A 62,094-nucleotide genomic window follows, 5' to 3' on the forward strand; every position below is an offset into this window, starting at 1 on the left:
CATAGATCATGTGTCCCTTCTTTTTGGGTGGACTTGCATCCTCCTCAAGTGACTTTTCTTCTTGAGATGACACCTTAACCTTCTTGCTTCTTTTCTCATATGCTTTGCGACGTACATTTTGTTGCATAAGAGTGCGATCCTCATATACATTACAACCCGTTCCTTTGAGGTAGATCCAACTATTGTCAAGGATGATCTTTCTCTTTACCTCATCAGCCATGGTATATACAGTAGGTCTTTCTCCCGAGCGAGGGACTCCTTTTTTTCCAACTCGATGTGCACCATAAGCCATGATTCCAGGCATGCTAAAGTGTGTAGCAAAAAACTCTTCAAGGGTGTTTCCATGCTTTCCTCCTTGATTCCACGAATGACGAGGTTCTTTGAGCGTTTTTGTCGTTCTTGTAATTCTTGAGTGTTTACATTCTCTACATTCTTTGCTCAGACAACGGCTTACATGATAGAAGATGTAGAAACCACATTATCCTTACATATATCAGCCCATGATCTGGATGCATTTCTCATCTCACATACATCATGTTGTATTGTATCTATCATTTCCTCTTTTAATACATGATCACTCTCAACTTTGCTCAAGTGCTCTTTCAATACATTCATGTCAACAAGAGAGCGCTTATATTCTTGAACTTCATTCTCAAGATGCATCAAGCGTGTTGTTTGCATTTCAAGAACCTTCTTTAGGTGCTCATTCTCCACAACAAGAACTCTTAAAGTGCCATTCTCCATTGCAAGTGCACGCAACTCTTCACCTTGCTTGTTGATGGTTTCTTGTAATGAGACAAAGTAAGCCATGATCATTGCTTCCGTTGTTGTAGACGATGTGGTTGGATTAGCATCCAAATTCCTTGGAGATTTTGCATCATTCTCCATGGCGAGTGTGGATTTTCCACCCTTGCGAGTTTTGTCTGACATTGCCTTCAAGTCGGCAACAAAAACAAAACGTTTTGATAGTTTTTTTCAGTTCTGAGATGTTGTTACAGCACAGCCTTCCATTGCACATAATTTTTTTTTATTTACATCAATGCGTAGAGGGCTTCATGCTCTTCAATTGAGGCTATAGATCACCTAAATTGGAGTTATGAGCAAGTTATGGTCAAAAGAGTGTCTACTAGGTCAAAAAACGGATGAGAGAGAGAGAGAGAGAGCAGGAGAGAGAGAGAGAGAGAGAGAGAGAGAGAGAGAGAGATTTTGCGATAGGGTATGAGGCTATTGAGGTGTCACATCAGTAAGAAAGTAATAAATAATAAATTGATAGTCTCCCAAATGCTATAAAATTGATAGTGCCTTCAATTATTTTGTGTAAGTATTCAACAACTATCGTTGAGAGCTTCTCTATCTTGCTTTAATGTCTTACGATCTTGAGAATAGCACCAATAAAGTGTTGATGTATGTACTCCAAGAAACATTTATGTAATGTTATCTATCACTAATACATGTTCGTCTTCTCTCTCTTCCTCTATATTTCTATCCGAGAGAGAGAGAGAGAGAGAGAGAGAGAGAGAGGAGCGAAAGCAATGATGATGACTATGCGCGTATGTCGCACGTGTCAATGCAAGGAACTTGCCGATACACCGCGTGCGAGCCACAAATGGCTCCAAGCACACAACAAGCCTAAACTAGTAAGCTCAAGGATGACGATAGTGTGCCACTCACCGCTCTACGCTTGCTTCGTGGAGGATTCCTCGCTGCGAAGAAGAGGGAGACGCCGCTACGCCGCGCTCAACCGTCTCGCCGCCGTCGTGCCTTCGTAATGCTCGATCGCACACACACTCCCTCTCTCTCCCTCTCTCACACATACACACACACACACACACACAAGGAGATGAAGAAGAAGAAGATGGAGATGGAGCAAGAGCACTCTTTAATTGCACAAATGAGAGAATGAGTGAATTTTAGGTTTAGTTGACTTTTATATGAGCTCACCTCATTCACACTTGGGCGCCCATGCTTAGCCAACTAATCCCTTGAATGTTCCAGTTAGAGTGCGCCTCTCATCGGCGATCACTCTACTCTTTTCCTATTGGACCGACAAGCCCGGTACCTGACTCTACCAAGTAAATAATACAACATCCATCGTAGGTGATAGGGTGTCCGTGAGCCGTGAGTGTTAACATGCCCCCCTTCCTGATGTAGATTCCATCCTCGGAAGCTATTGAGTTGCGGCGTGTTCGTCGAGGTGGAAGAGCATTTGAGATGAATGTCCTTAGCCTTCTTCAGTCACTGCAAAATAAAACAACATTGGCACAGTAATTGCATTCTCATATACAATTAAAAATCATATGCAGTTTTAGCCAGACAAATTGATTGGTAACAGAATTTTAAACCATTTGTCAGCAATAAACATTAAATTGCAATATAATCAAATGCATAATCAGAAGTAAAGGTAAAAATTAAACAAGTCTGGGGTCGCTAATTTAACGGCCGAAAGGTACTAGAGATCGACTATTAATACCATGGGTAAGCTTCATAATTTTCTCTAGTCAATTAAGTTGTTTAATCGCGAGAGCCAAGTATTTCATGTTCAAGGGCTGACTAGAGGCTATACCAAGAAGACCTTGTAGTTAAGCTACGATAAAAGGAATTTCTCATGAAATCATCACTTGACTGATTACTTTTTCTTTGACTCCCCAAAGTATTTTCACAGTGATTCAATTTTGATGTGTGTGCTTATTTTGTATGCCTTGGGTTTTTTGCTTTTCAAGGAAAAGCGCCCACACTGGGAACCTCTAGGGCTCTAGTACCATAGGGGATACATGGGAGTGAAGTACCAAATCAAGCATAGATTTCTCTTCCAGCTTAAGATTTTACATTGTGGCACTTTGATTATTACTATTTTTTGTTCTTTTTAGCATTTTAATTTTGTAACTTTTGGGGATCATATAACACCGTTACATCTCCAAGCTCATCAAACTCCCTTTATAATACTTAAGCTAAAGGTCAATAGGGTCAAGCCCACTAGAAAGCCTTAGTACCTTTCACACAATGCTGCCTAAATCGGATTAAGAACCTAAGTAACCATTGATGATTAGGAAGGCATTCCCCATGGTATTAAGAGAAGATCTCTAACACCTAGCTTGGTCAAACTAGCTTAGTCGGACTGCTTAATTTTTAAACCTAGACAAGTGATTATGACAAAAATTTAAATGTTTGATACTAAGCAAATGCGATGAATATTATGCTACCAATCACAATCAAAGCAAACAAACATGGATGCAAAAAAGATAAGGGGCAATGCTAATGGACAAGAAACACCTGTTTGTGTTGATGGTTGCGCTTGATTTGAAGTGTGAACGAGAGAAAGATCCCATTAGGGTCCAAATCCTAACCACAGCAACACATTCCTGTACACACTAGAAAACACAAAGAATACCTCTAGGAGACACATCAGTGGGAAAAAAAAACTTTGCTAATCACTCAACTCTAAAACAGAAACACTCCTATTGTACTCATCCTTCCTACCCTCCATTACTCGAGTGATGAGGATCAAAGGTGCTTGATGACATAGGTTTCTGTTTCTATGTACCGGATGTGAATGTGTAGGTCTGGGTCAATGTTTTGACATTTATTGTGCACACTCGTTTGCTAATTACTCTTGCTCTTTATTATTTTTGTTTTTTGTGAGTATAAGTCTTTATATGTACATTCCCTAAGATTGGGAGATTGAGAGGTCAGGGAGGAAGGTTGAGAGGAGAATGAGTGAATGATGACTGTCAGCAAACACTCCCCCCTTCCTTGGGTAGATCATGCCGTTTGAAATGTTCTCGTCACCCTTTGAAACCAATTGTTCCAGTTGGTAATAGGTGAGGATTTTTGCCAATAGTTTTCTATTACCTTAGGTGCCTCATCGAGTTGCAAGGGTGATAAGGTACTCTCCCAGGATCAAACTTGAAGTGGTTCATCCGGTGATTCTTCAACACTGGGAGGTGTGGATTTCTTTGTATCTTTATGGAGGTCCACTATTGTAGGTGGAGGCTGTGGAGAAGCTTTTACCTCTATGGATGCATTACATGAGGAGCTAGAAGCTTCATGGGACTCCCCCCTTCTTAAGCTAAGTGGAACAAATTGTTCTTTCTTTGGTACCCAAACTAGCTCTGGAGCAGGTGTGTAGTATTCTATTATTTTTTTCTTTCCGCGATCGTTGATTCGTTTTGGAGCTACGGGATTGGGCTCACATGGGTCAGGTGACAAGTAAGAACACAATCTACGTTTTGGCACCCAGATTTGATCATTTCCCTTATAGTAGCCTTGGGCTTCCAATAATCGTTCAGGAATCCAACGCAACATTTTCTTACTTTTCTTGGAGCGAGTGGTACGTTTCTTATAAGGCTTTTTTTTTTAGCACTAGCTATGGTCGCTAAAGAAGCTTTAGGGACCCACTTGTATGTTTTCTTTGTTACATTAGGATGAGTCTTGTCAAAACCTATATGCATTGCTTGTAGCATATTTAAGGGTACGGGCATTTCATCCCCCTCGGGCGTTACCCAGGTCGCCCCGCTGTTTCCCCAAGTTTCTATGGTTGCTGCTAGGTGGACCCAATCCACATTGTCCGACTCAGTCATCCCAGGTAGTACATCCATATAAGGAGAATCTTCCCCAACATCAGTGTCCACTTTACACGTGTAACAATACTACAATGGGGTATAGTGAACTGTGGTGTCAGATCTATGATCAATTATAAACCTGTTTCCTAGAGGATGTGCTCGACCTGTTACAAGATCCACTCGAATGACAGAATCTCGGAACTGCAGGTAGACATGGTTTTTGGACCAGTCATGCACCATTTTTGCTTCCCTCATGAAAGGACATCCTAAGATCATCTATGATGCCATAGTGTGTTTGGAGAAATCCATAACACTGAAGGTAATCCTTATTTTATGTCCAAAGACCTTGATCTTGAGATCTTCTAGCATCCCAATAGGTTTAACAATAGACCCATTGGCCATCTTCACTACTATGGTTGTGGTCGCAAGGTGAGGTCTTCCCATAGTTTCCCAGCATTTTTTAGCCACAATGCTAACCCCAACGCCACCATCAAGGATTCCCTTCACAGTTAATCCCTTAGTAGTGATTGGTATAGTAGCATTGGATTCATCACCATCAAAGTATTGTCCCAACTTGTTAACAGGTATTTCTATAACAAGGTTCTCATCTAGGTTGGGTTGTGGATCTATGTATTCCTCCTCTATTGGCATCTCTCCAGCTCCATCCATCTGTGCAAATTGTGGTAGCCCAAACTTTAGTTCTCCATTGAGGAAGGCTCGAAGAGCTGAGACTAGCTCAAGGTCTTTATATAGTTTGGACATGATGGTGGTTCTAACTTCTAAAGACATGAAATCCATCAATTTGGCAATGTTTAACGGCGCCTTTTGGACTTTAGTCCCTTGATGTGGGGAAGATGGGATCTCCATTTCTTCGATAGGATCAGGTAGTCCCTCTGTAAACATTCTTTCCATCAAGAAGTGAGTACGCCCACTTTCCCATGACTTTAAGTCACTTTATTCTTGGATGACACTACGTATGGCTAAGGGTCTATGGTCTTGGTGAGGTTGTTGTTCCGTAGGGAACTCGGTGTCTGTAATCTGGATCTTCCTAGGTGCTGGTTCTAGATCCCTTTGGGTATCTTCTACCAAACTCCTTAATTGCTTGACTCGCTCAATCTCCTCTGTAGGGTTTGGGTAAGTTCCTATCTTCTTTCTGGATCCTGGCCATTGTGGCTCATGAAAATCTTCCTTGTTGGTTTCTATCTTAGTGGTTGTTTTAGTCTCCATGGTTTCACCAGAATCTGAATCCTCTTCAACGTCGTTCATATATACAGGGTCGTCACCAGTCCCTATGTTGGTCTTTGAACTGGGGATTACAACGAGAATTCAAATGCTTCAAGCGACTTATAAAGTCTCTCACCGACTCTCCTTCCTCTTGTTGGGCTTTCTGGAGCTGAGAGGCTACACCCCAAAGCACTCCCTCTCGTATGTATTCTTTTAAGAACAGTCTCCTAAGAGTAGGGTAAATCGTTTTTTCTTCCACCCTTAGGGTTCTATACCAAATCCCCAGCCTTTCCACTTAAGATTAGGCTTAAAGCATTGCTCTTATGTAGATCATTGTGTTCTCCTAGAGAATCGCATATTTTTTCAAACACTTCGATATGCTTTCTCACATCCCCGTCTCCACTAAATTTTTGTGTGAGCTTGGCTGTTTGTACTGCCTTACTTCTAGGCTCTCTATCAGGCGCGTAACGCATATTCTCAGCAATAGATCGACCAATAGCTTGAGAAAATGTTGCCAAGTCACCTAAGTGAGCAGGCACCATGGGTGGAGGTGCTCCACAGACTAAATGTGGAGTAGGTATTGGCATCGGTCTTGGCGCATAGGAAGCCCTTGGGTTCCACGTTGGGTACGATGTTGTTCCATGTGGTGGTCCAAAGTTCATATGTGTGGCCTTAGGCATAGCAGACGTCGAATGTGACATGCTAATGCTAGCCGGTATAGTCCCATGGAAATAAGAGCTTGGGTGTTGTGGTTGTGGAGCATAGGTAGTTGAAACAATGGGAGGGGTAAGGACTACATGAGTACGAGGACCCATGGGTGTATACGATTGGTACACACTTGTAGGTACTGTTGCAGAAATTGAGCTACCATGTAGCGGTGCTTTACTAACAAATGAGGTCCATGGTGTGTTTCTCGGCATGCCCATCATTGGAGTAGGCATGGTAGCCGTGGTGTCATCAAGGGAAAGATGAGCTAGACTTGGAAAGGTGATGCTATCCCTTGTGGGCTCAGATTGCACTGAGACCCCTGGAGAAACAACATATGGAGGATCCATCGGACTTACCGAGGGAGTCTCCATTTGCGATAAGGTCGGTTGTTTAGCCTTCCCTGTATCCAAGAATATCATGAGACCCGTTGAAGGCATGTTGATCCCCTTGTTCTATCTCTCTAACTCAATGACCCTATGGATGACCTCACAAACTCTTTGTTGTTGATCCTCTATACTAGTAGCACCCATTGTGGATTGTAGGACATCTAACCAACCCACATTATAGGTGTGACCTGTGTATAGGTCGGTCAGAGTCTCTTTTTGTAATTTGTACTCCCAGTTCTCATTTAAGAACACTCCATCTAGGATTGAGGTGCTAGGGGTGTCCTTTGAGCTAGATGCAATGTTGCTTTCTAGGGGTTGGTCCTTAGCGATTGCTAAATCAGGAGCACTTGATTGCTCTCTTAGCAAGGATATTGACATAGGAGATTTCTCTTTTAACTCTCTTTGTTGCTCCGCCTTGCGTAAGCTCTCGATTTCCTTTTCCCTCGCTGCAAGGATATATCGCTCAACCTCTTGCACTTTGGCAAGGCTTCTACCATCGGGTAATATGACCTCGGAGGGAAATAAGTCTGAAGAGTCAGGAGGTGCAGTGAATGAAGTATTCACGTGCACATTCTCTAACGGTATAGGGTCTACGTTGGTCATGAATGGAGAATTTACTTCCCCACCCCCCTCATTTACATCATTAGCTCCCTATTCAGAGCGAGTGGCTCTACTAAAGGTTTCCTTCAGGCGGCTAAGCACGCTCGGCCCGGACCGAGGACCCATGGCATGCATGTCTTGGCTCGAGCTATCGGGATTAGGCATTGGGAAACCCTCCATGACGTCGTAGTCAGAGGAAGAGTCACTAGCCGCTATGTTCGGGTCTTGGTTTGTACTACCTTGGGTCCCCGCCGAGGGTCCAGAACCTAAGTAGGTGGATATTGAGAACTCGCATAAGTCGAAATTCTCTCTAGTTGCTCCATCTCTAGCACACGACCAGAGCGCAGATGCATGTGCCTTTGGCACCCTACAAACGTCAACAAATAACCTCGAAGGTTAACCACTTACCTTTTTTAAGCGTCCGTTTTCACTCGTGTTTTTTACGTTTTTAATGTTTGATTTTTTGGTTAAAGTGTGTGATAGCTGGAAATGAGCGTATCACTTAGAGGGTCGCTGTGTGTGTTACAACACAATTTTCGGGCATTTGACATTCCGTTGGTCCTCAAAAAATCGATTTTTAGCTAAGTGTGAAGCTAAAATTCATTTTTTTAAAAGGCGACTGAGGCCTAGGCCTAAGCGTGAGCTTGGGCTTGGTTCTGGGAGATATTCCCGATCCCGGTCCTACTTTTTTTTTTTTTTTTTTTTTAAAGGATAAGGTCGTCGCGGCCTGCGCGAGAGCACACACACACACTCTATCTACCTACTTCTAACTAATACACCTACTGTTACACACTAACACACTCTATTAACTCTCACAGATCTACTTCCTACTTACTGTACATAGAAAACTAACAACCTTAGTACACAGAGAATAAACACAGTACCTTTGAAAACTCCATTAACAAAGAAAACTAACAACCTTAATACACAGAGAATAAACACAGTACCTTTGAAAAATCCATTAACAAAAAACAAACACACAGTATAACACCAAATCCCTCTTCTCAACACACACACCCTCCTTCCTTACCTTTTCTACAATTGAAATTACACCACAAAAGAAGCACAGAGTTCCATTCAAGCTTAGTGTATGGCAATCCCCGTCAACGGCGCCAAAAATGTGCGCGTATGTCGCACGTGTCAATGCAAGGAACTTGCCGATACACCGCGTGCGAGCCACAAATGGCTCCAAGCACACAACAAGCCTAAACTAGTCAGCTCAAAGATGACGATGGTGTGTCACTCACCGCTCTACGCGCCGCGAAGAAGAGGATTCCTCGCCGCGAACAAGAGGGAGACGCCGCTACGCCTCGCTCAACAGCCTCGCCGCCGTCGTGCCTTCGTAATGCTCGATCGCACACACACTCCCTCTCTCTCCCTCTCTCACTCTCTCACATACACACACACACACAAGGAGATGAAGAAGAAGAAGATGGAGATGGAGCAAGAGCACTCTTCAATTGCACAAATGAGAGAATAAGTGAATTTTAGGTTTAGTTGACTTTTATATGAGCTCACCCCATTCACACTTGGGCGCCCATGCTTAGCCAACTAATCCCTTGAATGTTCCAGTTAGAGTGCGCCTCTCATCGGCGATCACTCTACTCTTTTTCTATTGGACCGACAAGCCCCGTACCTGACTCTACCAAGTAAATAATACAACGTCCGTTGTAGGTGATAGGGTGTCCGTGATCCGTGAGGGTTAACAATGACAATGTTTGATCGAGGTGTATTTGTCAAGGGAAAAAATATGTGTGTGTGTGTGTGTGTGTGTGTGTGTGTGTGTGTGTGTGTGTGTGTGTGTGTGTGTGTGTGTGTGTGTGTGTGTGTGTGTGTGTGAGAGAGAGAGAGAGAGAGAGAGAGAGAGAGAGACCAACAAAGGATCAGGAGAAAGAAAAAAGGAGCAAAAGAGATGTGACATCAATGTTTGATCGAGGTGTGTTTTCCATGGAAAAAAAGGAGAGAGAGAGAGAGAGAGAGAGAGAGAGAGAGAGAGAGAGAAAGAAAATTTGAGGAGAGAGAAAAAAGAATGTTTTTGTCAAATTCCAAAAAAAACACTCGTCGAAAACATCAAAAAATATTCCCCTAATGGAAAGAGCCACTTACATTTTAAAAAAAAAGATATAGTCCTTATATAATTTTTCTTTCCAACTAAACAGGACACTTGTCCACCACCGACAACTTTTGCATCAATGGCTGAAAAATTGCACCAATTCTCCACCACATCCCTATGGCGTTATACATGCCAAAAACCTAGTTGTATATTTAGAAGAATTTCTCAAGATTATCCTATTTCCTTTTTGAAATGTGCAGTACCCAAATGGCAGGCTTCTAGTTGAAATCACTCAAATCTTCATGGATGGATTCTCTTCACAATCTTCACAAATGCCATATGCAATCCAGAGTAAAACGTATGCACATGGTAGGGCTCAAATTGTAGACATAAAATTTCTAACCTGCAGTGTTGGAATTAGGGTTGCAGGAAAACACAAGCATCTTGGAGAAGACGAAGGAAGCTCGAGGCACACAACAGAGAGTGTACTACTTAGTGTGCAATAGGAAGATAGATAGCCCTAGAGTGAATGGATGTATATACAATGCACGGGGAAAAGAACGTCCTAGAGAGGGAAAAAAAATGCCCCGGCGGTCCTAAGTGTGTTCACACGCATCACTACCACTTGTATATGGTAACAAATCCCTCCTGGAGTGATGTGGTGAACGAGAGCTGGCTCATGAGTAAAGGGAAGTGCCATGCCCTAAGGACATGATCAGTCCACAAAGGGGAGTAAGTCCAAAGCTTTGCGGAAAGCTTCGAACTTCTCACGAGACAATGACTTTGTGAACTCACGAAACAATATCTTTGTGAAAAGATCTGCAAGGTTGTCCTCTGTTGGCACATAAGCCAAGCTAAGTAATGCACCTCAATGTTCTTTGTGCGAGCATGAAAAACTGGGTTCCTCGTAACTGCTAATCCGCTCTGGCTGTCAGTGTAGATAGTGTTGGCAATGTCCTGTCCAACACCCAAATCATCCATAAGACGTCTGAGCCATACACACTCAATCGTAGTTGTGAAGACTGCCCTATATTGAGTCTCACAACTAGAAGTGGCCACAGTAGGTTGCTTCTTGCTCAACCGTGATATACATGAATTGCCAAGCATGAAACAAAAACCACTTGTGGGCACTCACGTGTCAAAACAACCAGCCCAATCTGAGTCCGAAAAAGCATGTAAGTCTGAGGCAATGATCACCCCTTGGGATAAAACAAGCCAAGATATAAAGTGCCAGTCAAGTAGCAAAAAATCCTCTTGACAGCCTACCAATGCTTAGACCCTGGGCTATGCATAAATCTAATGACCTGTGAGACTGCAAACTGAATATCCCGGCCTCGTGTTGCATACATAAATGAGGTAGCCAACAAAAATTTGGTAAAGAGTGACATCAACATGATCACCAGTATCATGTAGACTCAACTTCAAACCTGTTTCCATGAGAGTGGCAATAGGTTTGCAATCTCAAGTCCAAACTTACATAGCAATGTCTTTATGTAACTTTTCTGAAAAAGCAAAACCACCATCACACTGCTTAAACTGTATGCCTAAGTAATGATGCAATAGCCCCAAATCTTTCATCTTGAATGTAGCATTCGAATCAGCCTTAAATTCAACAATATGTCTCTCATTTGGTCCAGTGAACAACAAATCATCTACATAAAGAACCACAATGAGAAGTACATCACCCTCAAGCTTTACATACAATGTGCTTTCTGTTGGACTGTTTTACAAAAGCCTCGTTTGACCAAATGAGTGTCAGCCTTCTCATACCAAGCATGAGGAGATTGCTTCAACCCATACAAAGCTTTGTTACATTTGCACACCTTATCCTCTTGTCCTTTCTTGACAAAACCGTGAGGCTGTGTTACATAGTTGACCATACATCGTGCCATTTCCGTAAGTGACCTGTTTTTCCTCTCAGCAACACCATTTTGTTGAGGCGTATAAGGCACTATACATTGGTGTTTTATCCCACGACTAGCCAGAAATGCATTAAATTCATGAGACATATACTCCCCCTCTCGATCGAAACAGAGGGTGCCCATAGTACATTTCGAGACATTTTTAGCCATAGCCAGAAATTGTGAAGCACATAAGGACTTCGCTTTAAGCGGAAATACCCATGCATGCCTGGAGTAATCATCAATGAAAGTCACGAAGTAAAGGTAATTGCGTAAGGATGGCATTTGCATGGGCCTACAAACATCACTATGCACAAGCTACAACCTGCATGTGGCCCTAATTGAACCATCCTTTGGAAACTTAGAATGCTGCATCTTACCCAAAATACAGCCTTCACAAACGTGTTTGAGAGGTTCTTCAAGAGGCGGCAAATAAGCAACCACATCAGATTTCTACAAACGTAGCAAACTCGCAAAATTCAGATGACCAAAACAAGCATACCAAAGTTTTGAATATGAAATAGCCTTTGAATCCAAAACTGCATTTGCAAAATTCTACCCACAATTTTTATACAAAGTGAGCTTGTACAACCCACTTCATAAAATGTTAAATGCAACAATTTCATCACCAAAAATCAGATCATGTATTGTACATCTGTCATCCACAAATTTGACTACAAGACCAAGTCTAGCAAGTGCAGATACATACAAAATATTCTTCTTGATCTTAGGTACATAAAGTGCATCAACAAGTGTGAAAGAACATCTTCCTCATGCATAATCTTCAACTCCATCTCTTTATGAAGCAATGCAATTTTTGCCTCATTGCGGCTTGCATAAAGACCAGTCAGAATATCCCAAGCCTGTTTTGTAGATTTCACTAAACGAATGTGAGGAGTAATGGTGCGCTTCACCCAAAACGCATGAGATTGCACATCCTTTACATCCCAACGAGCTTGTTCTTCCATATGCAAAACAACTCTAACATCAATAATCCTTGCAACAAGACCTACAACATTCTCAACATCGTTTACATCCTAAGAACTAGGACATACATCAATGCCCTGCACAAAATTCTAGACGCCCTTTGACACAAGAACATGTTGCATCATGTAAGCCCACATAGAGTAATTGTCCCCCATCCAATCTGTCCTCAGCAACAAACATCTTGAAGACATCTGTGTTGTTGTCAGCCATGGTAAATGCCGCACCTGATGTGAAAACTGCCCGAAAAGAGGAGAAACGAAGCGGAAATAAAAAGTGCTATATAGCACAAACCGTAGAAGACTGTAAGGGACCTATTATGCAAAAAACGGCACTGATAGAGATTTTGCACAAATTGACAAAATAGCCTGTGCAGTACTGCTTGTAGTAGAAACGGAGACCGAAAATGAGCTCGAATCAGAAATCTGAGTAGATTTAGCTCAACAAGCTTACCCAAAAAAAATTCCGACCTGCCGATGCTTGCCAAAGCTCACTGAAATTGGAGAAAGTGAGCAGGCGCGTGCTGGAGTTGCTGGCGACTAAGCCTGAGAGGATGTAACTTGCTCCAATACCAATTGTTGGAATTAGGATTGCAGAAAAAAACATACAACATGGAGAAGATGAAGGAAGCTCAAGGCACACAACAGAGAGTGTATTACTTAGTGTGCAATAGAAGATAGATAGCCCTAGAATGAATGCACGTATATACAATGCACGAGGGAAAAAACATCCTAGAGAGGGGAAAAAATGCCCCAACGGTCCTAAGTGTGTTCACACACATCACTATCACATGTATGTGGTAACGTGTAGGACTACTTGCTATCCATCACACCAACACCTTGCTAGTGTCTGTTGCTCATCGAGTCGTGTATTATAAAAAAATAACTTTACTATGCGATGCAGGGCATGCACAGGAGCTGGACGTAGGTGGAGACGGGATCCTAAGAGCACTAGGCCCTTGCGTCCCTTGCTAGTGTCTGTTGCTCGTCGAGTCGTGTATTATAAAAAAATAACTTTACTATGCGACGCAGGGCATGCACAGGAGCTGGACGTAGGTGGAGACGTAGGTGGAGACGGGATCCTAAGAGCACTAGGCCCTTGCGTCCCTTCTCCTTGCTAGCGACAAACGTTGCCCCAATTTTTGTGTTTCTCATTGAATGTAGGCCATCCTTTTTCTTCACTTAATTTTCAGTTTCCATAGGGCATCTTCCTAGATACTGCCATTCCACGATTTTCAAAAAATTGTGGGCATACACATTTACTCAGAGTCACTCACGAACACTCCTATAACAATAACATCCATCTAGCTAATATTTCTGTTAATAATGGCTTCTCAATCAGGTAAAGCAATGTTTGATGGTCCACATGAAAAATGACTCTGTTGACTAACAAATAATGCCTATATTTGTTTAAGCATATACCAAACCAAGAGCTTCTCTTTATGTCACAACATAATTCCTTTTAGCTGATGTTAGAACCTTACTAGCATAGTAAACAGGTTTGAACCATCCCCTCACTTTTTCCTGCATAAGGACATCACCAATAGCCATATCCGATACATCAACAAATACATGGAATGGTAATGACCAATCTGGAGATTGTAATATTGGTGCTACTGAAAACATCTTTTTTAACATTTGAAGTGATCTCTCCTGAGGCTCCAGCCCATATAAAAGGCGCATTCTTCTTTGTTAGATGAGTAAGAGGCAAAAAAACGTTTGCTAAATATCTGACATATCTAGCATGCCATTTCACCTCGCCAACAAACCTACTAACTTCCTTTACATTCTCTAGGGCTTTTACTCCTTTAATACCTTCAATCTTCTTCTCATGAATGGACATCCCTTCATGAGAAACCACATGACCTAAAAGTGCTCCACTTCTGAATGCAATGACACTCTTAAAAGGATTAAGGCACATTCTAAATTGTCGACACCTTTCAAAACACAACTTCAAATGCTGTAGATGTAGGTCCTTCTTCCCAAATACTGAAAAATCATCCACAAAGACTCTCATGAAATACTGCAAGTAAGGTTCAAATGTTTTGTATGCTGTAAAATTGAATGATGGTGGTCCATTGTTTAGTCCAAAATTCATAACTGTAGATGCAAAAGCACCCCACTCTATCATAAAAGCTGTTTTCTGTTGATCCTTTTCAGCCACCTGAATATGATTGTACCCTTAAAAACCATCCAAAAAGCTGTGCATTTCTTTCCTTGCTACAGTATCCAATATGGCATCACAAAATGGCATTGGAAAAGGATCTGTAATAGTGGCTGCATTCAACTTTTTGTAATCAACACAAACTCTGATTTTTTCATTTTTCTTGGACACCACAATGATTGGTGACAACCATGTAACCTCATGAGTTGGTTTGATAAACCCAACATCTAATAGCTTATCAATCTCTTGCTTAACCTGTTCTACAAGATTTGGATTCATTTTATATCTTTGTTACAAAATCCGAGCTACATCCTCCTTCAGATTAATATGATGATGATGTAAATCAAGATCTATACCTTTCTCTGCAGAATAGTCCCATGCAAAAACATTTTTGTACTCCTTCAAGAACTGAAACAACTCATGCAAAAGTTGTCCATTTATATGAATACTAGCTTTAACAATTTTGGGATCCTCTTCAGTACCCAGATTGAGGTTCTTTAACTCATCTTGCTTTACTAATCCTCCAGATCTTTTATTATTAATCTTTTCAACCAAATCTCTTGCTTGCTTTTCCTTCAGCTGCAAAGATTCCTTTGAATTAGGAATCGAATTCCAATCCACCATCTACATTAACTCTGATCCCTGTATTATGTGTCCAGGTACTAAATCAGAATCTTCCCATTCTACCTCTTCATCCTTCTGCAAAATACCTTCAACATCAACTTCAAATACTAGTATAATGGTTGGATTTTCTTTTAAGAATGCTTCTTCTTCATCATCTTCCACTTCCTCAGCTAAATTTGATTGTTTGAACATACAATGGTTTTTTCTTAAAAGGAACGTTCTTTCTTCCAAGCATAGGAATTGCAATTCCATGCTTCCCTTTCTTTATAACAACTTCATTTTCACCCCAATATTGCTTGACTTTAGCTAATCTAAACCAGGGCCTCCCCAACAACATATCATAGGAGGTATCACCTCTCTCCATCTTCAACACAACAAAATTCACCTTGAACTGAATTCGTGCAATTTAAATAGATTCCTGCCTCAATATTCCTGATGGTTGAACTCGCCTCTGATTTGCCATCTTCACCTGAAATGGTGCTGGATGCAATTTGCCCAGCTTCATTTTATAATACACGGACTTAGCCAAGATGTTGGCTCCATATCCTCTATCCAACAATACTTCATTAAACAAAGTGTTGTGAAATACCACCTTTATAACTGAAACTACAAAGTCAACATCTGTTGGATCAACGTTGTTCACTACTGGCTGAAGTATGCTATTTGTCTGAATTGGATACTCCCTTGATAGCAATCTATTCAACAATTTTTCTTTGAAGGCTAGAACCATACATAATAACTGATCCAAAGACATCTCCAATGGAGAATTTATTAATGCTTCAAACGAACCCTTGTCATTTTTTTTTGGTTAAAAGTGTCTCATGGTGTTGTTGCCATTGATCCCCCTAAATATTTGAAGTAATGTCATCCACATTCTGATTCTTCTGATCCTTTTGCACCTGTTTCTGAACTTGGTCTCTGATTCCTTTTTGTTCCTTCCAATCAATAGGACCTTTAGCCTTAGACCTAGTAACAACCATTACATCTATCTCTTGGTTCTCTCCACATTGATTACAATCACAAGCCCATTGATCACAATGCTCTTGAGATTGAAGCTCGAGATTTTTACCTAGTAATACGTCTGATGTTTGTTGCTCATCAATGTCAATTATTATTCCATTTGCTTGAGCTGGTGTATGATGTTGGTGCTGCTACTGTTGGTTAGCCTGCTGATTATCTTGATTGTAGGATACAATTGGCATTCCTCGCTCCTCTCTATGCTTGACCCACAAACCAAAATTCAGACCAACCCAATGATCTTTTACTAAACAATACACACATGGCATTATGCTTGGTGGTCTTCTCTAATTATTATCCTGATTTCTCCAAGGTGGTCGTGGAGGTCTAGGAGGTCTCTGAAATGGTGGCCTCTCTCCAAATGGAGCTATTTGATTAGTTTCAGCATCTGTTAGCAGCATGCTAACACAAATACCACGAATACCATTTTTTAGAGCTCCCATGTAAAAAAACTTATTATTTTTTATAAATCGGGAATATTGTAACTCCTATTTTTTGGATGAACCTTGTAATTGATGAGCTGAGGCTACAAGCTTCCAGATTGTATCAACCTGTCATTGCTTATCTTTAGTTAGAGCTCCCAGATTTAGTTTTGACCACCAAAAACCTTGGCTAAGGTATAAAATCCAATTTTTGTAAGTTTTGGATAATGAAATACAACGTGAGCTAACGGCATTCACCTCTCTCCTTCTTGCGCTTCCTACTCCCTCCCCGGTTGTCACATTGCAGTCGCGTTTGTTGCATTGCAACCATAGGTAAGAGCTCTACGCATTGACGTAAACACATCACAGTAATTCGTAGCTTTTGGCGTCACCGACCTGCGGCCTAATTTCATCATAAGTAGGAATTTACACTTCACAATCAAAAACTAAGCATAGGCGACGTATTGGGGCATCATTGCTAAGCATTTAGATGCATTCTAGATCGAAAACGACTAGGTCAAAAATCCATTGTTATTAATAATCGCGATTTTGGCACTTGACCTAAAGTAGGGTTTGAGATTATAAACATGTGTGCTTAGGTATTGTAAACTTTTCATAGAAGTTTCATTACGTTTGGATGTCCTTTGATGCTATAACGGATGTGATTTTTTTGCCAATGAGCGATTGGCTTTTGGTGATTTCAGTTCCTTGAGTGTACTTGAATTAGATGCAAGTTGTTAGTTGTTTTCTGAGAGATTGACAACCTCTTATTGTAGTTTTAACGAGAACCACGATTAAATTGTCAATCCATGGGATGAAGCTGATTCGACTAGTTCATAGAGACTACCTAAATATTTGAAGTAATGTCATCCACATTCTGATTCTTCTGATCCTTTTGCACCTGTTTCTGAACTTGGTCTCTGATTCCTTTTTGTTCCTTCCAATCAATAGGACCTTTAGCCTTAGACCTAGTAACAACCATTACATCTATCTCTTGGTTCTCTCCACATTGATTACAATCACAAGCCCATTGATCACAATGCTCTTGAGATTGAAGCTCGAGATTTTTACCTAGTAATACGTCTGATGTTTGTTGCTCATCAATGTCAATTATTATTCCATTTGCTTGAGCTGGTGTATGATGTTGGTGCTGCTACTGTTGGTTAGCCTGCTGATTATCTTGATTGTAGGATACAATTGGCATTCCTCGCTCCTCTCTATGCTTGACCCACAAACCAAAATTCAGACCAACCCAATGATCTTGTACTAAACAATACACACATGGCATTATGCTTGGTGGTCTTCTCTAATTATTATCCTGATTTCTCCAAGGTGGTCGTGGAGGTCTAGGAGGTCTCTGAAATGGTGGCCTCTCTCCAAATGGAGCTATTTGATTAGTTTCAGCATCTGTTAGCAGCATGCTAACACAAATACCACGAATACCATTTTTTAGAGCTCCCATGTAAAAAAACTTATTATTTTTTATAAATCGGGAATATTGTAACTCCTATTTTTTGGATAAACCTTGTAATTGATGAGCTGAGGCTACAAGCTTCCAGATTGTATCAACCTGTCATTGCTTATCTTTAGTTAGAGCTCCCAGATTTAGTTTTGACCACCAAAAACCTTGGCTAAGGTATAAAATCCAATTTTTGTAAGTTTTGGATAATGAAATACAACGTGAGCTAACGGCGTTCACCTCTCTCCTTCTCGCGCTTCCTACTCCCTCCCCGGTTGTCACATTGCCGTCGCGTTTGTTGCATTGCAACCATAGGTAAGAGCTCTACGCATTGACGTAAACACATCACAGTAATTCGTAGCTTTTGGCGTCGCCCACCCGCGGCCTAATTTCATCATAAGTAGGAATTTACACTTCACAATCAAAAACTAAGCATAGGCGACGTATTGGGGCATCATTGCTAAGCATTTAGATGCATTCTAGATCGAAAACGACTAGGTCAAAAATCCATTGTTATTAATAATCGCGATTTTGGCACTTGACCTAAAGTAGGGTTTGAGATTATAAACATGTGTGCTTAGGTATTGTAAACTTTTCATAGAAGTTTCGTTACGTTTGGATGTCATTTGATGCTATAACGGATGTGATTTTTTTACCAATGAGCGATTGGCTTTTGGTGATTTCAGTTCCTTGAGTGTACTTGAATTAGATGCAAGTTGTTAGTTGTTTTCTGAGAGATTGACAACCTCTTATTGTAGTTTTAACGAGAACCACGATTAAATTGTCAATCCATGGGATGAAGCTGATTCGACTAGTTCATAGAGACTACCTAAATATTTGAAGTAATGTCATCCACATTCTGATTCTTCTGATCCTTTTGCACCTGTTTCTGAACTTGGTCTCTGATTCCTTTTTGTTCCTTCCAATCAATAGGACCTTTAGCCTTAGACCTAGTAACAACCATTACATCTATCTCTTGGTTCTCTCCACATTGATTACAATCACAAGCCCATTGATCACAATGCTCTTGAGATTGAAGCTCGAGATTTTTACCTAGTAATACGTCTGATGTTTGTTGCTCATCAATGTCAATTATTATTCCATTTGCTTGAGCTGGTGTATGATGTTGGTGCTGCTACTGTTGGTTAGCCTGCTGATTATCTTGATTGTAGGATACAATTGGCATTCCTCGCTCCTCTCTATGCTTGACCCACAAACCAAAATTCAGACCAACCCAATGATCTTGTACTAAACAATACACACATGGCATTATGCTTGGTGGTCTTCTCTAATTATTATCCTGATTTCTCCAAGGTGGTCGTGGAGGTCTAGGAGGTCTCTGAAATGGTGGCCTCTCTCCAAATGGAGCTATTTGATTAGTTTCAGCATCTGTTAGCAGCATGCTAACACAAATACCACGAATACCATTTTTTAGAGCTCCCATGTAAAAAAACTTATTATTTTTTATAAATCGGGAATATTGTAACTCCTATTTTTTGGATAAACCTTGTAATTGATGAGCTGAGGCTACAAGCTTCCAGATTGTATCAACCTGTCATTGCTTATCTTTAGTTAGAGCTCCCAGATTTAGTTTTGACCACCAAAAACCTTGGCTAAGGTATAAAATCCAATTTTTGTAAGTTTTGGATAATGAAATACAACGTGAGCTAACGGCGTTCACCTCTCTCCTTCTCGCGCTTCCTACTCCCTCCCCGGTTGTCACATTGCCGTCGCGTTTGTTGCATTGCAACCATAGGTAAGAGCTCTACGCATTGACGTAAACACATCACAGTAATTCGTAGCTTTTGGCGTCGCCAACCCGCGGCCTAATTTCATCATAAGTAGGAATTTACACTTCACAATCAAAAACTAAGCATAGGCGACGTATTGGGGCATCATTGCTAAGCATTTAGATGCATTCTAGATCGAAAACGACTAGGTCAAAAATCCATTGTTATTAATAATCGCGATTTTGGCACTTGACCTAAAGTAGGGTTTGAGATTATAAACATGTGTGCTTAGGTATTGTAAACTTTTCATAGAAGTTTCGTTACGTTTGGATGTCATTTGATGCTATAACGGATGTGATTTTTTTACCAATGAGCGATTGGCTTTTGGTGATTTCAGTTCCTTGAGTGTACTTGAATTAGATGCAAGTTGTTAGTTGTTTTCTAATAATCGCAATTATTAACTTTCAGCTCAAATTTGACCAAGGTTCATACCATTGACTCATTGCATGTGTACAAACAACTTTTGTAAAGGCACAAAAGATTTGGATCACCAAACTGGCAAAAAACTGGGTAAAAACTAAAGTTTATACTGGTTTTTTGAATCTTGAGTGTAAATTGAAACAAAATTTGTCCAAACTTGATGAAATTTGATTTATAGGCTTATATTGATGTGATAAACATGTGTGTATGCTCAGTTGACCAAAAAGATGCAAAAAGTTGCTAGTTGTAAATAATCACGATTATTTACATCTGCCCCATTTTTCAACTTTTTTAACCAAGTTGGCATACAAGTAGCTTTACCATGTTGTAATAAGCCCACAAACCAAATTTGGTAAAATTTGGATCTTTGGATTGGAAATTGTGACCAAATTTGCAAAGTTAGTCTACGGACCAAAAATTGATGACCATTTGACCAAAACTTGTCCAAATTTGTTGAAACTTGTCTCGGGACCTTAATTTGAGGTGCTTAACAGATCTATGTCAAGGTTGGGACAAAAACTTGCAAAAATATAGCTAGAGTAAATAATCACGATTATTTACATCTGCTTCAAAAGAATTGACAATCTTGCATATTTGAGCATACCACAAGGTCAAGAATAGCAAGTAGACCTCTCAAATCAATTTTGATGAAATTTGAATTGCAAAAGTGAGACTTAAGCCAGATTCTTGAAATCACAGTTTGCAGACACGGAACAGTTGATAAACTTGAACAAATTTTGTCCAAACTTGTTGAAACTTGTCCACATCTTAATAGATTGTATACTTGGCAAACCAAGCCAAAAAGTGTAAAAAACTGACAAAAGTAAATAATCACGATTATTTACTACTGTTACACAGAGCCATCATTTTTTACTTTTGAACTTGTACAGTGATAGAGCAGCATAACACAAAGCCACCGGAAAAATTTGAATTCAATCGAATCCAAATTGATACATGTTCACTCAGTTTCCAGGTTGCAGATTAATCCTTTGATTTTTGTCAAAGTCGAGTTTGAAAATCTCAAACTGCAGACTGAATTAGCTCAGATTGAAGTGATACACATAGACCAATCACCATAGTTAGCAGAAATTATACCGTCTTTGTGAAAGAATAGCTAACTTTATCAAATTGATACAGGAATCAGGTTGCAGACGAAAAGACAAGGAATCGGTAGCTTGACGAAAAGTGCAATCCAGGCAAGTGGAAGAAATTGAGAACAAGTAAATCCAAAGGTAAGTACTCTATCCAGGGCTTCACAAGTCTTTATGAACCTTAGATTTGGTCGTGTACTAGGAAATCAGGGCATATTTGGAGAACCTTCAGTAGAGTATCCACTGAAGAAATCATGAATAAAGGCAATTCCTTGCACACTATTCCGGAAGAAGTCTCAAATACTTTTTCTGATTTGACGTCCGAAATGTCTTCTTATTCGACTCACTCGAAAACCGGAACGACAATGCGTTATAAGCACATACTCTCTTTTTATAAGACTAATCGTCATGGAGCTCAGGTTTACCTGGATCCTAACGAAGAGTATGCTATTCGTATTGATGACCATGGTATTGAGTTCGAAGAGGAAATCAAGGAAAACAAACAAGGAAAAATATACATACATCGAAACGAAACTCAGTATTTACAAGTTGAAAACCCTGACATGATAGACAAGTGGGGATTAGAAGTAAATATCATAATTCCAAATATGGCCGCAAAAGAAGGACTACCTACCTTAGAATTCAAGGGTTACAATCAAGTTGATTTGAAGCCTTTGAAACGGCTTAGTACTGATAATCCTAGGATCGGAGTCTATTGTTAGGAGGATAGAAATGTAAAAGATCTTCTGTGGACTTCGCATGCCAAATCAGGACAACTAACAGCCATGACGATCATCTATATCTTCAAGATCAAAGAAAAAGGACCGGCAGATCTACCAACCTACCTGCTTAGGGATTGTTATGACAACAACTTTGTTATGATGATCTTGAGGAGGTCGAACAAACCAAATATCAAGGGTATTCCACAAGGGATTGGATCTTGGGTCAAGGACCAAACATTCCAAGAGACGAACACCGTGAGAGATCTTCTGAGAGTAATGTTAAGAAACCAGAAACCACCTCATCACGTAGAAAACCGGGTGACATTAAGGCCAGTCCAGGGCTACATGAGTCACTATTTCCAACAGACTGGTTTGAAGGACTCGGAACATGACCAACTTCCAGAAGACCGGGAGTTGAACCACACAGACGCATCAGACCAGCTAATTTTTAGAAATGGATTAGAAAATACAGTGGATCGGGGGATCCATATGACCACTTAGCAAGCTTTAAGCAAGTGCTAAGAGCAAAAAGAATATTCGATTTCCATACTCAATTCGAGGGGTTTAAAATGACATTAGAAGGAAAAGCATTAACATAGTTCCAAAACATTCCACCAAGGTCAATCATGGACTTGAACACATTAGCTCAAGGCTTTGTAGTTGCTTGTTCCAAAACGGGGATCAAACACAATACTGTAGCTCAAATCTACAGCTTTAAATAGAAACAAGGTGAGTTTGTTAGGGATTGTGCAACTTGAATGAAACAATACATTGCCAGATGCCCATAGCTAGAGATACCTGCAGAAGAACGACTAGTATCATTGTTTTTGGAGGGACTGCTAAACAAAGAACTTTATGCTATATTATACAACAAGAAGCATACAAGCCTAGAAGCGTGTGTGCCAGATGCGAGGATTTTCTCCAAGACCATTTTGACATGCTTCGAGTTGCTCGACATAATGTTAAGCAAGCTCAAGATCGATATAAGAAGTACGCAGATGAACATCGTCATATTGCTACTTTTGAAGAAGAAGACAAGGTTTTCCTCAAAGTTCCGGAGCATGCAGAAAGTCTGAAGACGGGAAAAGTTGCTAAACTTACACCGCTATTGTGGACCATTTACCATTCTTAAACGTATAGGTCAAGTGGCCTATAAGTTAGCTCTTCTAGAGCCTCACGAGTTCATCCTGTTTTTCATGTTAGCCATTTAAAAAAACAGCTAGGACAGAATGATAATGTCATTGATACAGGTGTTTTAGTTGACCTTATCGAACCGCCAAGCATCCCTCATGAGTCCGTAAGATTTTGGATTCTCATGAGCATCGCAGCAGACATCATGTCAAATGACAGGTGTTGGTAAAATGGCTAGATAGACGTGAAGAAGGCTCTACATGGGAGAATGTCTCCGCACTTAAGAAATGTTTTCCTACATTCGTTTTCGAGGACTAAAATGATTCTCCAGGGGGGGGGGGGGGGGGGATGTAAGGACATGGGTCCTACAGGCAAGGCCACTTGCACGGTCGGACAGTGTGTACACTAGGGGGAGGCTATAAGATAGCACAGTTGGGTGGAGACTAGTACACACATTACCACCACCCTTTCAAAAGCCTTGCGGGAAGAGGTGGACAAGTTATTGAAGGCATGGTTCATAGTCCATTTGGAAACCACAGAATGGGTGAGTCAAGTAGTAGTCAACCCAAAGAAGGATGGAACGTGGAGGATTTGTGTAGATTTTAAACCCTTAAATGCATCCACTAAGAAGAACCCTATATCTTCTATTCATCGATCAAATCTTGGATTTAGTGGCAGGTTATGAGAGGTACAGTGTGTGTGATGGTTTTTTAGGCTACTTTCAATTGAAGATTGCTCTTAATCACTCGTTCCGTAATTGGACACTTGAGTGTCTTGAGACACTAAAGTGTCCTATTTTCCTTCCAAGTTTTGGTAATTTATTTGTCAAGCTAGAAAGAAGATTTTTATACCTTGCTTCTACCACATGTTGTTTATGAGGCAAAGAAAACACTGGATTGTTCTCCATGTCAAAATACAATCCCTATGGATAGAATCTTGGTAAGTTCTAAGTCATAAATTTTAGTAAAATTTCAAGCTGTTTTGCCAAAAAAATCAAAAAATTCTTATATCTTTTTGTAGAGATGGTTTTTTTTATGTTTATAAAAGCCAGGTGTTAGCACTTACTGTTACAAAACAATGGAATGCACTTTAAAGACAAGTTTCCAAGTCACACGCAAGTTATAGACATAATTTTATACTTGAGCACGTGCTGAATAACAACATAATTTTGGTCTTCTAAAGGTCCCCTCATGGAATTGGGGCTATTCTAGTGTAATTTGATATCTACAAATGACTTTATATGTTGAAACCAAGAAACTACGTATTTTTTTGGGCTCCCCAACTCAAATAAATCTGGTTGCTTGAACTCTATCTTTATTTTTTATCGTGCAAAAACTCTTAAATATCTTGAGTTCTCCATAATAACATTGAAACCAAGGTTTTGCGCACCCCAATTGTGTATGTACCACGTACTTTGATACATTTAGTTGATCTACATAGAAAGTTTGATAGTATTTGAGGTTTTGAATGCTTATGTCTGAAGAATGAAAATATCAAAGTTCTCTCTTATGCAGTTTTGAATATTTAAAATAATTTAATAACTGTTGCATACCAAAGCCCTTCTACTTGCCACCTTGAGTCCTCAATGGAAAGCGTAAGCAATGTATCACTTTCTAAAACTCACAAATACATCAAAAACATATTTTTCTTTATATAAAACGATATGCATAAAATAGCTATTTCAAACACATAGAACTTTCCATTATTTTATATACTCCCAAGTCAATTTTTTTGCACATAAAACTTTCAATTATCTATACTGTGGAAAAGACACCTAAAATTTTCTACAAGGTCCCTTCATTTTTTCTTGAGCTTATAAAGTCGATTTCTTCAAACCATCAACTAGAGTCTTACGATGGTTAACTTGATGAGTATAGTTCTTGATCATGGTAGATTCTAAAATACAAGGTTATATTTTTAAAAGACCCTCTAGCTAACATATTTAAGCATATCAAGAGGGTTTTCTTGAATAAACTGTCTAATGCAAGTAGCATCTAATTTAAATTTGTGAAAAAAGGACACTTAAGTGTCCTGTTTTGGTACCAAACTAGTGTAAAAGACCGAACAAAGACAACTTTCATTACGCCATGGGGTTGTTATTGCTACACAGTATTGTCATTTGGATTGTCAAATGGACCATCTTTCTCTATCAAGAGAGAGCAAATTGGGTATTGGCTCCATTCATTAGTAGTTGTGTTAAAGCTTTTATGGACGACTTATGTGTCTACAGCAGTAGGGCTAAACACCATGAGACGTTGCAGATGGTATTGGCTCGATATGATGAATGTGGAGGACAACTAAATCCAAAGAAATGTCATCTAGCATAGCCAAGGGTGAAGTTATTGGGCCATATGGTGTCAGAAAATGGCATTGAGGCTGATCCAGGCAAGGTTAAGTCTATTATTCTTCTTCCATCACCTAAGAGTACAAAGCAATTGGCAACCTTTATACACAAAGTGAAGTACATGGCACGTCTTATTCCATTGTCTTCATAGATTTTTTATCCATTACAACAAGTGGCAAAGCATGATCCATTGCAATGGGATGACAAGTGGAAGAAGTGTTTCAAGAGGTGAAAGAGATATTAGGGGGTTGTCAGCCATGTAGGCTCCTGATTGGGAGCAAGTATTTTATGTAAATCCATCAGTAGGGGATGATGCCATTGGAGCCATGCTATTGCAAAAGGGGAAGGGCAGCCATTATATGAGGCCAGTGTATTGTGAAAGCCGAGTGAAGTTGGTAGCAAAGAGAAAATTCTCGAAAGTAGAGCTAGTGATGGCGAGTGTAATATTTTCTTGTCGACGATTTTGTCATTACTTGCTACTATGACCACTTGTTTTCTAAATGAGTTACAATTTTTTGCCACAGTTAATTAATGGCACTAACATGTCAAATGTGGTCAAGAAATGGGTAATTGAGATGCAAGAGTTTAAGTTCTCTTTTTTAGTGGAGGACAGTACAAGAGCTAACCTAGCTGATTTGTTGACTTACAAGGAGAATCCCCTCTTTGTTAAGGAAGAGGTGGTGAGAAGGGTAGTTGAAGAAGTGCCATAGATCATCAATGCACATGTGTTGTTCTTTGATGGCTCATACAGAAAGAGCCATGATGCAGCTTCAGGGGGTATAGCACTTTATGATCCAAAGGGGAAGCTAGTATGCAAGAGAGGGTTCAAATTGGATGCCCATAGTAACAATGAGGCTGAATATGCTACTTTGGAAGCCAAATTACACATTTGTTTGAAGTATGAAATTAAAAGGTTGAGCATAGAAGGTGATGCCTTGTTAGTTGTGAGAAGAAAGTGTTGGGTGTGTGGAAGAGGAAGAACACCTCATTGAAGGAAATGTGTTTGAGAATTAAAGGCCTGTTAAAAAAGTTCAAAGCATGGAGCATCAGACACATTGAACGTGCTCTAAATGGAGAGGCACATGAAGCAGCTCAAAGCATGATTGGGGATCTATTTGTGTTGAGGACCAATTTACCTCTTTATCATGGCCGAGAAAGTTTGGCTCAAGAAGAGGAGTTTTTGCTAACAAGAATCACTGTGAAGGACATTCTGAAGGGAATCCCGATACAAATTGATTGGTGATGTCTTGTACATGAAATGGGCTGATCTTGTGTTGATATTGTACCTTGGCAGGAGGAAATTTATAGAATGTTGTAAGAGAATCATGAAGGCACATGTGGCAAACACTTTGCTATAAAGGTCACCTTGCATAAGATCTTGCAAGAGGGATATGTATGGCCTAGTTTGCACAAGGATGTTCAGCATTGGTGTAGGTCTTGCAATAGGTGTCAAGCATTTGGGAAGAGAGTGTTGAATTCAGAGCTACGAAAAACCATTATGGTGTTTGATGTGTTTGAAAAGTGGGGGATTGATGCAATAGGCCCGTTACCTATCACAAGCCAGGGAAAAGGCTATATTTTGACTGCAGTGGACTATCTCTATAGATGGGCAGAGGCTATAGCAGTAAAACAAATCACTGCAAAGGATGTGAAAACATTTGTGTACAATGAAATATGTTGCAAGTTTGGGGTGCCATTGGAGCTACTTTCGAATAAGGGGCCAGGCTTAGAGCTAAACTATTGAACTTTTTATGCGCGAAGATGAAGATTAGGCACTAGCGTACCAATCCTTATTATCCCCAAGTAATGGCTTAAATGAAAGATTCAATGGTGAGTTGGTACAAATTCTTTCAAAAGTGACAGAGCACCAAGGAAAGAATTGGGATTTGGAATTGCCTAGCACATTATGGGCTTATCGTACTTCGGTGAAGACAGGTACAGGGTTTACTCCATTTCATTGGTATATGGAAAGGAAGCACTATTACCTATGGAAGTAGAGTTGCCTGTGGTCAAGATGTTAGAGAAGTTTCTTGGGCAGTCTAGTGATGCATTCAAAGAGAGGCTCTTACAATTACAAGAGGTTCAGCTAGATAGGATGAGTGCTACAACAATAAGATGGACAAGACATTCAAGAAGAAGTTTCAAATTAAGTGGGAAGGCCGGCCTTTCAAGGTAGTGGAGTGTTTTCCGAATGGTACATATCAGCTGGCTAACCTGGATGGGATTCTACATAAGTCATGGGTAAATGGATTGCATCTTATATTATATCATGCTAGATTAATGATGGTGGTGCAAGATGATCTATCTGCAGAACAAGTAATGTCTGTGAGGGATGAAGAGACCTGTGACACGGCGAGTCTCATATCTCTTTTTGCTGCTGCTGATCATGAATGATATAGCGGGCTAAGGGATGGGAAAATTAAGTTAAGATTTTTTTGGAAGAGGTGATTGTGCATATGTACATACACATGCATGGTGCATCAAATAAAGCATTGCCCATTTTCCAGAGCTTGGTGGTTACGTGGGGTCCACATGTACACAGGTAGGACAGCGTGTACATAATACATCGATTTTCACTGTCACCAGTATCAGTGTGTTTTTCTATAATAATGAGGAGTTGACAGAGTGTAAAAATTCTTGAGGAATCTATCAGCGGGCCGACGCCATGAGGTAAGCAGGTCAAGTGGCATCCAGTGGCGTCAGAAGGTTGAATGGGGTCAAGACTTGCACATGGATAAGTACGGACACAACGTGGGTGTTTTCTTATGATAATTATGCAAAAAGGTCATCATGAGAACTATATTTGAGGGCCACTTCACGTGATTGCAGGATGCATTATTAGAAAAAATTGAGTGCCACGTGTGCGGATGGATGTAAAAGGGTGACAAAAATGTACTCTGTGGCCATTTTTTGGCCTGTTCGGAGTCCGTTTGAGGTCAATCAAAAGGCCAAAGGTTCCCGAGGGATAAAGTGAAGTGGGGTACTGAAAAACCTGAGAAAAAAACCAAAAAAGTGTAAAGAGAAGAGGAGAAACAGCTGCAACTGAGTTTTTGCTGTTTTTGGAGCCTACTTTGGCCATAAACTGCTCATCTGAGGTCGGATTTGAGCACTTTGATATTGTAGACTTGGGTTTTTGGTTGTTCTAGATGCAATGGTGCTGTTCATTTTGCTAAATTCCTCACTGTGTTTTTGTTGTTTTGGCTGTGTAAGTTTCTCTTGTGAGCGAAGCTCTGCTCAAGTTTGTAATTATATCTGGCATATTTCATCCATATTGTGTGAGCTATTTGCCCCATTGGTGTTGACCCAAGCTCAATTCTATCTAAACATAAAAAATATTCCTCTTTTGAGCTGAGGTTTTTGGGTGTCTCTCTCTCTCTCTCTCTCTCTCTCTCTCTCTCTCTCTCTCTCTCTCTCTCTCTCTCTCTCTCTCTCTCTCTCTCTCTCTCTCTCTCTCTGTGTGTGTGTGTGTGTGTGTGTGTGTGTGTGTGTGTGTGTGTGTGTGTGTGTGTGTGTGTGTGTGTGTGTGTGTGTGTGTGTGTGTGTGTGTTGAGTGGACAAATGGATAGTCTCTCTCCTCTCACTCCATTGGTGTGTTCCCTGTCTCGGCCAGGTGGGTTGTGTAAGCTGAGTGGTGCCCCATAGTGTGTGTGTGTGTGTGTGTGTATTATCCCAAGAGCGTGTGTCCGGTGATTATAGAGGCGTTGTGTGAGTTTCCATCCCGCTCACAACGTAAAGATTCTTCAGCCCTCAATGACTCTTGTGCCCTACTACCATGTCCCCTTCTACAAGAGTTTTTGGAATGGCCAGGTGTTCATGGCCGTTTTCTTGTGCCATTAAGCCATGTTGGCTTCTCACATCCTTGGAGGGTGTTTTTGTTGGTAGACGGATGCTCTTTTGCGGTTTGTTTGGTGCGTGCCATTTGGTATGGTAAGAGCTCACATGTGCTTAAGAAATGAGTGGTTTCTGAGAGCATGCAATTTATAAGGGCCCATTTAAAAAGGGACCTGTTCACACTAATTTTGGGAAAAAAAAATTGTAATTGAACATGTTGTTAAGAGTTGGATCTTGCGTTCACATGTAGTCACACGCGCAAAATCCACTTTGACCCTTGTCGCACTCTGCATTGGCGCCATGCAGCATGCTTGGCGAGGCCTTCCGACATTTTCCACTTGTTGCTATGCTCTTGACAACTCCATTTCCGCACTTCAATAGCAATCTTTGATTGTTGCACACACTCCATTGTGACAAATGTTGTGCGAAAAACCAGTTGAACGTCTCCTACAATTAATTGGATTGCACCATTCCACCACCATGTCGAGTATTTTTAATTTGAAGTACACCCCCCTTGCTCGATAATGGAACTTCTTCATGCCTTGAGTGCTAAAAACTTCAAGTGATCCATATTTGTACATAAAAATTGCACCATGCGCAAACAAGATATGTTGTTCACAAATGATCCATATTATTTAATGAAAACAATCCCTTGTAACAAGTTCACCACGTAACATGGCTTACCATGTAATGTGCGATGTTATTTTCACCCCAAGAAAGGGTGAAGACCTTGGTAAAATCCGCCAAGGCTTCTTGAAATGATTGGCGTTGTTCTTCTGTTGTGCTGTTAATGCCCATAAGCTTGACCATTTTACCAAAATGTTCCCAAACTTGCTTGTGCTTGTTTTCAAGCTCGCCATTTGAATCATTGTCAGTAGTAGCTTTGCATAACTCCTTCCAAAGCTCCCAAAGGTTACCTGCCTACTGGTTGGAGCTATTTTGAGAAGCATATCGACCTGGCTTTCCGTGGTAAACTTTCTTCAAAAAGTGTTTGGCTTTTTGTCCACTCATTGACACTTGTTGAGCAATTTCATGGGCCTCCCCTGTGTTCTTTGCAGCAACGATAGACAAATGTCCACCATGATAGCCAATGAAATTCAAGAGTGCCTCCACTCTTTCAATCGCTTATTGGGACTTTTCCAATGGTTTCATTGTGAAAGCATAGTCATTGTGGAGCTTCCATAGCCTATCAAAAATACGCATGAATGTGTGTAATGTACATTCGATAGAGGAAATGGAAAGATTGGAGTCCAAGTAAGGTCCTTTTGAGCACGGTCTGGGGCATTGAGCATGGGGCATCTTAGAATAGACACTTCCCATTCTCTACCTTCAACGCTGAAATCACAAAAAGCCAACCCTTGTTCATGTGTGTAATGTACAAAAATATACATTCGATAGAGGAAGTGGAAAGATTGGAGTCCAAGTGTGGTCCTTTTGAGCACGGTCTGGGGCATTGAGCATGGGGCATCTTAGAATAGACACTTCCCATTCTCTACCTTCAACACTGAAATCACAAAAATCCAACCCTTGTTCTCCATGGCCTTCCCATGGAAGCATGGAACTGACCTTTGCAATGCTCTTGTGTGATTTTTGTCCGTTAGGGTTGTACCCTCGAGTGCAAAATGAACAAAGCATGAAATAAGAAGCCCTTTGTTTGCAGCCAAGCAAACACTTTATGGTCTTCAAGTCCCCACCTAAGTGACTCCACATCATAGCTACTAAAACCCTCAACCTCCAACTTCTGACCTGCAATTTGGGATTGTATTACTTCTGTGATCCATGGAGTTCTCTCAAAAATCCATGAAAGTACTCCATTGGTCTCTTTGGACACCTCAATAGCACTCAACCACCAAATGTATTTCTCTGATTGCACCCTAAAAGACGGGGTGGGAAATGGCTCGACTGAATCCCTTCACTTGGTTTGCAAAAGGGCCTCATTCATTAGAGTGATACTTAGCCTCTCTAACCTTGGACCTTTCACTATTTGACACTCATCGAGTTTCATCACAAAAGCGACCTTTGTGCCAAGTACTGCAAAATAAATAGTGCCAAGACCTTATACTTCAAAGTCTATGATAAGAACAAAACCAAAAGAAAAAAGTATAGTGTGTCACCTTCTTTAGATAACTCGTAAAATCTAAGCATGGCTTGTTGAAGTCTTCTAAGGTCCACAAAAATATTGTTCCACATTGTGTAAGAGAAGCCCTTCTCCAAAGTTCTTATGGATTATTTAAGTTACCTTTGCCCCTTGCCTTTGTTGTGCACAAAGCACAAAGGGAAGTTGGCATTGTATCCTCAATGTGTAGGTATGTCCCAATGTGAGAGAACACATCTTTGTTTGTGGCCTTCTTTGCGAGTTTGACCTTGTGCGGAACGGGAAATAGGTTTTCCACAATGCCATGCTCTTTGGGGGCATCATTTAGGAGTTAGAAAATAGCTTCATAGGCTTTGGTGCTGATTACAGCCTCATCACAATCTTGTTGCACGTCATCATTCACTAACCACATTTCTCAATTTACGCATAAGGTCCTTGGTGACTGCATCCTTAATGTGCTTACCTCCACGTGATTGTAAGATAGAAATCACATCTTGGGTATTGAGACAACTAGTGAGAAGGTTGACTCGATCATCTTGGCTTGTTCCACCCGCATGCCTCCTAGATGAAGTTTCTAGCAACCAGTAAAACTAAATGTTAAAAAGTAGTGTGAAGTAAGAATGCATCATGCAAGTAAAGACCAAATCACCTTGTGGCTGTCACTCCTTGTTTGTGTGCTCCACCTGAATATGAAAGAGTTTCAATGGATGAATACGTGCTTTTGCGTTCCTTGCACCAAGGGGTGTTTCTTTCAAGTATGTGATGGTGTTGGCAAGCTTCATAATGTGGGATTCTTTTTCCTTTATTTGTTGTTGAAGAGTTTCAACCACCCTCTCCAAAGAGGCAATACTCTCTTCTGATGCCGCTGTCTTGAGGTAAATAGCTTGACATTCGTGCATCCACATATGCAAAGAAGCACCTGCATCCATTGTTGTGGCGGATAGGGTCGGAAAGGCCATGCAACAGAGGCTTTGACAGCTCTGTACAATTGAGTTTGGCCACTTTGTGATAGACATTTAGGATAATCAAGATGATGAGATAATTCTAAGAATTACATCGTCGATGCCATTCTCAAAGAGTACAAGCCTATAGAGGGGTATGATCTAGTCTCGGATGACTGAATTTTGAGCATAGCGAGGGCCACAATGTCACACCGGCAGTCAAAGGCAAGAGACAGGTATAAGGACGGAAATCCAAATCCGGCATGGTTGGATGCAGAGGAGTGGGTGAGGATTGCAGGAGAGACACAAGACAATCTTGAGAGATTTCAGTAGCAGAGAGATGCAGCCAGAGCACATTTGAAGTCTGCTCGAGCATCACATCTTAGGAGTGGAGGTTACGACACACTTTCGTATGAGTTTGTAAGTATTATACGTATGTTTTAAATTATCAAAAATGTATATGTTATTTGAACATTTATTTTATGATTAAACCATAATTTTGTAGGAAGTTGCCGTGAAGCATCCTACGACACATCGAGAGGAGAAGTATGCGTACAAGCATGGACTTGTGGCCCTTTTGACCCAGTTGCATGAGGAGGGAGAGGCCATAGACTGGGAGGCATTACCGTGAGGGCGACATCCTCTATATATGTTTTTTTTTGTAACTGTGATCTTCTTGATACAATGTACTCATTCATTGTATACATGTACATTTTTATGCTTATGTTTATGGTTTTGCATTTTGTTTACGATTATGATAGTGGTATGTCAATCAAGTTATGGTTATGGTTTTGCAATTATGATATAGCACAAAGGTTATGGTTATGGTTTGGCAATGATGTTATGGTTATGGTTTTGCAATGATGGTATGGCAATCTTGTTATGGTTAGGGTTTGGCAATCAAGTTATGGTTATAGTTTTGCAAAGATGGTATGGCAATCATGTTATGGTTATGGATTTGCAATGATGGTATGGATGTTATGATATAGCACAAAGGTTATGGTTATGGTTTGGCAATCAAGTTATGGTTATGGTTTTGCAATGATGGTATAGCAATCTTGTTATGGTTAGGGTTTGGCAATCAAGTTATGGTTATAGTTTTGCAAAGATGGTATGGCAATCATGTTATGGTTATGGTTTTGCAATGATGGTACGGATGTTATGGTTATGGTATGACAAGTAGGTTATGGTTATGGTTATAGTATGGCAAGTGGGTTATGTTTATTGTTTTGTTGTTTTCAAGTCATGTTTTACTTATGGCTATAAAATCGTCATGCCGTTGTGCCTATGGTTTTGGAGTCGACGTTATGGTTATGCTTTTGGGAACTTGTCATGATTAAGCTTTTGATTTTGTGATTTTGTTCTTCTTACAATTTTTCTATCTGTATACACTCACTCTTTAGAGTCAAACTGTAGGTGGAGTGTGGTTTCTTGTGCTCTTTCTTTGGGCAAAGACGGCTATTTTCTGCAGTTGCAGTACATGCATCATCAGTTCCCAGCCCTCTCTGCCCAATATTTTTTTTCAGGTTTTGTCGTCGGTATAGGTCTCAGTATACGTGTTGTTATAAGCCTCGGAATACACGTCGATATAGAAAAATTCCATATCGACGTGTATTGAGACGCGTATTATGGCGTAAGTTCCATTGCTTATTTTGATGGTAGTGTTGGGTGAGCTAGGGAGGATGGTGGCGTGCCGAGACCATGGCGAGCAGAACGAGAGAGAGAGAGAGAGAGAGAGAGCAGAAAAAGAATTGACACAACAAGGAAAAAGCAATGTTATTTTATAATTTAAAATCACCTTATACACATATAGAGAGATCTTGCCATGCAAGCTTCTAAAAGTGTATATGAATGCCTTATGTGGCGTTTCCCACGGATAGATAACCGACTAGGGCTTGAAACCTAACAATCCCCCCTCAAGCCCAAACTACATACATCACTCTCATGATACCTCAAGTTTTTGGTGTACTCGTCAACCGTGAGTTTTAGATTCTCTCACAACCAAGGATTCTGGTGTATCCATAACCTCGTGTCATGATAGTGAGCCCCCTTGAACAGATAGGGTGTAGGTTAAAAAAATTGCTACCAATAAATGGATTTTTTGGTTCGCTGTCAAACCTTGGATTTAAGGTGTACCCAATAACCTCATGAGAAGCAGAATAAAATAGGACTTGCACAAAAAACTGATAGAGAGAGAGAGAATCAACACAACAACAAGGAAAAAGCAATGCTATTTTATAATTTAAAATCACCTTATACACATATAGAGAAATCTTGCCATGCAAACTTGTGTATCTGCATGCCTTATGTGGCGTTTCCCACGGATAGATAACCGACTAGGGCTTGAAGCCTAACAATCCCCCCTCAAGCCCGAACTACATACATCACTCTCATGATACCTCAAGTTTTTGGTGTACTCGTCAACCGTGAGTTTTAGATTCTCCCACAACCAAGGATTTTGGTGTATCCATAACCTCGTGTTATGATAGTGAGCCCCCCTTGAACAGATATGGTGTAGGTTAAAAAATTTGCTACCAATAAATGGAGTTTTTGGTTCGCTGCCAATCCTTGGATTTAAGGTGTACCCAATAACCTCATGAGAAGAATAATAAAATAGGACTTGCACAAAAAACTGATAGTTTAAGAGGTCTTATCACTCATGTGTGGCAGCGTCTATAGCCCGTACAATTTAGTTTGACTAGGAAAAACATGAAAAGAGAGAATTAAAAAAATCATTGTCAACGAAAAATATTTGAGATTCTGTGTCTCCATCAATCACATGAAGTTGATTTTTACCCTCTTGGAAGCATCTATTGAAGGATGATTTGTCTTACCGCAATGAACACAAAGATTCTTTTTAAAGCAATCCTTTGTCTGGTGATTGTTGCGCCCACAAATGGCACAAGATCTGGTATCAATGGATGGTCGAGATGAAGCTCAGGTAGAAACACAATTAGTGATTGCATAGGCACTGGGAGAATCAGAAGAACTAATGGGGGATTCTGCATGGGAGACTGTATATGGACTAGGAATAATGGGAGAATTGGTACAAGATACCCTTCTTTCTTCTTTCTGCATTGAATTGATGATACCATCCAAGGAGGGCAGTGGATATTTCTCTTGTAAAATAGTAACAATCTGATGGAATTTATGAGGCAAACTTTTTAACAAAACAACTATGAGATCTTCTTCTGGCACTGGGGCTTCGATATAAATAAGTTCAGTTTTAATACTCTTCAGTCGGTTAACTAAAGATATAATGTTTTCATCGGCACACATAGCGAGAGAGTACAACCCCATCTTTAGACTCATCATTGAATACTTAGCTTTAGCACCAAAAACCTTCTCTAGCTATATTCAGGCAACACTAAAAGATTGCACATCGTCCAAGTAGTGAATAAAATCATCTTTGAGAGATGTCAGAATAATACCTAATGCTTGCGTTGTTGCTCGACAAATAGTGCTCTCCAAGGATTTCATTTACGTATTCACGTTAAGTGTGAAGTGGTAATAACATTATTAGCACCCCATGGGAGTGTTAATAACATCAAATTCAATTGACCTTTTGAAACCGACAGTTCTTGTTTGCCCGACGAGATATTTGATTTGCTCGACGGGCCCTCTTCGTAGCCTGGTGGGCTCAAAATTTCCTTCAAATTTTTAGAGAGGTGTCAATTTTGGAGGGGCCTATATAAACAATGGCCCATCCTCTCAGTCACCCTTTTTGGCACACTCTCGAGAGTCCTTACTAGAGCTAAAGCTTGAGGTTTCCTTGAGCTTTATCATGAAAAATTTTGCGCCTTTTTTTCCTATAAAAACGCCCACGCATAGTTACCACTCTTGGGTGTCTATCCACTTGGAAGCAAGTTTGGGCAGGAAGCATTCTCGTGGAGGGTTTTGGCAGTGCAAGTGCTTTTGGCTCATTTTTATTGTTGGAATGGAGCATTCCTCATCACTACACCAACGTAGTTGTATTTACGACTAGTTACCTTCCCTGGGTGTCTATCCGTCCGCCTGGAAACAAGTTTGGGTAGGAAGCATCCTCATGGAGAGTTTAGGTGGTGAAACTGCTAGGGACTCGTTTTTATTGTTGGAATGGAGTGCTCCTCATCATTACAAAAATTTCATGCTATTTTGCTCTCTTTTTTTTGCATACATATCAGCTTTGTCGAGGTATTAATGTTTCTCAAAGGGCCCTTAATGCTTCACAAAGGGCCCCTCATGTTTTTCGGAGGGCCAGGGTTGTATTTTGGAGGGTCGGAGGGCTAGGATTATATCTCGGAGGGCCCTGGAGGACTAGGGGTATTTCTCGATGGAAAAATATGACCCGACCGTCTGGTAGCCTTGAGGTCACATGGGCATTTTTTGTAAATATGAAGAGTTGTGAATTGCGAATTTTGTTAATTAACATTGGATCACATTTAAAAAACACGTGATTATGTGAGTTTGAAATCCTTGGTGCTCTCGTAACCACAGCGGATGTGCCAGCTTTGTCGGTTTGATAAGGGTTTCACGACTCTCCACATGTTCTTCCGCATCAAATAGCCCTTCACTTTGATTTGCCTAGTGTGGAAGTTGGATCCATTGAATTTATCCACTTTTGATGCACTTGTGCCAACTATGAAAACAACTAATAAGGTCATACAAGCACAACTTAATTTAGAAAGTTTTTTTCACACTTTGTGAATACCATTTGTGGCATGGTAAGAGCAATCGAGACCCGTCGAAGGCGGGTCATGTGAGTTGGGCTCTGACTTGCCAAAGGTATTTTGATTTTTAACCTTAAGCTGGGTGGCTACATGCTAGATATATGTCAAGAGAATTACACTATGTTTAAATAGAGAAGGTCACTTTAATGTGCTCTCCCCCCCCCCCCCCCCCCCCCCCCCCAAACCCCCCAAAATTAGACTCCTGCAAAAAGTGAAAATTGATTAGGGCTTGAAACAATCAATCGAATTAATCCTAAACAAAATCTTGAGAGGATACCTCTATGATATCCGAGTAGTACAAATTAGGATTCGATTAGGAGCTTGTAATGTAAAGAGCACTTCGCACCCATGCTTGTTAGAGTGTGAATTGTTGACCTTAAGAAAATTGTTTACTACTAATAATTTACTAATAAATATGAATGCTCATAATGGCACACAAGATTCTTATGTTTTCTCTTACATAGAGTAGGTTCACACAATAGGGTAATGAACTTCATTCAAGACACATAACGGTTGGTTCTAGTAATTTCCCCCCTCCATCCACAAGAGAAACCAAAGAAGCACAAGGTGGAGGAGGATGTCTGAATGATGCTAATGCTAAAAGGAGCTAGGAAAGAGAAAGAGGGGTTTACAAAGTCCAAAACTAATTCTCTCCTAAGGAGATGGAGAGGCTAAGGAAAGAGAAATTGTTGCTTTAAGTGTGGACAGCAAGGCCATGCCAACCATTGATGCCCAACAAGCAAACCAAGAAGGAGGTTCTACAAGTAATAATAAAGAAAAAACAAGTAAGAAAGGATCACCTATCACTACTACATTTTCCCCCCTATAGCGACGGCTACAGCGACGAATTATCATCGCATTAACGAGGCAAAAAGGCGTCGCTATTGTACGTCGCATAAACGAGGCGGTTAGCAAGGGTTATAGCGATGAGTAGCCGTCGCATAAACAACAAAAACAAGGTTTTTACTTTGCGTCGCATTAGTAGCGCGTGGCAAGACGTGTGGCATAAGCGACACGTAGCATAAGCGGCGAGCCACTTAATTGACGAATTGTTTTTTTTTTTTTCAAGATCACATCAACGACGCTTTGGACACGCAACAACTATATGATGTTCAGGTTTCACTCGAGATCTTTAAGTGATCTCTCTCCCCTCAATCTCTCTCTCTCTCTCTCTCTCTCTCTCTCTCTCTCTCACACACACACACACACACACACACACACACACAAGCTCTCAGGTGAAACACACATACAAAAATCTAGCTCTAGTGCTCTCTCTCTCTCTCTCTCTCTCTCTCTCTCTCTCTCTCTCTCTCTCTCTCTCTCTAGCTCTTCTACACACACATACAAACTCTAGCTCTCGAGTGGAACACACACATCCACAAACTTTAACTCTCTCTCTCTCTCTCTCGCCGGTGTTCTTGCATTTGTGATTGCTCTCGTTGCTCATATTGTTTGCATTTCGCATAGTAGTGCGAACGTTGGTCGGACCGATGCGTACGTAAGCAATACAAATTTACAATTTTGTCTTCAAAATGAATTATGTAAATAGCGCTCTCTTTCTCTTTTTGCTAATTTTTTAAGTTAGAACTTGAAATTAAATAAAAAAATAAGCGATTATGTTTGTTTATTAAAAATATGTATTAAAATAAATACATAGAGTCTTAAATAGCAAGCCCTCAAGCCAATCTTAAATCTCAAACCCATGATTTATGTCATGTAGTAGTCATTGCTATAAGTCCTAAATCGGCTCCCTTTGTTCAGTTAAGGAAAACGTTCTTGATGTATAACAGAAGATCTATAAAGAAGTCACAGAGAGAGAGAGAGAGAGAGAGAGACAAAAGATTAGAGTTTAACATAGAAATAATGCTTGCGAACTTCAAAACTGATCCATTTGTTAGCCGCTTCAGATCTCGCGAGCCATATAGCTTGCCAACATGCCTCGTTGGCACGTGGAAAAGCTATGTGGGCTCACAAAAGCTCAAACGGCTCGCAAATGGGCCATTTTCAAAGTCCCAACAAGCTGTATAACTTGTTCACATGCCTCATTGGCACGTGGGCTCCATGCGCTAAAGCTCGTCGATTGACCATTTCTAAAGTCCACGACCAAAAAAACGCTTGCGGACTACTTTGGAAACGGCCCATTGGAGAACCATTTGAGCTTCTACGAGTCCATATAGCTTGTCTGCGTGCCAAAGAGGCATGTGGGCAAGCTATAGGACTCACCAAGAGCTCAAACAGCTGACCGATGTGTCATTTTCGAGCGTTTTTTGCTCGAGGACTTTGAGAACGGTCCATATATCGACGAGTTGTTTGAGCTCTTAGCGAGCTGTATAGCTTGCCCATATGTCTCACTGGTACATGGACATTCCATGTGGGCTCACAAGAGCTCAAACGGCTCGCCGATGGACCGATCTGGAGTCCACGATCAAAAAAACTTGTCCCTATTTCATACAACTCGGGACATGTGGGTTTAACATGAATATAAAGAAAACTTGGTACATGTCGGTACTTGGTACATGTCAATACTTGGTATTTGGTACATGTCGGTACTTGGTACTTGGTCCTTGCTTTGGTAGTAGGTTCCATAATGAAACTTCGTACTTGAAATTGGTACATGGTCCATGGTACTAATTGGTCGGTGTAACATTGTGGTACTGTAATAAATCAACATGAAAACAAAAAAACATTTTTAGTGTTAGATTGGTATAAGGTACTTGGTACTTAGTACTTGACTTGTACTTGGTACTTGGTACTTGATTTGATACTTAGTACTTGGAACTTGATACTTGATACTTGATTTGATACAAGGTATGTAGAATCTGACACTTAGCATAAAATCTGCTACCTTTACAAAAAGTATGGAAATCAAAAGCTTGTTAATATTAGAGTCTGACATAGAAACCAAGAAAACTTGTTAGTGTTAGATTTGGCAGTTGATTTAGGGTTTGGTATCAGGTTCCATAATGCAACTTGATACTTGTAGTTGGTGCATGGTACATGGTACGTAACTTGAAACTTGGAGCGTATGATGCTTGGTACTTTGAAACGTCATAGTTCAAATCTTCATCTTCAAAAAACCATTAGAAGCCTTTTTAACAATGTGTAAACCGATCGAGCGAAAAGCCACAAGCGGTGATCCAAAACCAGAACAGCAACAATTGAACAGAAAGACTAGCGTCCCTTGCGATATTTCTTTTATATTCTTAAAGACTTGCACAAGAGTGCTATAAGATCAAAATGCCTTAGTTTTGAGAAGTAGAGCAATTAACAGAAAACTTCGGATTAGGTTTCACATGCCACATCATCATTTGGTAGCACAATGACCACGATTTCAATCCATCTTTTTAAATATATATATATAAAGACAAATAAATAACATTGAGATAGTTACTTAGGCTAATTATCTTATCGACAAATAATTAATTGTTTGACAATAGACAAATACAGTGATGCAACAAACACATGTCAATATATATCATCAGTAAGTTTATGTACATGTGTCCAAAATGTGTGGTGATCAATCCTCACATATACAAAACAAACCTCATCATCACATACGATGTAGTAATGCACACTGAAAAATACATATATAACGATCCCAAATATGCAAAATAAATCTCTATGCATGATCACTATGTGATCCATCACTACTGGAAGAATCACTATCGTCGGTCTCATGATCGCTAGGGCCACCACCACTGGTCCGAACCGTGGGACTAGACTGTCCCCATCTCCGCGATCGTCACTATCATGGCTAGTGATCGGGCCGTCGCTCCTCTCAACCTCTCGACGTCGCCCCTTGGCCTCCTATCGAGCCACCTCTGTCATATCAGCCTCGTCATGCTGCTCATGTATTAGTTAGTGAAATAAAAAAAGAATATATTACAATTACCATGAAAAAACTACAAAGCAAAACAAGGATACGTACAAGTGGATCTGGACTCTCAGTAAGTGTCTGACACAAAGCGCGGTAGCTGCAGTATGTGGCGTACTCTATCTTCTGTGCCGTCGGTGCACGACCATAGTCTTTCATCTACATTAAGATACAACCAAAGACTTATTAATTTATGCATTCAATACTACTATCTTTAAAAGGTAAAATGTGAATGGTCTGTACTCACAAATGTGGCCACAAATCCATCCCGTCCCATCCGTCCTAGTCTAGATGTGTGACGTAAAGCTACTCTCTTTCGTGTTGTCTCCTATGCAAATTTGAATAAACAAAATAAAATAGATTAGAGAAAAGTTAGAATCAATCTTGGAAAGTTCATATTAATTCTAATATATATTACCAAAGACACACACCTTTCGTTGGAAAAAATTAATGCGTAGACGCATCTCCTTGCGAAAGAATTGCCATGTCTCCATGCAAATGGTTGCCTTTCTCTTGTTTGACGGCACCATACAATAGCGTCTGTTTAATTTTTAAATTACAATAAGCGTCAGAATATACCATATAACTTATGAGAATGTTTTGTTACTTTTACTGAATTTTTTATTTTTGTCGTTTGATAAATGTCTCATGTTTTTATGGTAATTGAAATCCAGATTCGGATCAATCAGAGGGTACACCACCACCTCCTACTAGTGGTAGTCGGGGTACACAGAGTTCCAATACTGCATATAAACCCGTTTACGATGATTTCTATTATGATGAGCCTATTATATGTTGGTGTGCTCGTTGTTGTGGCACGTATCGCAGGCCACGACGGGAGTGCATTTCACATCAGATGACTTATGGTACTTATGAGCAAGCACCACCACCTGAGGAGCGACATCGACCTATGGTATTTTTCTGATCTCCCATTGTTTGATATAGGAATTTTGAAAATCAAAGATTGATATATATAATGTAACTCGATTATATATATAAGTATCTTCACTTGATGACGAGGATGACTTTACTAGCAGTGGTGCACATGTCTCTCGCACACGGCACGGGCAGGTCATTTGTCAGTTGCAGCTCGAGGTTTCTCGAAATCCTCTACCTCCTGCATTGGAGGCTGAGATGGGTGGAGATCATCTGTTGCCTACTTGTTTACAAGATCTAGTACAGACCTACGATCGTAGACGATACGGAGGCTAGCAAGGAGGACCACTTCCTTCAGATGGAGTGATTTTTGGCTTTTGGGGAAATCGCTACATGATTGCTCCGTCCACCATCAGTGGAGCGGGACGAGGCGTCTTTATTGCACAGGATTTGCATGTACCCCCTCATTCAAAGGTCACCCTTATGTCTTTTTGTGGACCTATATATAGATGGGGTCCATGGCATCAGCTCACTCGCTACATCCAAAGCATGACTACTTATGGATTATATCTCAATGCAGCCTCTCTTTCTGCTAGAGGGATTACACGTGCAGAAGGCCAAAGACTCTATGTTGATGGAAGACCTTAGTTTCAAGGAAACATAGTAGGTTTAATCAATAGTAGTCGAGGGAGAAGTGCCAGAACCAATTGCACGTTTGTGGAGTGTGAGAATAGTCATAAACCAAGACATATGAGTAGGGATGTACCAAGATATATAGTTGTCCATGCTATTAAATTATTACGTGCTAGTGATGAATTGCTAGTCAATTATGGATGGCATAGACCTCCACGAGCACCCTTAACAGATGAGGGTTGAGAGCTCATTGTATACAATTCCTAATGTTATTTTGAACTTTTGTACCCTAATTCTACACTTCAATTTGCATTATGTTCCGTACTATCGCTAATTTAATTTGATATTTGTTTTTGTTGTCTCTAAATGTTATTAAATTCCATGCGCGTTTCTCTCTCCTTTTATATAGAAGCATGCTATTGATAAAATCTTATTTACCTTCAAATATGCAGATTCCAGATTATGATATTGATAGTGTCACAAATCAACATTCACATGACGTATCTCAAATGTCAACAGAGTGCATGAGGATCCTACGCAGGAGTGATCCTAATACGTATGCAAGACTAAAGGAACAATATTCTAAGGACTTTAATGTACGTGATGATATCTTTGATAACGACGATGGCATGGCTGATTTTATTGAGGATTGGCATCAAAATGATAGGGCGAGCGATATTCCTAACAACGAGAAGTATCTTTGAGAAGAATCTCTAAAGCATATCTACGCAAGAAGCCAACTGACATGACTAAGTGCAAGCTTACTTATTCTTAATCTTCAAAACCGTTTTGGATGGAGTAATGTATCCGTTTCAGCACTATTGAAGTATGTATACATCTAACGTATTTATTTGTTACAGTCTAAACATTGGTGCTTGTTATTGATCATATTTTTAATCAACTTGCAAGCTACTCTCTTAAAAGTTCTTGCCGACAAGCAATTTCCTTCCTACATCACACGATGAGGTTAAGAAGATGATAAGTAGTCTTGGACTTGACTATTCTTCCATACAGCCATGTCCCAATGATTGTATTTTATATAGACATCAGTACCAGGACAGTGTGACGTTCCCAAAATGTCAAATGCCTCGTTATAAAGAGGAGAAAGGTAAGGTCCCTAGAAAGGTATTGAGAAATTTTCCCGTTGGCTCCACGTATAAAACATATATTTCAAAGTCCCGAATTAGCTAAGCTTATGACATGGGAAGCGGAGCACAACAACAAAGATGGAGTAATGCGAATTCCGCAGAATAGTTCTGCATTTGAGCATATTGATTCGCTATGGCCAGATTTCACAAAAGAATCACGCAATTTAAAGATGGGTGTAGCATTAGATTGTGTGAATCCATTTTCTTTAAAATCAAGTAAATGGTCTACATGGCCGGTGGAAGTTATTAACTATAATCTACCCCCATATCTCAGTATTAAGAAAGAGCATTTAATGCTCTCACTCTTAATTCCGGGAAAGCGACAAGTTAAAGACCTGAATGTATATTTGGCTCCTCTCATTGACGATCTTCAAGATTTGTGGAGAGGGATTGATGTCGTGGATATGTCAAGAAGCATTGGTCAAAGACAGTTCATTATTCGTGAGATTTTAGCATGGACTATCCATGACTTTCCAGGATATGGTTTTTGCTCAGGTAAATGGTTTAGATATATACATTGTCTCGTACATTTTTTGTATATTTATTGCGCTAATCATCTTTGTTATGTTTTTCATGCAGGAATATGTACCAAGGGTTATAAAGCTTGTCATGTATGGCATGATTGGTTGAGATCGACTTATAGCAAAAACCTCAACAAAAATATATATATCTTCAACACAGACGATTTTCACATGAAGAGCATCATCTATGAAATAGAAGGCAAGCCATACATTTTAACGGGAGGTAGAAGAAGGGAGATGTCAAATACCAAACACACCAAAGGATTGGTATCTAAAGTGGATTGTTGGACCCGCTATCAATCTGGAGTCGGAGATCATAAACGGCGATGATGATGATGCTATGAAGGTGCGAGCCAAAGGAAAATGTTCTCTGGCTCAAAATTCTTCAATATGGTACACTTTGGAATATTGAAAGGATTTGAAGATATGTCATCTTCTTGATCCTATGCATATATTTAAGAACGTTAGTCATTCGTTATGGCAACACCTTGTTGTCTTGAAAGACACAGTGGCAGCAAGAAATGACTTAAAGGATCGAACCTCAAAGCCTAATCTACGGCCACTTTCTGATGAAACTGGACGTGAGACAACCTATGAGCCTGCCCCATGGGTACTCAGCGTAGAAGAGGTGTAGACTATCAACAAGAGGATTCAATTGATTCGTACACCTATAAGATATGGAGCATCTTGTCGAAACATGTTCATTTTAGATGACAAGAGCTTGTCTGGTTTAAAAACACATGATTGGCACAATTCTGTGAAGGTAAAGTTTTATCAATCTTCGTAAGTTTTTATTTTCTTACATGTTTTGTTGATCGGATTAATCATGTATACAGCATGTTCTATCCCTTGTTATTGATGGATGTACTACCCAAGGAGTCCGAGATAAAATATATCGCTTTGGATCGCTTGCAAGGTATTTATCGCTCATTAAATTTTAGTATAAAATTTTAGTTGATAAGTTCTTAATTCAAATATATAACTTTAATATCTTCTTTCTTTTATTGATAGATGGATTACATCTAAAGAAATTGACAAAGGGTTAATTCCACAAAAGAAGCATAAATGTATAGAACTTCTTTGTTTAATGGAGAAGGAACTTTCAACCTTCTTTTTTGATATGAAGGTTCATCTGCTAATCAATCTAGTGGATGAGATAGAGCTTGCTGGTGTTGTTTCTACTGGATGGATGTTTTGGGCCGAGAGATTTATGGGGAGTACTGAAAGGTTATGTACGTCAAAAAGAAAGACCAGAGGATTCTATAGCAGAAGGATGGATACTTGAAGAATGCATGTATTACGTTTGTGAATATCTTGAGCGAACCGATTTTGAAGCTCCACGCGTATGGATGAGTCTTCTTCTACCGTGTCAGACGAGGTATTGTCTGGTAAGGGAGTCCCTTTTCGACTTAAGATCCAAGATAATTTGGATATTTCTACTTTCATTGTCTATAATAGCGAATGCATGCAACAATTTGTTGAGGAGTACGAGGAGGAACTTGCAAACCAACGAGTTGGCAGACGTAAAAACAGGAGATCCAGACGTCAAACCAACGTAAATAACATCAAAGACGTACCTTCTTTCATGGATTGGTTATACACCCGTATGCAACGGGCGGATAGAGATCATGAGACAATCTCAAGGGAACATAGAGAGTTTATGATCGGATGTGAAACAAAGGTAACTTTTGGGTTTTGAAAACTTTAAACTAAACAAGCAATATTCCTGTTTTTCTTATATCATTTATATATTGATCTAGGCTCGAATGTATACCAACATGTGGGCTTATAGTCAACATCTTCGGATAAAAGCTATTGATGACTTACGTCTAACTCAAGATTCTTCGGTTGTTGCCTCTTTCAAGCAATTATCACGTGCAAGTTCAAGAGACACAAATCTTGTCGATAGTGAACTTGGTTATGTGGGAACCATAGTCGGCATTTATGAAATATCGTATCGGATCTTCAAACAACAGGTGAATGAAATCCCTCTTCATACAACAATGACATGTAAATTTCTTGAAGTTATACATAATTCTAAAGTTTTGATTCGTGCATTTTGATAGGTGATTCTGAAGGTGGATTGATTTCGTGCCGAGTATAAAGGCAATAGTGCCACAATGAGAAGAGGACCGGCCAAATTTTGGTTCGTCGACTCCTCAAAGTTAATGCGTGCAACAAGAGAGCCTTATATTCTGCCAACTCATGTTGAGCAAGAGTTCTTTTACAAGAACCCAGATTCTCATCCATGGTGGCAAGTTGTGCATGTCCAACCTAGAGATCGTCAATTGTTTGATAGCATTGACCCTGAGGAAGCAAATCAGGATGAATTGGTAACATCCTCGATTCTAGACACATCCACGTTAGAGACGTGTGGAATTTTCCTTGCCGATCATGATGACATTGTAGATGATGAGAACGACAACCATCCGTACTCTGACACTACAGACACCGAAGAGGAAGAAATAGTGGATGTCAAGCACATGGAGGAAATGAACGTCAACACAGATCTAACGGCAGAGGAGTTTGAAGAAGTAAACAAAGATAATGAAGATGAGATTTTATTGATGGTTAATCTCAGAGATGACGATGAGGACTATTAGCCGTGCATGTCAACTCACAAATCAACCTATATTGGGTAAGATTTAATCTCACAGTAATTCATTTTGTTAAGTCATGATTTTTATTCTTTTGAAATCTTACTAATAAGGGTGGGTGGTGGGGAATCTCGTGGTGATAGCCTCATATGGCTAGTGCCGGGGTTCGATTCCCTTCAGACTCGTTTTTTTTTCTGTATCTATGTACAAGGTAATCAAAACACGCCACTGCCCAATTTACTATTACTATGAGATACGAGGACGCTGCCACCAACAGTGAAGCCCATCTGAAAAGCCTAGCATTTTTGCATGACAGATCAGCCCTGGCGTTTTTGCATTGCAGATCAGCCCCGGCAGCAGCAGAAGACAGACCAGCCCTAGCGTTAGCAGATTCCACAGCAAGATAGCAGATCAGCCCTAGCGTTTTTGCATTAGCATAACCATCCAGCGTTTTGCAGATCTACCGCGACGAAACCTAGATCTAGACCAGCGTTTTCAGTTTTCAGCAGTCAGACTCCGCAGTAGAATCATCGAACCTTGCAGATCTCACCTTCCCGCAACAGTTCCTCGCCGCATGGTCAGATCCACGAGCGTTTGCAGTTTCAACCCGGAAAAAACGCAGATTTCAGCATCTGCATTTTCAGGGCATCGTCGTTGCATTGTCGTCAGCCGTCGTCATCGACATAGAGTCAGAATTCAGCAGATAAAGATTCGCAGATTTCAGCCATGCGTTTTTCAGATTCCAGCCCGTCTCGTCGTCGTCCTCATCATCATCGACATCGTCGGCAAGTCCATAGCATTGTAGAGACTGTGCAATCAATAGTAGACCGCTCTCGCCATAGAGAGTGGGGCCTTCGGAGGAGGGTTTGACAACTTTTTGGTGTCGTGAGGAGGGACTGTGAGGAGCCTCAGGAGGATCTGCGGACTGCTACCCCTCGGTCAATGAAGAAATGTCAGTATGCGAGGACAGGTGTAACTCCAAGGTCAACATCTGGCCTATGCATGAAGCGGATTTTGGTTTTGTTTTTAGCAAACCCGAACCGGATTAAGATTGCTCGAGAGAGAGTCAGAGTGAGGAGTGCGCGATGGGCCTTGTCTCTTATCTTTCCACTTGCGACGGGGAAGTGCAGGAGTATATGGGAATGCCCTGCACAAAATCCGTTGACTGGGTTATGTGTAATGCAGGGCTACTACCCTCTGAGGAGGAGACGTCTGAGAGAATGAAGGAAGAATCTGAACTTTTGGAAGATCTGGCGGAACCAGGTGTAAAGATGGGGGAAGCCCAGGAAATGCGCAAGACATCGGATGACCCGCTTGAATTAACCTATCATGATTGAATCCCAAAAGGGTTGTTGGAGGTACCGTGCGGGGTGCTGCCTTTATGCTATGCTATAGGGCTGATCTCCTTGGAGAAGGAGATAACCTCCGCAACTGTTGCAGGAGTGGGGATTTTGGAAGCAAATATCGAACGAGATGTATGGCCAGAAGGGATTATTGACAGAGGAGTTTGGGTAGAGCTACCTGATCCTGACCAAAGCGGTGAGACCTTGAAGGTTCCCAATGAGGAACCTAATATAGGCTTGACGAGCTAGGGACTTGAGGCGGAACAGGAATCGTGTGACAGGGATATTAAATCATTGGGGCTGTGGGATACAGGACAACCGTGGCATGTTGATTGGATCGCGGATGACGAGAGTGGTTCTGGCTGGGAGATGCATTGTGTTAGTCCTGTGGAGATTAAACGCGGATTGTTTTTTATGTTTCCGGGAGGAGAGACGGAGGATGCTTATAGCATGACTAAGGTCAACACGAAGGTGAATGGACGTGCTTCGTCGAGCCAGAGAGTGCTCACTTTGTGGATTGCTTGGAATGTGTGCCCAGGCACATTACAACCAGATGGAGGGTGTATGAGTTTATTGGGGATGACATGCGGAGCACCTATGACATGTGGCACGAAGGGATGCCATCGAATTGCGGATGGCGGCCGGGGCTGGCCTCTTGCCTTGGGCTAATGAGCCCACCATACAAGCCTGCAATAAGGTCGAAGGAGGTCTAATGAGAGTGGAAATGTGCGAGGATCGTTTGATGCACGATAGCGCGCAACTGATGCATGATAATGGGGACCCGGGCGATGGATGGCCGAGGGGTCCCCCCTCGTCGAAGGGGACTAAGCAACACGTGGAAGAGCAGTATGAGTGCGCATGAGAAGACTTTGAATGGTAGAGACCGGACTGATAAGAACGAGCAATGTACTGCATTCATGGTGCTTTGCAATCCAGGTGTGGAAGCACGCAAAGATGCATGGGAAAAAGACATGCCTGATGTAAGGCACTACTCAGTTGGCGGGTACGCGGGCTTCGGCTATGATGGATGGAGCACAGAAGAACCGGGATATGACGGGGATGCGGTGCAAGATGCCATGCATGTGTTGACCCAAACACGCTCCAGGATTATGGAGAGTTCCATCGGGATGTAGATTTCATGCGGTTGGCAAGTAAGAGAACTAGGAAGGAACTTGAAGGGAAGAAAGCGATGTTGGAGGACGAGCTCCGCCGACAAGAGAAGGGGATAACCTGGCTTATTAGAAGGTTGCTATGATGCAGGATAAGTGGGCCGCTGAGTTAGCAATTTCAAAGGAAGAGAGGAATGCTGTCACGTCAAGTGAGGAAGAAACGGAAGGGGATGCTGTTTTGTTTTGCGAGGATGAAATGGATGAGGAGCGAATAACGAGGAAACTCAAGGAGATGTTTCCTACATATGGAGATGCCTACGATGAGGAAGGTTTGCTGGACTTCGTCGGATGCGGTGCTGGTCATGACCCATGGGATGGGGATTCAGGGACTCAAGAGTCCGGCAGGTTCATGGAGCAATGCCAGAATGAGGAAAGCGAAGAGGAATTCCAGGCTGATCGGGTGGATGCCTATAGCCCGCACGACAGGGAAGGGCAAGTGTTGGCAGTGCTGAATGAACTGCTGCATGTGTCAGAAATTGGAATTGGGCCAGATGTAAGGTTGGATGAGGCCCAAAAAGATACCCGAGAGGAAGAGCTGTTATGTGGATGATGGTAGTGACAAGGTTTCTAGTGGCGCCAGCATGGTGGATGCGAGTTTTTGTGGTACTCCCGGTAAACCAGGTTTCGGGATGTTGGTGGCCAGCGGGCCAGGTGCAATGGGCAGCAATGAATCGAATGAGGAGATTGAGGAACACCAGGTGGACCCTGCTGATTCCTATTTCCCACATGATGGGGGAAAGTTGAAATATGCGACGCAAAGCGACCTACAGGCTGCTATTTTTGGTGCGCCCAAGAAGGGGACTGTGGAAGCTCATGGAGGTATGCCTTCTGTATGCGAGAAGTTGGGGGTAGGCAGCCCATTAACTCAAGGTGAGGCGGTGGACCTGGAATGTTGCACGGATATTGTGATACTAGGGCGTGAATTGGATTGTGGAGATGCTTGGAATGGGTGGACAGATCCTCCGCAACCAAGTGGAATGAGCAGGGACTTGCCAGCAATGATGGGTGTGACTTTGACGCGAGTGGTCAGCGATGTACGAGGTGTAGCAGGACGTGATTGGGGGTATGACCTGACAATGAGGCACGGTGATCGGATCATGGCTGAGGTTATGGAAATGCAAAGGGAAAGGTATTCGGAGTCCTCTTACGGGCTATTCGCTGAGCCGAAACAGTTTAAAGTGGACCCTCCGGGAGTGGTCATCATTAGGATACAGTTGAATGAGAGGGTGCAGGTCCTGTTATGGACGCGCATGTATGGGGCTGAGGATGGCACAGATGGTCAATTCTCTGTCATGGTATCCTCGACGAGGTACCCATTGGTGGGAGATGCATGAAGCCTAACTATGGGCAGCTTGAGCTTCCGGGCCTGGCTTGACTGGCCAGATACGATGCAATCAGAGGGCTGGATGTCCCTTTGCTCGAGGCATCCTGCGATACAGCCGGCGACCTCCCCGATGGTCCCGATGGCATGGACAAGTGACATCCGGACTAGAGGCCGAATGAGATGCAGGGATATGACAAAGTGTGGGCCGAGTGTGGGTTCAGAAATGACATTACTTGGGGGTTCTGGGATATAGAACCCAGATTTATTTTTATGCTCGTGTTTTGGTATTGGAACCTGATGCTCACCAGCAGCAGCATGGTACAGGGCGGCCAGTTGGCTGGTATGGAAGGATGAGAATCTCGGACCCGCCTGACTAACGATGCGAATGGGTGGGAAGTTGTTTCTCACACCAGGAGCGGAGGCTCTATGGTGCTTACTGAAGGGGTGGCTGTCGAAGTGACGGACGGCGACCAGGGCTGCCTGGGTTTGTGGAAAAGGAGCCCCTTTTCGGGTTACTCAATGGAACTGAGCAAGGCCTGCTGCTGCAGGTGAAGATATGCGAGTTAGCTGGTAAGTATAATGGAAAAGACAACAGGGGTCTTGTAGTCATGATGACTCACCCTCCAACTCAATTTATAGGGAAGGTGAGTGCGCGCAATGACTTCGTATGGGACCCCGGAGAAGGTACCCAATGCTGGGATGCGTTGGATTATGGAACGGTACGCATGCGTGAAGGTGCAGAGATAACAGCAAAAGGGAATACACGTGGCCGATGCAAGGCTAAGCCAGGGAGTTACAGCCGTTCTCTGGTCTTGATAAGCGAAAGGTGAGCAGACGTGTGGTGTACCTAATGGATCAGCAGGGGTTGGTTCTACTGCAGGCCACAGATGGCCGCTTCATTCCCCCACGACGAGGCGGAATACAAGAGGATGCGAGACGGTAAAGTGTATTCGATACCGTGCCAGGAATATTAGGCAGCAAGGAACACGATTGGTTGGCCAATGGTTTCTTTATCTTCAAAGAGGGCTGATCAGCGAGTGGAAGTACTACATGAGTGCACACGAGAAAGGTCAGTGTAATAGAGTCCAGACCACTACAACAGGGCGAGGTACTGAAAAGAAAGGGGTAAAACTTTCGGCGGTGTGTGCGAACCCGGTGAGGTGTCACTCAAAAATACATGGGAGGAAGAGTTGGTGGCTGATGTAATGCACAACCCGTATTGCGAGCAGGCGGGCTTCGGTGAGCACCAGCCCGCGTCTTATTCGAGTTGCTTCGTTTGGCTAGTGGCTTGGATTGGAGCCACGACAGCAAAATGCGAGGTCAATGATGATAATGGGTATGCTCGGAGAGTGATTATGCACATGCTTCTGCTCATTAAACGGTGTTGGCCAAGATGGGGCCACTGGACTCGTGGCAGCGAGGCAGCAAATAAACTATACGCTTATTGCTAACAGCAAGGTAGGGCATCGAAGTGCGAATCTAAAGTGCGGGGGGGGCAGTCGAGCAACTTCGGTTGGTTGATTGCTTGGACCGAGTTTATGAGGTGGATACCTCCTAGTCATAGAAGTTGTGAAGGCCCAAAGAGGTGCAAAAGGCAGCCTATGATACTCGGCAGCCATTGGGGTATATCGACAGAAGTAATGCATTGCTCGGACAGCGCAAGGACAAAGAATAGTGAAGCGACTAGATTCCCTTGGCTAGTTGCTTGGACGAAGAGTTTGGCAGCAGTTGCTGAGGCTGAGGCATATTGCTCATGCTTCTGGACGTTAAGAGATGTTGGCAAGGATGGAATCTCTACAGCCGACATGGCAACGAGGTGATGCATAACAGTTTTGTTTCATTTGTCTTTCCTTTAGACGGAAGACATACACACCATGTACATTTGATTTGTCTCATAGGCCGGTTTCGGCGTGACATAGACGTTAAAAATCTTTCTTTCTTTCTATGTAAGGTGCAGCGGAATGAGTGTTTGAACTTTGCTCAAGATGAGTGCTCCAAACTGTGCTCAAGGGTTCCTTTTACTTACGGAAGGGAGAGCCTTCCGTTCCTTTAGTGAGAGAGTGCAATGGACACAAACAAAGTGAATGGACACTATGAATGGAAGTGCATGAGACTGAGAGAGAGAGAAGAGAAATACGACACCAGAGACGTTGTAAAACCCTCCTCCGAAGGCCCCACTCTCTATGGCGAGAGCGGTCTACTTATGATTGCACAAATCTCTACAATGCTAGGACTTGCCGACGATGTTGACGACGATGAGACGGGCTGAAAACTGAAAACGCTAAGGGTTGAAATCTGCAAATCTTCTATCTGCTGAATTCTCACTCTATGTCGATGACAACGGTACGACGACGATGCGCTGAAAACGCAGATGCTGAAACCTGCGTTTTCAGGGCTGAAACTGTAAACCTTGTTGGATATGACCGTGCGGCGAGGATCTGCTGCTGGAAAGTGAGATATGCGAGGTTCGGGACTTGACCTGTCGTGTCTAAAGGCTGAGAACTGAATACGCTGAGGTTTCTTGATGTTCCGTCGCGGTGAATCTGCAAAACGTTGGGTGATGATGTAGATGCAAAAATGCTAGGGTTGAAAATCTGCAAATCGGTCGCCGGTTGTCTTGCAAATGCAAAATGCTAGGCTGATCTGATGTTCTGCTGTCGCCGGAATCTGCAAGTGAAAATCGCTGGCTGATCTGGTCCAAAAACGCTAGGTGGTTGCTATGGAGCAAAAACGCTAGGGCTTGGGGTTCTGCTGAGAAGTAGCCTGTTGAGCAAGATGCTCCTGCTCTCTCTTCTGCCAATTAGTGCTAGTCTAGGTTTGCTTATATACAAACTTACTCAAATTGCCCTACCTACTTTCCAACAAAAGTCACTTAAAAATAATAAGTGAAAAATATCAAAAATAGGGAAAATCGGCCTATGCACTTGAAAAATGCTACTGATGGGATCTGACTGGAATCTGATGATCATGCTGTGTGCAACCAGAGGATATGCATCTAATCTAAGTGTCTGGACATGCACGGTCTGCGAACAGACTCACAAAGGTGCCAGATCACTTCCTATTCTAGACTGACTTGACTGAACTGAACCTTGGTCATGCTGTAGCTTGTCCACGGACACGTAGTGTTCGATGTGTCACGTGACATCCCCTCCTTTTCAAAGAGAGGTACTGGTACCGAACTGTATGGCGTCGAGAGAGATCGCCAATAACATCCGAAATCCTGGAAGAGACTCTTCGCCGGCCCACTCGGATGTGTGGGTCGGTACTTGAACTTCATAAAGGTCTCCAACGCTTGCTTCTTTGGGCCGTGCCGAAAGCAACACAAAGTCTTCTGAGGCTCCTTCAATGCTTCAACTTCGTCGAATGCCATGCTTCTTTCTTCTTCAAGAATCTCCATCACTAAAAATTCCTGAAACCATTTCCAACACAAAACCATGAACATACCTATTCCATGTAACGTGAGTGAAAAAATCTTGTCTTCCTCAAAGACTGTGCATGCAATGCAGATGAACAAAGAGACGGAGTGCCAAACCATTCACCACACACACGCAAACAATGAGATTGAATCTTGTCTTTCTGATCTAAATCAAACAACTGTGGCAATTCACAACAGAAATGCCCATGCTTGGTGCTCATACTTTCTTGTGCTCGTTCTACAAATGTGTCATGCCAAGGAAGAGACGTGGAATATGACGTCCTGGAATGCATACTTTTCAGCTTTTCATGAATAATCCGCATACATCCGTGCTCATTCATGAGTGAAACGTGCTCAACGTACAATGTGTGATGCCTAGGAAAAGGGATCACATAAAGACGCTGACTAAAATACAGGAAACGATCACGAATGAAACACTCAATCAATGCGTGCGTACTAATCATGCGAACACATAAACTTCCTGTGAGGGTTCTTTGGACCTAGGCTCGAGAGCCAAGATTGATTCTTCCTAAGGGGGTTCTTTGGACCTAGGCTTGAGAGCCAAGATCGGGTCTTCGTGATTGATCGTCTCTACAATGAGGTTAGCTTCACTAGAAAAAGCATCAACTAACACATCATCCTTGTGAACAATCACGTCTTCTTCATGCAATCATCATGCTTGTGAGAAATCACATCTTGATCATGCAAATCATCATGCTTATCATTGTCATTCAAATCATCATGGAATCCTGTGTGTCATGCTTTGGATAAGAAGAGACTGAGAGAGTCTCCTTTTCGCAAATCTCTTGCATTTGTGCCTGCACTTGAGAAAAGAGTCGCAACAACTCTTGCATGTGTCGCGCTTCCTCATGCTCACGCTCTATGGCTGCCTTTCTTTCTGCTTCTCTTTCTGCTTGTCTGCGATCCATTTCTGCCATTCTTTCTACTCTTCTTGCTTCGCGTTCTAACTTTCTTTCCATAAACATCTGGTCCAAAGCCTCCATAGGAGTTAGTGCAATCCTTGACGTAGATCGGGAAGGGTCGGAAAAACCTCCTGGTGAGGAAAATTCTTCTTCGCCTTTCTCATGCTCATCACCTCCAAGCAGAAGTAGCCATTCCGCTTCGAGTGATGACCATTCTGAAGTCCTGGGTTCTTGTGGGTCCTTGTGGTCTTGGGTTCTCAAGTTCACGAGGAACTTGGGTTCTTGTGGGTCTTGGTTCTTAGGTTCTTGAGTTCTTGAGGTTCTTGCGGGTCTTGAGGTTCTTCTTTCGCTTGCAATCTGTGTTAGAGAAGGATCTTCACTTCACCCGAGTTCTGCTCTTTTCCGCGGGCACACCTTTTGGCGGCCTTGCGCTCACACCAAGGTTGCTTTTTCCCACCTCACGTCGATTGGCCGGCCGCTAAGTGCACGGTCCGCTCTCAATGAGTGAAAAGAGGCACAAGGGGAGACTGGACAAGCCCTTCTTTCTTGGGATTCCTGTCACTCTTCAAAAACACGATTAGGAATCGACACGCCCAAGCGAACTTGGGTTCGTGCGACCGCAACAAGCAAAACAAATTCTTGTGATTCTTGTGGTTCTTTCCTTGAGTGATACAGAACACTGCCAAAGCTCTGATACCAATGTAAAGTGCAACGGAATGAGTGTTTGAACTTTGCTCGAGATGAGTGCTCCGAACTGTGCTCAAGGGTTCCTTTTACTTACGGAAGGGAGAGCCTTCCGTTCCTTTAGTGAGAGAGTGCAATGGACACAAACAAAGTGAATGGACACTGTGAATGGAAGTGCATGAGACTAAGAGATAGAGAAGAGACATACAACACCAGAGACGTAAAACCCTCCTCCAAAGGCCCCACTCTCTATGGCAAGAGCGGTCTACTTATGATTGCACAAATCTCTACAATGCTTGGACTCGACGATGATGAGGACGACGACGATGAGACGGGCTGAAAACTGAAAACGCTAAGGGCTGAAATCTGCAAATCTTCTATCTGCTGAATTATGACTCTATGTCGGTGACAATGTCGATGACAACAGTACGACGACAATGTGTTGAAAACGCATATGCTGAAATCTGTGTTTTCGGGCTGAAACTGTAAACCTTGTTGGATCTGACCGTGCGGTGAGGATCTGCTACGGGAAGGTGAGATCTGCGAGGTTCGGGGCTTGATCTGCGGTGTCTAAAGGCTGAGAACTGAAAACGCTGAGGTTTCTTGATGTTCCGTCGCGGTGAATCTGCAAAACGCTGGGTGATGATGCAGATGCAAAAACGCTAGGGCTGAAAATTTGCAAATCGGTCGCCAGTTGTTTTGCAAATGCAAAACGCTAAGCTGATCTGATGTTCTGCTGTCGCCGGAATCTGCAAGTGCAAATCGCTGGCTGATCTGGTCCAAAAACGCTAGGTGGTTGCTGTGGAGCAAAAACGCTAGGGCTTGGGGTTCTGTTGAGAAGTTACCTGTTGAGTAAGATGCTCCTACTGCCTCTTCTGCCAATTAGTACTAGTCTAGGTTTGCTTATATACAAACTTACTTTTGTTTTGTTTTGTTTTCGGAGTCGGGTAGGGCACGCCCAGCCGCTCCCCTCATACACCAAAGAAGTATACAATAAGAACGACCAGGACTATGCACCCAGAAACCGAAGGCAGACGCTTTTGTCACTAGTTTCCTCTGGACTACGAAAGTTCAGAATTATCTACACTCTTAGGGCCATGACTAATCCCTTGAGAGACCCACTCGCCACTTGGATTTGGGCGTGACAGCGACCAAGTACCTCTGTTCAGAGGCCCAGGTACTGCGGGACTTGCTTCGGTCCTCCCTTTGGAATTGCCTCCGCTAGGTAACTTATCGCTCACCTCACTAAACTGCCTTTGAAACCCGACGGTTTTCCCCTAGGAAATGCCATACCCGCTTGGAAGGGCGTCGGCTCACAAGTGGCGTCCGCTGAGGTTGGTGATGTCTCCCTTTTGCATCTCCCAACCCCTTTCAGGTGAAGTTGACCCCCCCGGGAGGGAATGGCACTTAGGTGTTCTTGTAGCTCATCTGGCTTCGCTTGGGGAGAATTACGTCATTTCCCCCGGAAGAGATCGGATTCAGAATAACAGCATAGGAAGGGGAGCATTATCTCCCCATCCGCCTATGCAAAGCACCCAAATACCGGGGTACAACTTCACCGAGGAACTTCACCACAGGCACGTGCCCTGCGGTTCCGTCCCTCGAGTGCGGATCACGGCGTAACCAGAAAGGCAGCCGCTTCCCGCGAGCCTCCCCACCAAGGAGAATAACGGTCCTTTCTTCAGGGTCCAACGAAGGGTCGATTGCGTTGAAGGTGGAGTTGAACGGTTTAGCCATCTCCCCCTAGATTCATCAACCGCCGGACAACTCATCAGCAAATGCGAAAGCGAACGACCCTCTAACTGGGAGCACAGCATGCAAATGCTATGTCCGCACATATAACTATCAGCCAGTTTAAGCCCCTCTACTCTCACGAGAGCCAGAATTCTCTCCTCCTTTCTATTTACTATAGTGCTCCTATTGAGGTGCAGCAGGTATCCACTTGTTTGTTCAAAGCCGGCCTCCTTATAGGGCTCCAACGCCAGGCACGAATGCCTCTCGTCCCACTTGTCCCATGCGTGGTAGCGGACTGAGCTAAAGTCAGCCGCTATGATATACTTATTCATCCAATTCTCGGTTCTTGTCGTCCAAGTCCACTTCTTGAACGGTTGGTTCTTGGGCTTCTTGTTTACCAAGGAGCCTATCCAAGTAGATGAAACCAAGCGGTACTTGTCAAAAGCCCTTGCTCGTTGTCCCCCACAAAAGGCAGGTACGGGTGGTATGTTGAACTCGTGATGGAGAGTTGCCGTCCCTACAGAGGTTGACCTTGCTCCCTTTCCGAGTAACATTCGCATCCCGGTGGCGACGAGGCGCTGCAGAGAGTGAAGGACACGCTGGTCGTGGACCCCCATAATTTCCACGCCATAACAAATCACTCGATACACGCACGCCTTAAAAATAGTCAGTCGAGACCAAATAGGGATGGCTCGGTTCGCCAGTAGGTGCTGACATGCGAAGAGACTTTTCCTCCCCTTGTCTGCTCGCTCTTTAACGATGCGTTCAATGGAAAAGGTCGAGTCTACGTCGATGCCAAGGTACTTATACGTTTCACCCACCTCAACCATCTCACCACCCAAAATTACTCGATTTGCCCTACCTACTTTTCAACAAAAGACACTTAAAAATAATAAGTGAAAAATGTCAAAAATAGGGAAAATAGGCCTATGCAGTGTAAAAATGCTACTGATGGGATCTGACTGGAATCTGATGATCATGCTGTGTACACCACAGGATATGCATCTAATCTAAGTGTCTGGTGCGAACAGACTCACAAAGGTGTCAAATCACTTCCTATTCTAAACCGACTTGACTGAACTGAACCCTGGTCATGCTGTAGCTTGTCCAAGGACACATAGGGTTGGATGTGTCACGTGACATTCTACTTACCGTGCTGCGTCGCGTCGATAACCCATGAGTTTACACATTTGCTCGACCATCCACTTGTGACTCTATCCTGTCCCATACTCCGTCTCTAGTGTGTTGATAACATATTTCTTGTCACATTCATGTTGATCACTACAGTGCAAAATAAAGTCGATTAGTAATTCAACTAACAAACTAAAATTTATATTTTTTATGTTAATTAATACTTACTCCCATGGTATATGAACTTGCTTTAGATAAGATGAACAGAGGTCTCCCATCCGACGTTTGGGAGCGATGCCGGCTCTGAGCTGGAGGACGGCCATGTCAGGCAAGATGTCGCATGTGACACCCAAGCTGCCAATGACATGCGCATCTGTGGAGGTGGGGGCAATGACGGGGGAGCTAGCGGCTGAGGCGGTGTCTCACGAGTCGATCGGCCTAGTGGCGTGCTACTCTGTCGATGATGTCTACATGCAATATAAACATACGGCAGATGAAATGAGAGTTCTTAAAAACTACTTGATATTTAATCCATAATCACCATAATAGATATACCTCCGAGACTGACCGCCACTAGCCTGTGAATCAGGTGTCACCTCAGTACTAGGAGGTACATTAGGAGTAAACCGCTGACTCTCATGATCTGATGTACCTGGAATAGGAGTCCTAAGCAAACAAAGACACCAAGGGAATACATATATTAAGATTTCTATATCAAAAAAAGAATGACATTACTACTTTATCAATCGAGAAGATTACCGATGTGCTATGGTCTGATCTGCATGAGAAGAAGTCTCCACTCCTATGTGTGGCTGGGGGATGTACCCTCTCCAGGACGTACGGGCAAACTGAATCGCCCAAGAAACTCGATGGAGCTGTCTAAACTGGCGTCATCCATCTCCATATAATCTAGCATAGCCTCCGTCAAAGCCTATCCTGATAGTCCAGTGGTACGTAGCAAAATCTTGATGAACGTCAACTTTACTCTATGACCCTGGTCACTCATCGTATCTGTATATTTAAAACAAACTATATGTGAGACTAACACAAACATCGTATCCGCAAGTAACGTCAATGCAAGTAAAAATATTAATAGATCAAGAATCTACAGATGAGGTCGAAGCAGCCATGAATGGAGTGGACTACAACAAAATAGATCAAACAACAATGCTACAGATGCTTCAAAAGGTTATGAATCAAATGCAAGATCAGGTAGCAAAACTGAAAGAGAAACACGCTCAAGAACACATTCAATGCAAGCGTAAGCTACATGAGCGATTTGATGGTTTGTGGCCCCATGCAGCACGAGCTTATAGCCATATGGCAGATGTGGACAAAATGAAGCAGATCTTCACGTATTCCCAGAAAGGACTCAACGTGAGCTATATGCTGTTGTTGACAGGCTTCCACTTCCACTGTCCACTCTCACATGGTATCAGACGCTGAGGTTCTTCTCCTAAGCCAGCGATCCCCTACTGATTGCTTCTGTCGCAAAGAACTCCCTCAAAATTAAGATCGCTCCCCCTTGGTGGCTGTGTTTTCTGCAAACAGACAACATTTTCACCTCTCAGGCTGCGTTTTCTGTGCTATAGAGCCAAATCATCCATCGCTCCTCCCTTCTCTCTCATCCCCGAAGGGATTGCCACAGATCAGCCGTAAGATCTTGTTCTAGGCGGCCAACACACGAGCCTTGCCTAATCTGCACCTTTGCGTTAACTCTCATCCCTTGCGTTAATCGCATACGGGTAGCGGTTCGACAAAAGGACGCTTGTTCTGGAGCATCTAAAGGAGGACCCGCAATTGGAGAGGGGAAAAGCAGCCCCATCAAGCGGGACAAGGGACCTGCGTTTGTAGACTGGAGAGGGGGATGCTGGACTTTCTACCTCTGATCTTGCCTTCGACTTCCCGGCTTTGCATCCCGTGCAATGTCAGCCCGTATCCTGTTCACACGACACTGTTTCCAGCCTTAAAACCTTGCTATTTTTCATCTGTTTTTAGCCCTCTAACGGCTGTGGTACGAGAGATCCACACCCCATCAAGCCTCTCCATCGCTCTGACATCTATGGGGGGTGAACGGAAGCCCTGAAATCTGCGTTACAACAGCGTTTTCAGCCCCTCAGAGTTGCAGTTTTGGGTGGACAGCAATACGTTGGCTTGTGTTTTCCATAGAGGATGATGCTACCTCCTGGCAAGACACCATCCGGGTGGTGTTCATTGCGGTCTTCTATTGACTGCTCCAGCACAGGTTGGCTTCGACATCCGTTTGAGTAGATATGTATGCTAGGTTCAGTTGTAGCAGCACGAAGACTAGAAATTTTTTGGTGAGAGAGTGCAATGGACACAAACAAAGTGAATGGACACTATGAATGGAAGTGCATGAGATTGAGAGAGAGAGAGAAGAGAAATAAGACACCAAAGACGTTGTACAACCCTCCTCCGAAGGCCCCACTCTCTAGGGCGAGAGCGGTCTACTTATGATTGCACAAATCTCTACAATGCTTGGACTTGCCGACGATGTCCACGATGGTGAGGACGATGACGATGAGACGGGCTGAAAACTGAAAACGCTAAGGGCTGAAATCTGCAAATCTTCTATCTGCTGAATTCTGACTCTATGTCGGTGACAATGTCGATGACAACGGTACGACGACGACGCGCTGAAAAAGCAGCTGCTGAAATCTGCGTTTTCCGGGTTGAAATTGTAAACCCTGTTGCATTTGACCGTGCGGCGAGGATCTGCTGCGGGAAGGTGAGATCTGCGAAGTTCGGGACTTGATCTGCAGTGTCTAAAGGCTGAAAACTGAAAACGCTGAGGTTTCTTGATGTTCCGTCGCGGTGAATCTGCAAAACGCTGGGTGATGATGCAGATGCAAAAACGCTAGGGCTGAAAATCTGCAAATGGGTCGCCGGTTGTCTTGCAAATACAAAACGCTAGGCTGATCTGGAATTCTGTTGTCGCCGGAATCTGCAAGTGAAAATCACTGGCTGATCTGGTCCAAAAACGGTAGGTGGTTGCTGTGGAGCAAAAACGTTAGGGCTTGGGGTTCTGCTGAGAAGTTGCCAGTTGAGCAAGATGCTCCAGCTACCTCTTCTGCCAATTAGTGCTAGTCTAGGTTTGCTTATATACAAACTTACTCAAATTGCCCTACCTACTTTCCAACAAATGTCACTTAAAAATAATAAGTGAAAAATGTCAAAAATAGGGAAAATAGGCCTATGCACTGTAAAAATGCTACTGATGGGATCTGACTGGAATCTGATGATCATGCTGTGTACAACCAGAGGATATGCATCTAATCTAAGTGTCTGGACATGCACGGTCTGCGAACAAACTCACAAAGGTGCCAGATCACTTCCTATTCTAGACTGACTTGACTGAACTGAACCCTGGTCATGCTGTAGCTTGTCCACGGACACGTAGTGTTGGATGTGTCACGTGACATCCCTTCTTTTTCAAAGAGAGGTACTAGTACCGAACTGTATGGCGTCGAGGGAGATCGCCAATAGCATACGGAATCCTGGAAGAGACTCTTCGCCGGCCCACTCGG

The 62,094-nt window shown here is 42.1% G+C and overlaps 1 pseudogene across 1 annotated transcript; it reads right to left on the reverse strand.

Moving 5' to 3' along the window:
- Nucleotides 1-40,638: 40,638 nt before the first annotated feature.
- LOC147464265 (uncharacterized) lies at nucleotides 40,639-59,552 on the reverse strand (annotated as a pseudogene). The gene is made up of 9 exons (XR_015187568.1): nucleotides 59,285-59,552; nucleotides 59,102-59,212; nucleotides 58,973-59,013; nucleotides 58,775-58,854; nucleotides 58,568-58,696; nucleotides 41,480-41,588; nucleotides 41,296-41,376; nucleotides 41,103-41,207; nucleotides 40,639-41,017 (listed from the first exon to the last, which is right to left on the reverse strand). The product of XR_015187568.1 is annotated as an uncharacterized LOC147464265 (transcript).
- Between the last annotated feature and the right edge of the window lie 2,542 nt (nucleotides 59,553-62,094).

Source organism: Adiantum capillus-veneris, chromosome 1 (assembly GCF_014529385.1).
Source record: "Adiantum capillus-veneris isolate H3 chromosome 1, ASM1452938v2, whole genome shotgun sequence".
NCBI lineage: Eukaryota > Viridiplantae > Streptophyta > Polypodiopsida > Polypodiales > Pteridaceae > Adiantum > Adiantum capillus-veneris.